At 37.0% G+C, this 58,694-nt stretch overlaps 7 protein-coding genes across 8 annotated transcripts; 3 read left to right on the top strand and 4 right to left on the bottom strand.

Annotated features, from left to right (window-relative positions):
• Positions 1-1,617: 1,617 nt before the first annotated feature.
• On the bottom strand, positions 1,618-3,949 carry LOC117983191 (uncharacterized). Its single transcript, XM_034969671.2, has 2 exons — positions 3,662-3,949; positions 1,618-3,158 (listed from the first exon to the last, which is right to left on the bottom strand). Exon 2 carries the CDS (start codon positions 3,150-3,152, stop codon positions 1,953-1,955), a length of 1,200 nt encoding a protein of 399 aa, XP_034825562.2. The 5' UTR covers positions 3,153-3,158; positions 3,662-3,949; the 3' UTR covers positions 1,618-1,952.
• A 10,199-nt stretch (positions 3,950-14,148) lies between these two features.
• LOC117983365 (synaptobrevin-1-like) lies at positions 14,149-16,595 on the bottom strand. The gene has a single exon (XM_034969896.2). It carries the CDS (start codon positions 16,334-16,336, stop codon positions 15,953-15,955), a length of 384 nt encoding a protein of 127 aa, XP_034825787.1. The 5' UTR covers positions 16,337-16,595; the 3' UTR covers positions 14,149-15,952.
• Positions 16,596-17,388: 793 nt separating this feature from the next.
• On the top strand, positions 17,389-21,625 carry APC4 (anaphase-promoting complex subunit 4). The gene is made up of 6 exons (XM_034969875.2): positions 17,389-17,585; positions 18,036-18,139; positions 18,363-18,554; positions 19,330-19,867; positions 19,975-20,174; positions 20,429-21,625. Exons 1-6 carry the CDS (start codon positions 17,477-17,479, stop codon positions 21,590-21,592), a joined length of 2,307 nt encoding a protein of 768 aa, XP_034825766.1. The 5' UTR covers positions 17,389-17,476; the 3' UTR covers positions 21,593-21,625.
• LOC117983360 (contactin-5-like) lies at positions 21,380-26,366 on the bottom strand. The gene is made up of 3 exons (XM_034969891.2): positions 26,032-26,366; positions 24,390-24,624; positions 21,380-22,848 (listed from the first exon to the last, which is right to left on the bottom strand). The coding sequence occupies exons 1-3, from the start codon at positions 26,218-26,220 to the stop codon at positions 22,652-22,654; spliced, it is 621 nt and encodes a 206-aa protein (XP_034825782.1). The 5' UTR covers positions 26,221-26,366; the 3' UTR covers positions 21,380-22,651.
• On the bottom strand, positions 26,219-27,330 carry LOC117983364 (transmembrane protein 60). The gene has a single exon (XM_069499040.1). It carries the CDS (start codon positions 27,145-27,147, stop codon positions 26,740-26,742), a length of 408 nt encoding a protein of 135 aa, XP_069355141.1. The 5' UTR covers positions 27,148-27,330; the 3' UTR covers positions 26,219-26,739.
• A 2,295-nt stretch (positions 27,331-29,625) lies between these two features.
• Positions 29,626-35,311, top strand: xit (ALG6/ALG8 family glucosyltransferase xit). Its single transcript, XM_034969877.2, has 8 exons — positions 29,626-29,868; positions 29,945-30,217; positions 30,956-31,103; positions 31,670-31,912; positions 33,207-33,312; positions 33,669-33,867; positions 34,064-34,150; positions 34,739-35,311. The coding sequence occupies exons 1-8, from the start codon at positions 29,810-29,812 to the stop codon at positions 35,214-35,216; spliced, it is 1,593 nt and encodes a 530-aa protein (XP_034825768.1). The 5' UTR covers positions 29,626-29,809; the 3' UTR covers positions 35,217-35,311.
• A 3,764-nt stretch (positions 35,312-39,075) lies between these two features.
• Positions 39,076-48,183, top strand: LOC117983358 (protein phosphatase 1 regulatory subunit 36-like). Of its 2 annotated transcripts, XM_034969886.2 has the most exons (10): positions 39,076-39,208; positions 40,555-40,651; positions 41,017-41,082; positions 42,112-42,243; positions 42,968-43,112; positions 43,661-43,813; positions 44,552-44,780; positions 45,668-45,838; positions 47,580-47,693; positions 48,072-48,183. In XM_034969886.2, the coding sequence occupies exons 1-10, from the start codon at positions 39,114-39,116 to the stop codon at positions 48,181-48,183; spliced, it is 1,314 nt and encodes a 437-aa protein (XP_034825777.1). In that variant the 5' UTR covers positions 39,076-39,113. The 2 variants fall into 2 exon arrangements, with proteins under 2 accessions (XP_034825777.1, XP_034825778.1); XM_034969887.2 differs by lacking the exon at positions 41,017-41,082.
• The last annotated feature ends 10,511 nt before the right edge of the window (positions 48,184-58,694 follow it).

Here is a 58,694-nt window from a genome sequence, read left to right as displayed (position 1 = left end):
ATTTGTGGCTGGTAACTATCGTACCAGTACGACGAGCCTTTTTTGTTCCTTCTGCTTTGTAGGTAGAAACTAGAAACCTAGATAGGATAGTTCTAAAATAATTACATATTATTTTGTCTAATTTGCTCAAAATAGTCTATTCCGGTGTACTTTGCTAAATTGAAATAAGGTAAGAGAGGCATATAAGGCCCACTTTTATTTAAAATTAAATATTTTTATATAAATAATCATGATAAAATGACAAACTCATTCGAGATAGGCTTAACATTTATTCCACTTTGTTGATGTATCAAAATAATTACATAAATATTAAGGTATTATTGAGAAATCAAGTTTTTTTAAAACTACTGTTTTGGGCCTTATTAAACACTATCAAGATATTAAGGCCCGCAATAAAAATAAACATTTTGATGGTTATTACTGCTTTTAAATCTTTTTAACTTTCAACTTAAACCTAAAACAATATTTCGTATATTTAAAACAGGAGGATATTCTTAATTAGTGGTAATATTTGGTTTTGGGCCTTATTATACTAAAGAAATAAGAAATCTTCTATTTAACTCTAAAACAGTAGGTTAAAAATAAAATTAAACCTTTATTAGACACATCCCTTTAAATATCAACTTTTAAAATATTATTTTAAAAAATCGCTCATTTTTTACATTTTAACAAAATTTTAGAGGGCCTTATTAAACCTAAGGACTTTTTAAAGAATCAAAACTTATAACGAGTAACATATTCTTCACACAAATTTATTTAGGTATTTGGAACTTATACTCATGTTTTAATTAGGAACTTGTTATTAAATCAGCCTTGTTAAGAGATCACAAATACTCCAAATTATCTTAAAATTACTTAAATAAAATATTGACCGTGTCGTTAAATGCAATCGGGGCAAATAAAAGCTTCATCGTCGTCTTTGGTTAAACCTACACATTCTTCGTGATACCATTTAGCACAATTTTTACATCTTCTCATATCCTCTTCTCTTTCTAGTTTGCACCCATGACAAAACCATCTATCATTCATATCTGTTTTAGTTTTCTTGTTTTTACCTATTTTATTTTGGGTCTTGGTTTTCTTACTTTCCTTCCTAGTCGACTTTTTATTTTCCTTATTTAGTATAATTTTTTTATTATTTTTTCTTACTGTCGCATCTTTAGTTTTTCCCCTCTCATAACTATTATCATGCTTCTTCTCAAATAAATCTTTGACGATTCTCTGTCCTTTATAATTCATGGCTTTGCGTCTTGGACGGGACTTTACAACGGCAAAGTTAGGTGTTGGTATCAGTTCCTTAAAAGTTGTCGTGGAAGGTATTTTATTTTTGAACTCAATCAGTGGAACATCATCATGGGAATCATCAGCCGAAATTGGTGAACGCATTTCTATAATTTCACTCGCCAATTTCTTGTAACTTTTTTCTGGAATTTTTTCTCCTTTTCGTATTAAATCATCATTCTCTTCATCGGAGTCACTAAAAGGGTCATAAATGTTGATACCTCGTGTAGTTTGTTGATAAACAAAGTTTTCAAAATCCAAAGATGACTCTGAATCCGAAGATAAGACTTGTGTAATGGTTCTATTTATACCAGAAGGCCCTGGAACTCGACGACGAACTCTTTATAAGACTTTTGTTCTATAGTTTTTCATTTTCTGAATCAGAATCAAGCGATGGAGTATAATCTACCAAACGTCTTTGAAGAATCTGCTCAGAAACAGCTATTGCCGGGCACGTTATATTGGGGGTAGCTTCTCCTGTAAAGTTTTCTTGTCGAAAACTATTCAGTAAAGATGGAGAAGCAACGTCGATTCTAGAATCCATCATAGCTACAGAGTCTTCAGCATCAGTAAGATCCGTATCTGAATTGTTTTCCAAAGGACGGTACACTAAGGTATCAGGAGGTGTCAATATATGCGTTGCTGAACTGGGCAATTGGGGGTCTTGGTTTTCAGTTAATAGATGGCAGGTAGGCATCTTCTGGTATTGCGTTAGGGTCTAAGGGAAACAATCCGGTTGCTCGAAAGCCATTAATAATATTTTCTGGGGTCACGCTTTTTGCCCAAACTTTGGTAAATATTGGATTAAAACGCGCTTTATTGATCTTTTTGGTAGGGTTGTGGTACATGAACTTCACAACTTCTTGATCCCAGAAATTTTCAAATGATTTATTGACTGATTTGTCCAGCGGCTGCAACTCATGTGTTGTGTTCGATGGCAAGCAATACAATATTATATCATATTTTTCTGCTGCGTCTACTATATCATAATCTAGATGGCACGAGGCACCGTCAAATATCAGCAAACATTTTCCCGGGGACTTGTATTTTCCCAGATGTTCTATAAAATTAATGAACAAAGAGCTCGTCATACTACCCTTAGGTGCCATTTTCACTAGTGTTCCAGGGGGTAAGTTGTCTGTGAATTCCTGTTTAAGTCGTATACCCTTAAAAAGTATCATCGGAGGAATGCTATTTCCTGCAGCACTAACACAAACAGCAATCGTAACATTTTCCGCATGTTCATGTGCTACCATATGAACCCTGCGATTGCCTTTTTCAGCTAAAACTTTTTGCTGGTGATGGATAGTTAACCTGCAGCCTTTTTCGTCGATGTTATATAACCTTTCTGGGTGATTGGGAATGTCTAGTTCATCGTACAATTTCTTTATTTCTTGAAAGTGATGCTGCACTATGGACTTATTCAGTTTCTGTGCTCTAGCCGGGTTCATAAGTTGAGCCTTGCGGATTGAAATATTTGGGTTCCGTTTCATAAACATGTTGAACCAGTCCCTACCCGCTCTGCCAGTTTTTTTATTGAAATTGTTTTCAATTCCCTGCTTCTCACAGAAGTTGTAGGCCTGTGTTCGAATGACTTGGGGTGTAAGCGGCATGCCTATTTTGGAAAATTTTATAATTCTCTCCACTAAATCTTTTTCGTGCGCCTTTGACAATATGGGGGCCCGCCCAATTTCTTTTTTAGATTTTCCGGATGTCAGGTGGTTTCGTAGAGTTCTGCGAGGTATATTATAACGAGCCGCTGCTTCTCGTTGTGAAAGTTCACCGTTTTTCACAGCAGCCATTGCCGAGGCCAAACTATTTTCTGACCACAGGGCCCGCTTCCTTTTAACTGGCAGGGGTGGTGACGACATTCTAATCTGCAAAGAAAATATCTTATAAAGTTTAAATTTATTCAGTTACATTGGCAGAATGAATAGTTCATTATTACACTTTAATAATTAATAAATAAAAATGTTTTATATTCAACCGTTAGTCCGACGAACCATTATTATCATAATAATAACAAGAAAATTGATATATTTTAACTTTTAACCCTTATTTCACTTCTTTCTATTTCTATTTTTGCAAAATATTTGCCTAAGCTCTGTCCCATTTACAACTTTACCAAAATTCATTAAAATCGGTTCACCAGTTAAGCCGTGAAAAGGTGACAGACAGACAGACTTACTTTCGCATTGTTTATTCTAAAATTGCACTTTAAAGTAACCATTTATTAAAGTCAACCTTTTCATCTCATACGTTAAATAAGATGTACGGGCCTTGTAAGCAACGGAAAGCGTGGGCCTTCTTAGCCATAGTACAAATTCTAGAATAACGGAAAATATTAAATATAAATATAGGAATAAAATTACTAACTTACCCTTTCTCATGCAGCTAGTTAACTTGTGTTCACATCCAAATAAGAATAAACATCGACTAACTCAAGAAACTTAATTAAAACAAAGTTTATTTTCGTAAAAAAATATATGAAGAGCAGACGCTACCTCCCGCACCGACTGTATGAACGCTACTAACAAAATGGCGGCGGGTGCGTAGCAAAGCGTTGTTGCCAGCTCGTTGTATCTACTACTTCTATGTGTGCGGGATGTGTTGAACGAATAATACTATTGCAACTCTAATTTTTCGATACTGGGCCTTGCAACCGGCCGGGCCTTCTATGCCTGAACTACCTTATTGCAGTTTTGGTCGCGGCCGCGCCGGTACGATTTATTTCATTACGTCATGTTAAAACGTCTAGCCTAGTCGTACCTACCTAACATAAGAACACTAAATAAACATCGTCATAAATTTAATGTTTATTGATTTTATAGTTTTTATAACGTTTCGTGGTTTTGGCAGTAACCTGTTACATACTTGACAGTAAAGCCGGAATAGTCATGTTCAAAGTCAATATTTATTCGCCTATCGTCTAACACTGTAGGCCCTACTAAATTAATTAAAAAATGAGGAATATTCTAACATAATTTCAAAACGATTCAATGTAGAAAAGCCTCTCTGAAATACTAACAGAAGTTGATTTTTTTAACAGGACGTAAAGTTTGTAGACTTGAGATATTAGTTTAGGTATAGGTAGGATTATGCAATTTTTATAGAACTCCGTAAAAGTCTGCCTAAACTCTCTACAGCAATAAACGGACAGATATACAAACATCGGCCATAAAGTTTACAGATTCCTGTCATTAATATCACGCCCGCGGTTCGTTCCACACAAATAGACTGCGCATGTAATGTAAACATTGTAGGTAGACTTACCCGGCAAAGCTTTTACCCTAGTCTACATGCCATTTGTTAATGCCATCAGCTCTTTCAACATGCAGGAAACATTAGGGCAACTGTTTTTAGAATTCACAAAGCTCTGCAGTTTCAGGAACTCCCGCTTATGTTTGAAACGTGTTGACGTTTTTCATTCACGTCCCAAATTCCTTCACATTTTGAACTTTGAAGGAATACCACATTTATGAATTCAGACTTCTCTGGAATCTGGAGTATGCGCGATAGCTACTGTTATAAACGACGACGATGACATTAACGTTTAAGTAATTTAAGACGGATCTTGTAATGTCGTTGTGTTACTTATTTTATGGTTATGAACGTAATGAATTAATAATTAACCTCATTTGTAAACCGTTGCAGCTTATTGGTCATGATGATGCAGCCTTAGATTATATCCCAAACTAACTTTAGCATGTATAGTAGGTAGGTACCTAATAATAAAATCATTATCTGCTTATTTTAAAATGTTTAAGTAGGTATATTCTACCTGCCTACTCAGCGTAGACTTTTATTTGATGTCCTTTAAAGATATCAAGGTATCCATGTCCAAATTTAGTCTGCCATTTTGAATTTTTGATGACGTCAGCGGTCAGCTTACTTCCTTTCTCAGATTCCACATTAACACTACCCACCCAATCTAAAACGTCGAATTGAGAAACTTTATTTTTCGAAGTTGATTATTAAAATTAGATCAGTAGATGTAGCTGATAGAATAAGTATTCAATAAACAAATTCTACTTTCGTATTTACAGTAGGTATTTGCAATTCTAATGCTACGTTGCTTACCTAGTTCTTGAATTGTGATAAGTATTAGGTATTAGTGTGAAGTGTATAATATGTTTCTAGTGCATTAATTCGACTGTATACCTAATCATTAATTACTCGATGATGCCCGCGACTTCGATTTCGGGTTTTAAAATCCTGTGGGAACTCTTTGATTTTCCGGGATAAAAAGTAGGTAGCCTGTGTCCGTCCCAAGGATGTAAGCTAACAATACGCGGCCGAAAGTAATGTACATCGACCTTTAGAAGGAAATAGCAGATTTGTAGAGCATTGTCTCTGTCGTTGAGACCGATAAAACGTCATATATAGGTATGAGTGACAGAGACAACGCTCTACAAAGCCGAGATGTCATTCTAAAGGCCGATGTACATTACTTTCTGCCGCGTACTGTAACAATCTGTTAAACTGTCGGGCCGTGCAAAACTAGCAGACAGACAGACAGACTTTCGCATTTATAATATTGAGTATGGATATGGACTTACTATCAATAAGCTTACAATAATATCGCAATAAGTTATTAATTTTATTACCAGGTAGGTACTATATTTATACGTGCTCAGGTAAATATGCATATCCACCATAGTTATTATTATTAACACTGAAATAACGTAGACGTATCTACCCACATACATATTACATCATTGTTTTTCCATCGCTAGTCCACCAACCATAGTCATACCAGGAAGGTACTAGGTATGTCGTATATCATATGATCATACCTTATAACCTTTGTATGTTCAGAGTATTTCTTCTTACAGCCATGAGCCATAACAAGGCCTTAACCTAATTTTTGAAACTCTACGAGTGTTTTATCAAGGATCTTTTCATTAGGTATATGTATCTAGTATGATGCATACTAGACCCAAGTAAAGATGCTTCCTAATTCGTTTGTACATAAAATAACTTGACCGAACCAGTGGTAGATTCACTTGAAAATTCAAAAATAAAAGTCTCTTTGAATAAAAATTTAAAAAAAACCGACTTCCAAAACCATTACGTTTGTTTCACTTTTCAATTTTTTAGGAGCCCGATTTTGAGCCCGAGCCCGGATTTGACTAAAAAGGATTTTTCAAGATTTGAACTTTGGAGGCCCTCTTAGAAGCAGAGGCCCAAAGCTAACGCCTCAGGCGCCTAAGGGTTAATCCGCCACTGAATACAGAAGTAATGACTTAACAGACGGAACTGGCGACCTCATTAAACACTAAACAGTTGTTGTCAACCAGGTAAACAATCAGCCGTTTTAATGAATGATTCACTATGTGTCGTCCTTATCCAACTTGTAATCAAATAATCCATGCACTAGGTAGTTCGCTATTCTCATGGTTAGGGGTTCTTCTCGTTTACATTCCGTGCGAAGGCGCTTTTTATGGTTCCGTAGTAAAAGAAAGAACCCTTATAGTTTTTTCAGATCCGTCTGTAACGTTTCGACGAAAAAAGAAAAGGTCCTCAAAGTCGAAGCATAAGCCTATATTATTTTCATGTAGGTAAGTAGGTACCTACCTACCTAGGTATGACTACCTACCAACGCCTAACTTTTTACAGATAAATTGATGTATTTTTAGATAGGATTTACCTCGAAGTTGACCCTGTTTAAATTTTTTTAAAAACCATACCTAAGGGTAGGAAATTGATGAACAAACAATACCTACCCACTAAATTGTTGGCCATCATCTGTCAATTAATTTCACCACTTAGTACTGGGTTATCCGATTTCGAATTTCAATGATTATTTTTCTCATTAAAATAATATGGTGTACCTACCCTCGAAGTTCATTCGATTTGAATTTTGAAAAATCCTAAGGGTAGAAAATTCCCACAGGAATAGGGAATAGAGGATTTATATTTTCGCTCGTTAGCAGTAAGTATAAAATATGAAAAAGTCAAGTGTCTGTTCGTAAAAACCGACTTTTCCCCACAACTATCCTTTGCCTCCACTCACTGTTATAGCGGTAGATAGCGCCTTGGTCTCCCATAGATAACAATAATAAGAGAGTGGTTAGTAAGTAATGCGTGAGTGATAGTGGATGGTTAAAATTTCTTCTTGAAAAATACACTGGTTTCTTATGAAAAGCCCAAAAATGTGTCGGGATGTTTTAGAATAGAAGCGAAGCTACTCACCAGTAGGTACCTACTACCTACTGGTGAGTAGCAGAGATGTAGACAAACAATGTTCTAGAAAGGAATTTACTTTCGAGAAACTTCTCGTAAGTATTTGCTAGAATTTTCTAGAATACAATACTTACATTCTATAATTCAAAATTCCCTCGAAACCTCATTGCACCGACACTCGTGTCATGACCATAATATATACAGAGCCACAAGAACATAATGAATTTCCCGACGCGATTATAGTATAAGGTCGGATTATCTGCGCAGTTAACGGTCTAAAATTAAAAAACCGGCCAAGTGCTAGTCAGACTCGCGTAATGAGTATTCCGTAGTACCGTCTTTTTTTTTTCGACATTTTGCACGATGCATCAAAAACTATTATGCATAAAAGTCTGTTTTAGAATGTACAGGTAAAGCCCTTTCATATGATACCCCACTTGGTATAGTAATCTTACTTTAAAAGTTGAAAATACTAATTATATTTTCATGAACACATTTTAATTTTTTCTGTAATATAACTACAAATTCACGGTTTTCAGATTTTTCCCCTAATATCTGCTATAACACCTACCAAATTTCATGATTCTAGGTCAACGGGAAGTACCCTCTAGGTTTCTTGACAGACAGACAGACAAACAAGTGATCCTATAAGAGTTCCGTTTTTCCTTTTGAGGTAGGGAACCCTAAAAATAGGTACGTACCCGTATCATCCTACTGTCCTACATACTGTAGGTACTTAATCCACTACTTTTATGCTACAAGTGCATTTTACGAAACATGTCAATAAAAATGTATAGAGGTGGTATAGAGTAAGAACAACATTGTTGTTGTGGCGCTCCTGAAAAATAGTAAAATTGCACAACCGACCTTATGGTAAGTACCAGAGTAAGTACTAAGTACTGTAGGTGCAGCTACCTTCGCACATTAAAGTTCCACAATAACAATAATGATGTTGCAAGTTGCAAGGCATGTCAGCAACTTAGCACATCAACGGAAGCCAGAGCCCATAATGAAACCGATAAGCCATTATGCATGGTCGCGTCCGTCGTGTCGTTGACACCTTCACTATCTAACGGGAAGCTCTTCGAAATTCCACAGCCGGCCTTCTTGTTAATTACATAATGCTGAAGTTTCCGGATTTATCTACCCTACTTCTGCAGAATTAACTGATTCTGCTTATCTGATGATTTGTTGTCTGTTGATATCTGAAATAGGTACGTCGATTTCGTGGCTCACTGATGATCACCAAAATGATCATCAGTCCTAGACTTTTTATTAGGATGTAGGGTCATAATTTATCGTTATATACTTTGGACTTGTGACAGGCAGCATGGGCAGCATAAATCGAAGCTCAGCTAGGGGCTTGGCTCTACTAGAGATCTCATAACTTTTTAACAGTGAGATTTCTTATTTCATCATACCTAGGTACAAGGTAGGTAGGTCCTAAACCTAAAAGCTTGTTCTACAGCATTTTATTTCTATGTTCTAGAGTCAACCTACGACAATAGAGCCGCCAATGAGTGAAGTTTGATGTAGGGTTGGGCTGACGACGTTTAGTAAAACACCCTTGAAGTTGTGTGACGCTACAGAAGTCGGAACCTCGGAAAGGTAGACTTTGAGCAACGCGACCACGAAGCACGATATCCACACGCGACACTTGGAAAGCGAATTTTGAACACTGTTTTGTATAGAAATAGGTACCTATAACTAGTTTATACCCGCGACGACTTCGTCCGCGTGGACTAGTCAAACCCCTATTTTACCACCTTTAGGAAATGAATTTTCAAAAATCGCGGATGTCTACGTACCTACCTACTAATACCTAGCTATCTGCATGCCAAATCAGCCCGATCCGTTCAGTAGTTTGAGATGTGCGTTGATAGTTCAGTCAGTCAGTCAGCTTTTCCTTCTAGTTAAGTACATATTTATTTAGATTTAGATAATGTGGAGAAACGAAGTGTTACCGTCATACTTACGTATCGCTGTCGCGTAGCTCATGATGCGAAGTGTAGACTATATGATCAAAAAGTCAACACTCAGACCTAAATTATACTATACTCGTAGTAGTAGGTACTAAGTAGGTAGGTACCTACGTGATTTTCATAATAAGAACATCTCACCTCACGGGTGAATGACTCTGCGAATTAGGAACGGTTAGTGCCTCTGCCTTTCAATTCATCGACCTAAACGGATCAAGATGGTTTCTGATCAGGGCTGTTTCATCAGTCCAACCATATTTATGAACAAAATTGTTTACCTCTATATCTATTTACTTAGGGTACCTGCTTGTTTCAAGCCCATGTACTTAGGTACAGTAGCCGGCAGGAAATATTGTACATCGACCTTTAGAAAGAGATAGCAGTTTCGTAGAGCGTTGTCTCTGTCTTTAAAACCGACAAAATGTCACATTGGTATGAGTGACAGAGACAACGCTCTACGAAGCCGAAACCTCTTGCTAAAGGTCGATGTACCAACAATATTTCCTGTCGGCTACTTACCTATCAATATCTAGCGAGCTCTTGGAATCTAACTTCAGTCTTGTCGTGAGCACTGAGCAGTCTATAAACTACCTACCTATAGGCAATATGGAAAGAGATACTGTTAACCTTACCGGAATAAATTTTTCCAAGAAGATAGGTAGGTTATGTACCTACCTCATAAAGAATGTTGTTTATGAAATTTCTAAAACTAGCCATAAACTAGACTGAAAATTAATTACCTTGGAATTTCTCGAACGCTCGCTATTAAAATCTTAATAATGACGATAATGAAGCGTTGCTAATCTAAGATCGAGGCGACTGAGGTCAGCGATGATTTGTCACCTAACAAGCAGAGCGTAACGATGTATCTACGGTACCTGACTATACCTACCCGCGAGCTTCCGCGTTATTCTTCACAAGCCTCATGTTTCATCGAAATTGGATACTATCATGATACTATCTCACAGTTCACACTCCTCAACCTAGGAACAAAGTAAAAGTTTTATTATTCAGCTGACTAGGAGGTAAATTCTTCGGCATTAAACAACGACTTTCGGTGTTAGTACAGAGTCGCATATTAAAATTCTTCGGACACGTCTCCCGGCGTGAGAGTGACTCCATAAAGCGTCTTGTCTCGCTTGGAACTCCCCGCACATGCGCACAGCCCCCGCGCTATCCCAGTGCGGGCCAGCTCGGGGGACGTTTGGGGCGTCCCCCCGCCTCATATACCGATTGCCATCTCGACCTGTCGCGAACTATACATTGTCCAGTTGTAGAAGGACCATCATCATGAACAACCAAGTGATCAACCCATCGCCGGCCCACTACTAGTACTACTAGTAGTACCTAAGTACCTAATGAGAAGAATTTAGGGCGTAGGCAAGAAAGCTGGCAGACAGACATACACACTTCCGCATTTATAATAGTAGTATAGACTATGGATTAGGAAGCTTTATCGAACATAGTAGCCCACACATCTAAGCAGCTCCTTAAATGGAAAACTAAGCTTCCTCGCTTGTTTTTCAACTTCGGATTACCGCGTCAGCATTTTGTGATTCAATCAGGGTTATATTAGACGTGGGTGTAGTAGTCCTTATCCACCAGAACGAAAACACGCTGTACATGACCAACTATAAGCCTCCTACGTACACGTTTACACGCAGTTAACAAAATAATTTAGATGACAAACATACTAGTTATACCTACCTACCTACTAACCTGCCTACTGTTTGACTTGAACACATTCAACCTTGAACCTAGTATTCCAACCTTCGACTTGATTATTATCCACACATTACACTATAAGTAGGTACCTACTGAATCCATACTAATATTAGAAAATAGGCGAAAATGTCTGACTGTCTGCTAGCTTTTCATGGCACAACAATTTAACCGATTTTGATTTGATGAAATTTGGTACCTACAGAGTTAGCTTACGTCCTGATAAAGGATATAGGCTACTTTTTGTCACGATTTAACGGGAAAAACCTGAATCCACGTGGACGAAGTCGCGGGCATCATCTAGTACCTATCAGTACCCTTATTGTTTTTGTTGGTTTGCCCTTCAATCACGTCGCAACCGGTGCAACGAATTGATGTGATTTTTGCATTTAATTTAATTTAATTTATTTTATTTTGTAGAGACAAACAGTTACAATGAGAAATAAATGATTTAATCCCGGAAAATCAAAGAGTTCCCACGGGATTTTTAAAAAACCTAATTCCACGCGGACGTAAGTTAAGTAGTCTCTGTACCAAATTTCATTAAAATCGGTTAAACGGATGGGCAGTGAAAAGCTAGCAGACAGACAGACAGACGTACATACACACTTTCGCATTTATAATATTAGTATGGACGTATGGATAGACACGTGGCAGACTCCTTTATCTGTGTGTGCGTGGCAGACAACAGTGAAGAGGTCGTGCGGACACTCCTCCAAAGACTTTGCAGTATTATTACAGCTAGGCGCAATTTATACAAAGTGACAGTCATTGCGCAGATGTGGCGGTGTCCGTGCCCGGTGCCACCTGCATAATGCAATATTGCAATAATCTATGATGCATGCCACGTCCCGTTTAGAAATAACGCCAATATACTTGGTCTATTTATTATTTATTATTTTCATTTCATTTTTCATTTTCTATAGAGGAAACGCGGCCTGGCGCAGTGGTTAGCGCTGGTGCTTATTAGAGGGAGGATCCGGGTTCGATTTCCGGCAGGGGTTTGGAATTTTCTGATTTGTCTGGCCTGGTCTGATGGGGGGCTTCGACCGTGGCTAGTTACTACTCTACCGGCAAAGCCGTGCCGCCAAGCGGTTTAGCGTTCCGGTACGATGCCCTGTAGAAACCAAAGGGGTGTGGGTTTAATAAAAATTGCCATAACCCTTCCAGGTTAGCCCGCTTCCACGGCATCATCACTTACCACCAGGTGATATTGCAGTCAAGGTCTAAACCGTGCCTATTATAAAATGTTTCTTGAAGTGGTATAGATACATAGGTACGAATAATAAAATTTACGTGTCTGCAGTTTGTGGTTTTGAAATAACTGCAAACACTTTGTTTATTCGTATTTACCTTATCTTAACATTTATGATTTAAAAAGAGAAACTGCCGAGTTTCTTGCCGACTCATCTCAACTGTGACATGACAGTTGACCCATAGAGTTAAAATGGCGCGTGAGAAGTAATTTTGTAGGGACCATAGTCCGTACAAAATTACTTCTCACGCGCCATTTAATGCCTAAACCTAACCGTTTGTCGTCTTTTTCCCATAAATATAATAGGTACCTACGTAGTTAGGTATTACCTGCTACCGATAACATTGTCCAGCCTTATCTTTGAAGCGGTTAGACCGATTTTGATTGCACTTTCGCAAGCTGATAGAAATTGTTGCATGGTGTAATTTACAAATTACAATAAATAAGCTACTTTTTATTCCGAAAAGTTTCTTTCAGAGCTTTACAAATAACACATGAGCGAAGTCGCGGGCACAAGATAGTTATAAAAATGTAGGTAGTTTACAGTTCATAAGACAATGCAGAAAAAACTAAACAGGTAAATATTTTCGCTTCAGAGCAGTAATTGTTGATATTAGTTACCTAACTAACATTACTGAATGCTAACAAGTAACAAATGGTGCAATTGGAATGCTAGGCGTGTAACATACTAGCTATTTGCAAGAATTTGTAATTCATTAGACACAATAGCCAATAGCAGTCTAATCAGACTATAAATAAACTATTTTTATAAAACGGTTTCTTTTCGCCTTGCAAGCTACATAAACCCTACAATCGAACAATGATCGAACAGAATATATTTCGGAGTGTGCCGAAGAACTTTTCGACCTAGTTCCTCCTTCACCTTTCTACTATCGTACCGCAAGGCATCGCCAAGGTCTGCACCCGTACGTAGTCGAAACTCCACGGATACGTACGAAGCGATTTGCCTCCTCATTTCTAATTCGAACCGCCAAGATTTGGAACACCCTTCTAGCATCAGTTTTCCCCTCCAATTATACTTCAAGTCCAGAGTGAATAGGCATCTTCAAGCGCGCTCCATAGGCTGCATCATCATTTGCCACAGGTCTGATTGCAGCCAAGCGCTAGTCTATAAAATTTAAAAAAAAATCGTCATCAAATGAGTTAGTAACTTAGTAGGTACGGCTATTATTATTATTATTTATTATTTAATTAGAACGGCCATAAAGCCAATTACACTAATTAAAATACGAGTACAAACTAACATAAACATACTTACAAAAATTAACAACTTAAAATTAGAAATTTTAAAAAGCAAAATTATAAATTTTCACAAAATCGCTATATATATATATATATATATATATATAGCGATTATATATATCGGCTATATCGCTTGATTTGTATTTCAATAGGTACTTATTATGAATTGTTTAAGCCACAATAGATGTATTTATCACTTATTAAAAATTAACATTCTGAGGTCAAGTCTTCAGCAAAACAAAGCTAATTTTTTTTATTGATAAGCAAAAATTTAACAAAGGCATTACAATTTTGCACAAATAATATCATGACTAATCATCAGTAATCACATTATCTTTTCCTTAAATACTGATAAAATGCCAAGATCTAGAAAAGGTTGATAAGAATTATACTTATCACAACTTAAATCAGGGCTTGAGGAATAAAATGTATTTCATACATCGTATAATACAAAACAACTGGTTAAAGATAATATAGATTTAATATACAACATCGACTTACACATTAACTATGAAGACAATATTGGAAACTGAAGGACCCTTACACCTTGTACAGTAAACAGAATTGTTGGTCCCAAAGGGTGTTACAAAAACTAATAAGAAATGCAAAAATTAAACAATAACAAAGTTTTTATTTTATTTTAGACCATCATTTCTCAACTATAATATAATAGTTCAATTCCACTTGTGCTTCTGGTGTGCCAATTGGAGACAGATAGAACTTAGTATTGTAAATTGGAATAGATCTGCAAAAATCTAAACAATTACCTTTATCAAATAAAGCTGTTACCTTCAAACCTTGCTCTAGCGGCTAGACTAGTCTAGCCTTTTTAGTGAGCTTGGACAGCTGCAGTGAACCAACAGAGACCACTAGATAGCATCAGCAGCTTCTTTTCTAAGGAGCAAGACCCGCCCAGAGCAAATATATAATATGAGGAGGTGGCAATCTCAATGGTGTAATTACACCTCTTGATGAATTTTTTTTTTGGCCCACTAAATATAAATCTGAACTCATTTCTACGCAAATCAACCTAAAACTACTGAAATCGAGTTCAAAATTCATGATTTTGATCACTGAACATATACTTGAACTCATTTCCAAGAAAAATAGCCCTAAAACTGTACTAAAGTTGAGTCCAAATTTTGTGACTACTAACAAAATGTTATAATTGCAGTAGTTTCAGTAACTTTCGTTCAGTTTTTGTTCCTGTAAAATATTTTGTGAAATAACACCATTTTGTTCGCCAGCCTTATGCCAAGTGGTTTAAGACCTATGTAAAGGTTGAGGAACAATGATCTAGACACGACACAGTGTAAGAATCAATAATAATATTACAAACTAAAAGAATAAAGTAACCTACTTTGTGCTTCAGTTATTTATACAATTTGTGCTTAATAAATGGAATTCACATAGGCAACATACAAGTCAGCAACATTGATCATTTGATGATACATTTTAACAAATCAACAAATATGTAACTTTTTATAGAAACACCTTTTCCATATCTAATTGTGTATAATATAATTATAATAAATGGTAAATTCAGTCCTTATGCTCAATCTGGTTAATAAATATCTTTAGAAACATATTTTTGTAAATTTTTATAATGCACATAATTTTAAAGTAGGAAAGTTCATACTATGTGCTATGGCTTTTTGCGTATTACTCAAGACATTTATTGTCGGATTTAGACCCCATATCCTAGACAAGAATACCCTTTATCGAAGAATCCTTTATCACATAAATTAGATCTCTCCAAAAATGTAAGCAATTATGCCCTTTTCCTAATATATCTGATAAAGTTGAAACCTTCTAAATGGAGGGCAAGCCAGATGAATAGCTCTATTTTCTTAATTTTTGTGGGTAATAGACTAAGACACTGAATAAATAATCTTTTTGTGTATCAGTTGACTTCAATATAGTCCCTACATTAATGTTAAGTAATTTCTATACATATTCTTAAATTGGCTTACAAAAATAGTAATGTATAAAATAGCCCTAAGATGTATAGCACTGGTTACTTTGTATAATTTATTATGTTTTACATGTATATGTTTAGATTTAAAGTTTTTGTAGATAAGTATAAAGTTACAAGAAAATATTATAGATATGAATTTATTAACACCTTATTCTTTGAAGGTTTTTATGCTTTTTACAAAATATTTTACTTTTATTTTCATTAAAATCAGTCAAGTGTCAGTATTTCGTATGAATCATGTGGTAGCTGTGGAAAAATGTAGCCAATTGTTTCGTCATTTTAGAAGAATTATCGACCTGCCGGTGTGTCGGTAACAGGTGGGGCCTGAGTAGGAGCCGGGGCCGGTGCTGGTGCGGAGCTGCTTGAACCAGATGTCGCCCATACAATGATAATGATGAGTAGGACTGCTCCTACAGCACCAATAATTAACATCATCTTTAAGTTTTGCCACCAATACTTTCTTTTGAGTTTACCAGCCTGTTGTTCAAACTGCGCTGCACCATGCTGTAGAGCATCCGCTCTGTTATCCAATTCAGACAACTTCTGGTCCCTCTCCAAAACTTTCTCGACATTGACACGCATAATTCCGACAACTTCATCCACCTTTGCCTGAGTTTGGGCTAAACGTTTATCGCTTACCCTTGGTCCTTGAGTTCCACTTGGATTCTCCATTTTTTCTGTCTGAATTGTAAATACCTTATAAAAATTAACTTTGTAATTAGTAGGTAGATAGGAACCACAGACAGATCTGTTTTACAGAATTTTTCAACGAAATAAATTGAGAAGAATCACAAACAAAAATGGCGATTGACCGATGATGATTGACGAATGATTTTTTTTACGAATTTATGGAACATAGAGTATTAAATTCAATTCATTTCCTTGTCTTTGACAGCTCACAGGTAGGGATGAGGTAAAAAAAACACAACAGACGGAAACGTTTAAGTGTGGAAACCAGCCCAGAATGAAGAAGAAGAAGAAGAAGAGGTAAAAATTATCGCTATTGCACCTATTCGATTATCGATTATTATCCCCGTTGAACTTTGAATCGATAAATGCATGGTTATGCTTGTAGACTGAGTAAAAAACTAGACTAAAGTTCTGACTTCTGTGTAACCGCGTCTGAGATAGCAATAGCACGACGTAACGATGAATAACACGACAATTACCATTGCTTAGTAGTCAATATTAGTATTAACCGATCAACAATATTTGTATTAAACGTTTTTTTATGTGAAAACAAGTAACTAGAGAAATACAATGACGCTACGAATTTTCAAAGTTTGTTTTGCAACTAAAGTCGTAGTCCTTGAAAAGAACCGGTTACACGATAAGGGACAAAAAATAGGTAAGCTGCGTCTCTGTTTATCACATTAGTAACTTTATCTGTGCTCTCTTTTTAGTGTGAATGAGAAAGCAAGCGTTCCTGTATCTACCTTTATTACTCTATCTACACTTCACTAAAATATATACAAAGCATTGGACGTGAGCTATCAAAATCGCGTGCCCAGCCCTCAAAATAAATATAGTGTATATACCTACTAATACCAACCATTTACAAAATATACCACAGCCACAGACCATAAATACTTTCAGTTCTGTGTTCTGTGACTTTCAGCCTCTCAAATTACAAAGTACTCTGTGCTACCCCTATATTCAATGTACTCTGTGCTCTCAAGTCTCAATTATTACCTATTTATTCATCCAACTATATCATACTATATGTTATTGGTCTGTGCATCCAAGGTTCGTGCTTGTTTTTTCTTTACAGAATTTTAAATAAATTGGATAAGATTTAAAAAATTTACCAAAATGTATCATTGCGGAATGAGGCAAATGGAAGAAAAACACGTTGCAAACAAAGTAGACCTTATGGTTTGGAATAATCGTCTCGATTTGTTAGCTCTTACCAACTTTAAAGGTAAGCATTTATATAAAACTCCTAATAAATTTCTTCAATTTTCTAAACTAACTGGTATACTGAGTTTCTATGTGAACTAAAATTCCAGTACAATCCCATTTAAGTATATAAAAACAAATGAATACAAAAGAAATACAGGTATATGTATATTAAATTTAACGTGAAATTGTGGCTAATTCCGTTGTACACAATCTCTAAACTAAACTAAAATGGCACGTCTAAATCTATTGCCATCGCTTTCATAATGTTGCTTGCGGAAAAGGAGAGCACTAGATTTAGACCTATTAATTTAGTTTAGTTTAGAGATTGTGTGCTAGAGAATCGGCCCCAATATTATATTAAAAGGTGCAAACGGAAATTCAATTTTTCTATAATCAGAAGAATTTTATCAGTATATACTTACTGTATTAATTACTTACCTTAATTTTTATATTATCATCATTATCATAGGTGAAGTTCAGGTTCACAGACTACACTGGCAAAAAGTTTGGAATTTACCACCACCAAAAGAAAACATAACAGTTGATGCTATGGCATGGAGACCTGATGGAAAGGTATTCGAAGCATTAGAAATTTCATGAAACTAAGTCAACGGGAAGTACCCTATAGGTTTTGATTCCCTTTAAAATGTGATGAATATTAATTAACAGAGATGCCGGATGGAACTCCTCTCTCTGAGGAGTTCCATATTATAACAGCAAACCACTCATATAATATAATATGACTTTAGGATAGGTACTGAATATTATTTAACTTATTATAATTAATTTTTTGTAGGCCTTAGCAATAGGATACAGTCATGGCACAGTGTGTATTGTGGATATTGAAGATAAAGAAATCATTGATAAATATGATTTTGCCTATGAGACATCAGAAGAATTTTATACAGCTAAAAATTATGGAATACCATGTATAACATGGGCTGTTAAGGCTGGTACATTAGAAAGTGCAGTTGAATATAATCTATATGTAAGTACTAATACATAATATTATGCCATGTCTTTTAATTGCTATACTGCGATTCGCGGGCCCGATGTGGGAGTCAACTTTCTTATCATTTACATTATCTTCATCTGTGTCCAGTTGGCACGCGGCAGATCGAGATGGCAATCGGGCATCGGGGTATGAGGTAGAGGGACACGCTGCACATCCACACGTCACCTTCGCCATCCCGCACCAGGTTAGCGCGGGTACAGTGCAGGTGTGCGGAGTTTCCTCACCCTGATTGCTATCTCGACCTGCCGCATATAATAAAAGCCAATATTTGGGACTTGAATTTACATTATTTTTAATTATAAAAATGTTTTTTAATCAGAATACTTTTAATAGACTTTTTAAACTTGTGGCAAGGCACAGGTTACTTGTGGTCTTAGTATGGACAGTATGAATTCAGAACACTTTTATGCATTTAAAAATAAACTGTTTACAGTGAACCAGTGACTGACTTAAGAAATAGTATTATATTTTACATTGTCAAAATTGATGTTTAGAAAGAGCAACCTCTGAGTTCCTTGCTGATTCTTCTCAGTAGGAAGGGCAGTCTGATGGACCAGTATTAGATTCACTTAGCGATTCAAAAGCACTTGTAAAAGTTTATTTGAAAATCTTTGTGTTTCTAGTCAGATTCTTGATTTAAATAATACTTGCTTTTTCTGAGTGAATTCATTCTATACCAACAATAACTACCTAATTGTGATTTATATACCTATGAACAGAATAATTTTAAAATTAATTTCTTTCACAGGATGATCCTGCAATATTTCTCCCTAAGCCCCCTTCTCCTAGCAATGCATATAAAAATCAAGTCACAGAAGACATTTCAAAAAGCTTTAAAGAAAACCAAGATCAATCACAGCTAAGCATGTTAATGATTGCATATGGCTCAGGAAATATTTATATGAGTGTCTTTGGAAGATATCCCTATGGCACAGTGCATCTATCTCAGATAACAAAAGATGATTGTGGGGAATATAAAATACTTGATATCAATTTGTCTGATGATTTTAGCGTGATGCAAGTACTATATTCAGATACTAGTAACAATATTCATCTGTCGCTTGTAAATACAAGCATTTTATCAGCTTATGCTGAAGAATTGTTTGTGGTCGCAACAAGACACAGTCAAATAGTAAATATGGTGACAAACTTAGATAAAACCATGATTTCAATAACTGAAGCTTGGGAACACATTTTGTTAGAAATGGACACCAAAATGGCATATTATGCATCATCAGTTCCAGATGGTGGAGTTTCAGCAGACTTGTTAGAACTGCTTATGTTAGGTATATCTAACAATTATTATTTAAGGACAAGTTAGCACTTAATGTAATCTGACCAGATGGTTTTGTTATAATTTTTGAGGATGGATACTAAATAATAAAATTTTTAGGAGTCCCATCTGATGAATTAGAAGTGTTCTTACTAAATGAGCTTACTGCTAAAGGTTTGAAGAAGTTTGGCAATTCAGTAGAGCTAAGTTATTCCACTATACAGAAGTTGGTTTTGAAGCAGTTAAATATTGTAGGACAAAGTCTTACATATTACTTGGCAGAATTGAGAGGCTTAACAAGAATACCTGACCGATATAAGGTAATTTTGTACATAATATAACTATAGCATATTAATTGTTACTAAAGAAATTGTTAATACGATATAAAGAGGCTGGCGGGAAGTGGCTGGATGAGGAAGGTTTTAGGACCGGGTGTGGTGGCGCTCTTTAGTGAAGGCCTATGTCCAACAGTGGACGTCCAAAGGCTGATGATGATGATGATGATAAAAGAAATTGTTACGTAAGACTTAAATTTATAAAAACTATTGTACGTTACATATAGAAGTTTTTTTAGGTTTTAGGATTAGAAGAAAAACTGGTAACTGAAGCAATAAAAGCTAGCTGTGCTTTTTTAAACAAATGTCTTGAACTGCAACAAGTGATTGATGTGTCTATGAGAAATTATAAAGCATTCTTCAGATGGCTATTTCTAGTGATTGTTCGTTTGTTAGATGAACAAACATCAAGTGATTTTGTCAAAATTACACAACAAGAACTTACACATATTGCAGACTTTTTATATAATTTTGACAATGTTCAGATTGATAATAATGATACAGGAGAAAAACCAGTGAAATTCAATTTGGAACGGCTAGGTCAGTATCTGCAAGATCAGGAACTGACAATATTACCTGACGATGAAGACAATCCTTGGCACAAGTACCTCAGGGAGAACTCCTGTTTGCTAAAAGATAATGACACAATATTTTCAATGATGGACTTTAGAAGGTTTTCACTTGTACAGCAGCAGAATTATTTAAAACTTGCAGTGGGAAAAATATTCGACGTGAGAACTAAAGATGTAGGCAAATATTTTACTGTATTGTACAACCTAAAATGTCATCAAAATGCAAATAAAATTGCTAGAAACAAGTTGAGAATCTCACAGATATTTGATGCCAGTGAAGACAGATTCATGATGGCTTTCACAGACACAGAAAATATAAAAGAAGAAATATATTTTGTGTCTGTCAATGTGAAAGAAAGACTGTGCAATGCTACTTGCTGTAAATATTCTTTCTCTTCGTGTTTGTTACGCGATGATGATGAGACACCGGAAAGAAATTTATGTATTTTAGACTTACAATTTTATTCTTCACAATATTTATCTGTGCTCGTCAAACATCCCAGTGTCGATGACAGCACAATGTTCATTCAAGTACCACTTAAAATTGTTTTGGAAAATTCAATAGAATTTAATATGAAATCAAAATCATTACTAGTATTTAATGAAAAAGTCCCCAAGAAAAATATATCTCCTTTATTAGATTCAAGTGTTTACAAAGTTCTGGAAAAAATGGATGGGTTCAGAATTGCAGTATCAGGTAGCAGAAAAGTAGCAGTTGTTTTGTCAAATAGCAACAGAAAAGTTAGAGTTTTCGAAATGGAAATTAATGGAGAAGATGAAGAAGATGAAACTCTGGACACAACACCACTTTCACAAACAAGTCAAACATGAAACCAGTTTACTACTCATCGAAATACAGAAGTGTTTCTTAGATTAAAAGTTAATATTTAATGAATCACATGTCATGTTATTACGTAAACGAAATACACTGGACAGCGAATAAACCGGGCCACCCGCTACCTTGGCTACTTGGATTCGATTTTCTCAAAAAGTATAAAATTTACAACTATCAAAGTTATACCCCTACATAGAAAGTGTGTTGCATGATGATTAAAGTGATTGGAAATTTATTGGGATTAATCAATTTATTAAGGAGTTTACAAAGAAGAGTTTTCCAGTCGTGCAAATAATTATAAACTGAAAATAATTAAAGCTGAAAACAGAAAAACATTTAAAAAAAAATTTGATCAGTATTCACTTACATATTCAGTATTCTCACCCCTTACTCGGATAACTGCCAGCATCCTCGTATTCATCGACCACACGAGCCTGACAATGAAATCTTTTTTTTTTCAGTTTATGATTATTAGCACAACTGGAAAAAGACTTATTTGTAAAATCCTTAATAAATTGACAAATCCCAATGAATTTCCATTCATTGTAATCATCATGAAATGCACTTTCTGTAGGGGTAGGTATAACTTTGATAGAAGTTTTACACTTTTTGGGAAAATCTAATTAGAGTGCCAAGGTAGCGGGTGGCCCGTTTTATTTGCTGTCCAGTGTATTTGTGATGAACAATTTTTTTTGATAAAAATTTCATTAGTCAGAAAGAAAACTTACGGTACAAAAGACTGAAAATTAAGTTATAGTCCGCAGCAGATACAGTGGTACCACCACTATCACTGGGGGACGCCCCCCCTAGTGATAGTTATTTTCTTAACTAAAGTTATGTATTATGCCCCAGTTTTAACTTTCTTATTTCTATTTCAGTAAATAGTAAAAAAATCCTACTTAATTATAATTAGGTAATAATATAAGTACATAATAAGTGTTGCTGATACATAATTTAAACACTATAAAATTATAAAATGAAGTCCTACTTAAAAATAAATATGATTCATACTTAAATGTTATTTTATATTATGTTAACCCCTAACTCATAACTATTTATATTAAACTTGGAGATTTGATTTGTATATTTTCAAATACAGAATTAAAATCAGTGTCTAAGCCTTCATTATCTATTCCATATATCAAATGTTCTGAAGATGGATTTCTGCTTGGACCTGGCACTGGCTGGCTGAGTGTAGTGGTAGTGCGATTGTAAATTTCTTCACCATCTGGCTTTTCTTCGTCATCTTCATCTGTAAAATAATAATTGGCAAAGCTAATTCATTATAAATATAATGAGTGAAAATGTAAGTGTTGGGAAGGCTTATTGTAGACAATAATATAGTCTCAGTCAGTGTGAGCTACTGTTTTTTGATATATCTATACAGGCACCTGATTTTTTGAATTTGCACCAATATAAGCAGTAACAGTGTCCAGTAAAAGAACTCTCGATGATAGTTGAGGCAATGTCTGTGGTTATGGATTCTTTCAAACAGTGCTAGAAGCGAAAGATTGATAAAGGGACAAATGCGTGGCGACATTCCCGCCTTCGTGCTTTACCTTATACCATCAAATAGCAGATTCAAGGTAGAGTTGTTTATTTGACAGTATATTGTGTAAGTTAACTCACTTTTGAATTCCATAATTCATAACGCACGAAATGTTTTGCGACACACGCATCACTAAGGTTTAGAATACTCTTCAGTGTGTTACAATCTGGGTCGGTAGGTATCTCTAAAACAAGAGTGAATAATCATCTGGTTCCATCTTGGCCACATCATCACTTTCCCTCAGGTGTGATGTGATTGTGGAAGTGTGTATATAAATGTATAATGAATAAAAATATAAAAACCGGCCAAGTGCGAGTCAGGCTCGCGCAATGAGGGTTCCGTACTACAGTCGTATTTTTTCGACATTTTGCACGATAATTCAAAAACTATGATATATAAAAATCTGTTTTAGAATGCACAAGTGAAGACCTTTCATATGCTACTCCACTTGATATAGTTATCTTACTTAGAAAATTGAAAATACAAATTATTAGTTCATGACCACAATTTAATTTTTGTGTGATCTAACCCTAAATTCACGGTTTTCAGATTTTTCCCCAAATGTCAGCTATAAGATCTACCTACCTGCCAAATTTCATGATTCTAGGCCAACGGGAAGTACCCTGTAGGTTTCTTGACAGGCAGACAGACAGTGATCCTATAAGGGTTCCGTTTTTCCTTTTGAGGTACGGAACCCTAAAAACTGGTCAAGTGCGAGTCGGACTCGCATACGAAGGGTTCCGTACTATCAAGCACGTACGCACAAGATAATACCGGACACTTTTATGTAGAACACTGCAAGTTAATGACGGACTGCGTCAGCAATATGTGATTTAGTAAATCATTTTTTTCGTGAACACATTCCAATTTATTTTTGTGATATAACCACAAATTCACGGTTTTCGGCTTTTTTCCTTTACTTGTGCAATAAGACCTATAGACCTATAGTACAGGTCGAGATATGAGGCATACAGTCGGGGTATGAGGCAGGGAGACGCCCTGCACACCCGTACGTCACCCGCACTGGGTTGGCGCACCGGCTGTGTGGGTGTGTCCTATCGTGTACTATACCTTCCTACCAAATTTCATGATTCTAGGTCAACGGGAAGAACCTTATAGGTTTTTGACAGACACGACAGACAGATGGACAGACAGACAACAACGTGATCCTATAAGGGTTCCTTTTTTCTTTTGAGGTACAGAACCCTAGAAACATAACGGAGAAGTATGGTATGTGACCGTACCTGCAGCTTCAGCTGGATGCTCATATTGGTTCCATTCTTTCTTTAACCGATAATACACTACAGCACAGACAATTAATACAATCAAGGAGATTATAATAGCAGCCACTTTTATAGCATCCCCAGCAGAGAATGATGGGCTTTCAACTATCATTTCTACTTCTCCAACTGATAGGCTGGATCCATCCACATGCTTTGATATACATTGGTAATAGCCAGCTTCCGTCGGTGCAACATTCTGTAATTATTAAAAAAAACACATGAAAATGGGTCACAAGCAAGAAAATCGTAGACATACAAACATAAATGTAAGTACTAGCAGGCACATTTTAACTTTTTTTCTGAAGTTGGATAAATAGCATATTGCATAGTATATTAGCAAACCCTGCCTATTATTGTATGTTATAGACAGCTTCTTCTCAGACTGAAGTTACTCACAATTGAGATTGCAGTCAAGGGTTTTGTTGAATAAAAATAATATCAGTTTAGAAACCTTAGCTGTATCAACAGAAGTTACTGCTAGTGCTAAGCATTTATTTGTTATATTAAAATCAAAGCTATGTTTTTATAGTCCTAGGATGATTGCAGAAAACTGGATATCTGAGATCTAAGACAGATTTTCATAATATTGAAGGTATTTTTAGTATGTATCTAGTAATTTGGTCATATTATTATGATCAAATGCATATTTGGACAAAGGGTATATGAGCTTGCACTAGAAGACTCACTTTGCAGTCCTTTCATTTTGATTTTTTTCCATTACCAGCCCTTGACTGCAATTTCACATGGTGGTAATAGATGATGCATTCTAAGATGAAAGTGGCCTATGGCTGGTTTAAGTAAACCTATACTTCTTATCAGTGTCTACACGGCATCATACCGGAATGCGAAATTGCTTGGCGGCACAGCAATTTGTTAGTAGGGTGGTAACTAGCCACGGTCGTAGGCCTCACACCAGACTAGACTATCGAGACAATAAAGAAATTAATTATAAATCCCAAAATTGCCCCTGCCAGGAATCGAACCTGGGACCTCCCACTAATAAGACCACAGCGTTCACCATTGCGCCAGGGCAGTCGTCAATATACTTGACTCTCACTTCAGTACAGATATATGGTGCTTATTACTTGTGACCTTCCTCCTTTGCTCCACATGCTCACTTCATTCAAGGCTTTGGCCAAGTTTTTGGCTTTGTGCTTTGGAAAAACACATGGGGTAGGACCGACAAGATTGCTTAGTCAGGATAATCTAATTCCAAATATCTAGTCGAGAAACACTAACATGTTAACTAAATTGAAATTTTATGAATATTGTTATTCTCAGCTGTATTTTAAACAAACCTTTGAGCATTTCAGCAATGAAAGTGTATGAATTTGTTAGTGATTCTCTCATTGTTATAGTTTTAGGTTATGTAGTTTGTTTTTAATTTAGTTTGTAACGATGGGGCTGGAATATTGATCATTTGTAAAAGCCCCTTACAAAATATGTCAGATTAAAAAAATATCTAGTCCTGTTCAGGAAAGAGCCTATGACAAATAATTTGAATAAAGTGGAAGGATACTTTTCATTTTATGCTTACACAATCAAAAACATTTCCTGTGTTAAATTCTTTTGTATCATATTGAACAAGCTGTTTTTTACTTACATGTATATGTAGCTTTCCAGATAATACTTCATATTTGTACTTTTTCTCATTGAAATGATTTCCAGGGCCAATAATAGTGTTGTTGTTCAAAATCCAAAACAAAAAGTTGTGATTGTAATCATTACTTGCACACTTTAATACCACTGTTGACCCCGCTGGAACTTCGGTTACTTCAGATATTGGTTGCATTTTTAATAACAGGTATATTTAGGTCCTTTAATAACTCTTATATGACCTCTGGAGCGGTTAAATCAGATTTGTCATAAATGTGCAAACTGTAAAGCAGTGATGTCAATGGACAGGTGCCAAGTTTAAATTTACTTCACAGTCACATGTCCCTCACTAAATACTAATAATAACATTGTACACGTCACATATTGTGTATCATAGGTTTGCCAAGTTTGTTTATACAAACAAGTCTAAAGACTAATAATATCTTTTCTTAATTCAAATGGGATTTGTTTCCATTATTATTATTTTTAAATTTATAGCCTAGCGCTTGGCTGCAATCAGACCTGCTGGCAAGTGATTAACTGGGGTATTGGTTTTCTAATCTATTGCATAGCTTGAATGCATATTAGATGCAAGTAAACTCACTTGAGCCCTTGATGTAACTATAGAAGAGGCACCAACACTGCATATTCTACACAGAAGAATAAAAATTATGTTCTTTATTGGAAATGAAAACCTTATTTAAACTTTTAACTTTTAATATCTACTGCTTCTGCTTGAATGTTTTATTAAATGCATAAACACTTCCACACATAGCACGGGTAGTAACATCCAGATTGGGGTCATCACCACATATATCGGCAGATTAAACTTTGTATACTCCAGTTTGATACAAATTATGATTTGTGCTGCCATTTTCAATCCAATTGCTGCTATGTACCAAACATTTTTGTTAATAGTACCTCTAAATCTTTCTATGCCATTTCGGCAATGTGACACCATATGAAACAGAACATATATCAATAAAATGCTATCGTAAACCCACATCGGGATAAATACGATAAACCAGTTCCAATGTGTTCTTGACTCTAGTCTCAAGCATAAGAGTATTAAAAACACTAAAAAAATAAACCACGTAAAGAGGGCTCGGTGTAGAATAGCCATCGTTTCTGGTAAAATCAAAAATTATTCGTTATAGATCAGCTTTGGTCTTTGCATTCGATTCGATTAGGTCAAAAATTATTCACATTAACATGAACCTATCACATTATTAATTTTTTCCTGAAACCACATGAAAACGTAAATAAAAACAAAACTGAAATGTCACCAGAGACCACAGAATTAGTAATCGTAAATCTTAGATGAATGATTATGATGTCGTAAATCGTAATCGCGTCTGTCGGGTCCATAGATAATAATATACTAATAACCATAGCTAATAACGATTAACGCCGCCGCCGGTCGGGTCCGGACGTAGATTGAGTAAAAAAGGTAGATTAAAATACTGTGTAACTGCGTATGAAATTAGCGATAGCACGACGTAACGATGAATAACACGACAATTATTATTACCATTGTTTAGTAGCCTATTTGTATTAACCGATCAACATGTTTGTATTACTTAAATTATATTATGATCTTTTATGAATAGGTAAAGGTAGGAACAAACATAAATGGGTAGGTACTTAATTAATTTTAAAATATTAAATATGCTAAAATTTTATTATCAATGGTTAACAAATAAACTACTAATAAACTTAAATAAAAAAAAACAACATTAAATTAAAACTAAAATAAATTAAATTAAATCTAAAACCTCATCGAGATCACCGCAGCGAGGCATTGTACCCAAGATGCTGGCAGCATTACCCCTTTGGATGGCCAAACTAATTCTTTGACCAAGGTAGCTGCCAGCTCTCGGGTCCCCGGTTGACTTGATAACTCTTTCCACAATTTCTTTAAAAAGAGCTCGAGCCCCCGGGCCCCACGGCCCCAAGGTCTCCACACCAAAAGGCACGAATACGAAGCGCCCATCGAGGTTTTCATGTTTGTATTAAACGTTTTTATGTGAAAATAAGTAAATTACTCATGAGTAATACAATTACGCCACGAATTCTCAAACTTTGTTTCATAACTAAAGTTACATGCCTTGTATGTAAATTGTATGTATTCTTGAAAAAAATAAGTTACACGATAAGGGACAAAAAATAGGTTAGCTGCGTCTCTGTTTATCACATTAGTAACTTTAATGTGCTCTCTTTTTAGTGTGAATGAGAAAGCAAACATTCCTTTATCTAGCTTTATTACTCTATCTACGGGTCCGGATTACTGGTCTGTGGTCGGGTCTGTACTCTGTGGTCTGAGTGTCCGCCATGTTATTGGCACAGGTTATTGGTCTGTGGCAGGGTCTTCACAGATAGAACTAATGTTGTTTAGTATAAAAATCTCCATAATTTTAGTTTGTGCAATTAGAACTAGATGGCGTTTTATCAAAAAATAAATTACGGTGCGACAAGGCTATCTTGGCGCGTGGCGAAATCGGAACTAACGGTGCCGTCAAGTGTCCCCTTTGTTCTTGTTTGAATATTCTAAGCCTTTTTCTCCAATAGCGCCCCCCTGTCAATGTCAATCAAGACGTGGCAAGAGAGCCTTGTCGCTAAGCTTGTCGCACTGTAGTCTGGTATCTCTACGACTTCCCATAAAGCAAATTAAGAAGAAGAAGAAGATCTCTACGACTCAAAAAGTTTTATTTACTACTAGGTGCTACTAGCCACAGGACACTATTACTCCTTTGCTACTAGCTGAAGCCCGCGACTTCATCCGCGTGGAATTAGGTTTTTATAAACACTGAGGGAATTCTTTGATTTTCCGGGATAAAAAGTAGCCTATTTCACTCTCTAGGTCTATATCTATACCCATAGACTATATGTATACCCATGCAAAAAATCACGTCAATCCGTTGCACGTTGCGACTTGATTGGAGGACAAACCAACAAACAAACACACTTTCGCATTTATAATAAGGGCACTATAGCAACCTTGTATAGTAACCTTGACATCCATGTTTGTGCCACATTTTTGTTTACGCAGTGTTACTGCATCCGTGATCCATCCATTCAAGTGTACTGCTGGGATATTCACTTATAAATTCATGCTAAATTCAACATAACCGAATACCTATAGAGAATGCGGTACAAAAATCATGTGTAAAGAAAAAAAGAAAATTTAGTTTTAAATAATAAATTACGGGTTTTGTTTTACTACCTCAACTTTTAGTACCTACTGAAAGTACTTCTTTCAATGTATAAAATAATAAATAATGCGGCCGAACTAAGAATAAGACTGAATTTCTGCCATATTGCGACGTGTACCTAAGCGGGATTATAATTTTTGATTCGTATTTTCTTTGAAGTCACTACCTATAAAAATAATAGGTATATGAATCAAACCTGCACACGTGTTATACCTGTTATACGTATAGCTATATAGTTGACCTTAAAAAACTAGTATCCAAGGCCGAAAAAAATTAAAAATAAATTACATACAATAGTTACTGCAATTAGAAACAGATGGCGCCACTACGAAAGATTAGCTGACGTCTCTATACCAGTATATATAATGTAGGTACTCTGTGGTCTGTGGTGTCCGCTGACTGCTGAGTTTACCATGTATTGTTTACATTCGGCTTTTTAATTATTTAAATATAATTAGATGATTATAAGTATAGATGTGTAACATTTTTTGTAAATATAAAACTATTTGCAATATCGCAAGGTTTCTAACATGAATCTTGAGTTGTAACTCTGCACAAAATAACCTTATCACAATGTTACTCGAAATAATTTTAATTGTAACCGCTGTAAAGGTCTTTTTTATGCCGCTCTAGTAAGTAAACTATTAATAGGTACTTATAGCGATGTTGTTTATATACCTAGTCTCTGTTATGGTCGTTTGTTTCTAGCCGTTCAACCGACTTCGAAGTTCACAGAAATTGGCTTGCAGTAACGCACAATCTAACCCTGGACCAATGGTATCATGATACCACATCTAAGTGGACACTGGATTATCCTCCGTTTTTTGCGTGGTTGGAGTTTGCCCTCTCTCATGTAGGAAAAATATTTGACCCAGAGATGGTGAAAATAGAAAATCTGAATTATGCTTCAGATATGACTGTCCTTTTCCAAAGATTGTCTGTGATTGTTCTGGATTTTGTATACATATATGGCGCATTCAGGTTAGTGCTAAAATAGTGCTAGATTTGATAAAATTAGATATGGGTCTGTTAAGTAGAAGTTAGAACACAAAAGTAATTATTTATTTATTTTGTACCAAAACTTAAAAGCTAAAACATAAATATTGAAAATGCATGCACAAAGAATAGGTACTAATTTATTAACTAAATGTATAAAAGAAAAGTCCTGACTGACTGACTCATCAACACCCAGCCCAAATCTGGAAAGCTGAATCCTTCACAGAGGCTTCCTTTATACCATGGACAAGGAATAAAGCTAGATTTTTCTAAATTCCCTTGGTGAAACTGGGCTGTCATATTGTTTTTACGATTTTGCACCCAAAGGCTAAAATGGGACCCTATTACTAAGACTGTCTGTCTGTCTGTCACCAGGCTGTATCTCATGAACCATGATAGACAGTTAAAATGACAATGACAAATGAACAAATACTAAAAAACAATAAATTTGAATTAGAGGCCTCCCATACAAACGTGATTATTTGCTTGTTTTTAAAGATTACCCTTCATGCGACTCCGCACGAAGTCCGGCTCGCACTTGGCCGGTTTTTTAAATAGCCCAAATTCATTTTAAGCAGTCGTACTATAGTTAAGTAGTTGTGTGTATTCCAGTAAGTTTGCTTGACCAAGCCAAGGCCTGTAGTACTTGATGATTATGATAAATGATGACGATGATATTTTAGTAAATTCATAATGCCTAGATACTGACTGATATTGTTTCAGATGTACAAAAAATATAGCAAATGGGAATCTTCTTGTGTTCCTTCTTCTTATCACAAACCCTGGACTTATTATGGTTGACCACATCCATTTTCAATATAATGGATTCTTATTTGGCATTTTGTTGTTATCTATATCAAATATGCTATCAGTAAGTATGATCAAGTAATAAGATTTGAATTTTTTAGCCCAAAATTATACACACACTGGCATAATTTGCGGATTTTTTTTCATTCATTTGTTTTAATTTTTCATCCATACATCTCTATCGATCGACTGCTTTGACGTTCATTTTCTCTTTTTGTAAAGTTCGTAAATTTCATTGAAGCTTTTGTGTTTTCTCGCATATTAATCACTTACGAGCATCTAAGTATGCCTGATTTAACGCTATAAGAATTCATTAGGGCAGATGAAATGAGAAGAAATGGTCAATCGTACAGATCGATTGCTACAAGACTTTGTCAATCGTTATCAACGATTCATCGTAGCATCCAAGGGTACAGATGGACGAATTCTCTAGTGAAGAGGAGAGGACAAGGCAGACAGACAGACACGTTGATTTTGGGTTTTTAAAAATTGTATGAAAGGGATAGCAATACATTTAGATCTGTCATTCTTAGTTGAGTTCACAGATTATGTACAACAGAACTATTAATACAATACCTTACCTTTAACTATTAAAACAACTTAATTAACTATATGTTTGTTTTCTTTCAGAATAACTTCCTATATTCCGCATTTTGGTTTGCAGTGCTGTTGAATTTCAAGCATATATACTTGTACATGGCACCTGTGTATGTAGTGCACCTATTGAGAGCCTACTGTTTCACTGTATCCTCCACTGATGGGGTCCATACACCATGGTATTCATTCTCAGTGACTAACTTGTTCAAATTGGCTGCCACAGTAATCTTTGTATTTTGTTTGTCATTTGGACCCTTTATAGACCAATTGCCACAGGTGATTAACTTCCTTCAACAATCAATATTAATTTATCAGGTTTGAAATAACGACAGTAAGTTCGTCAAAATCAGTTAAACAGATGTGCTGCGAAAAGCAAGCAGACATACATACATTCACATTATTTTATAATATTAGTATGTATTAATAAACTAGAATTGGATCCAAACTTGCAAGTCTCAAATCAAATATAATATTACAGTGGGAATCAAAGAAGTCGTCATACATTCAAATTCTTACAAGGCCATACTGGAAGACTACTAAATGGATTGAACTTAATTTTTTTTATTTTAAGAATATTAGCCCTGTTAAATGACTAATATTCCCCTTTCCTCTCCAACTAAGCTTAAAGCTTGTGCTAGGAGTAGGTACGACAATAGTGCAACGGGCGGGGTTTGAACCATCGACCTTTCGCTTTTCAGTCTACTCCTTTACCAGTTGAGCTATTGAGGCTATTATATTACTTAATATTATAAATGTGAAAGTTTGGATGTTTGTTACTCCTTCACACCACAATGACTGAATGAAGATAGCCTATAATCTGAATTAACACATAGGCTACATTTTATCCCAGGGAATAATGAGTGCCCACTGTGTTAAAAAAAACCTAAATCCACGCAGATACTACCTTACAGCTATATTCGAAAAAGTTACATATTATTATTCTTTCACTCTGAATAATCTGGACCCTTACAACCTTATTAGTTAGATAAGAAAATTTTGTCTTCTTACAGACATAAGTGGTATTACATGAGCAGTATATTGGTAGATGATATTTAACAATTAACCGCCGTGATTAATAAATATAATCAATCTATCCGTAATCTGCTTGGACGAATTAATTCGTCCAAGGCAATCTGTCGATAAGCTACATAGGCATATTATTAATTGTCAATAAAGACAAATGACAACATTGCTAAGTAACTTATCTCCAGATTACAGATAGATTAAATGTTGAAAACGGACACTACTTTGTTATTTGTCAAAAATATAACTCCTCACGCGCCATTTTAACTTTGTGTTAAATTTCATGTCAAAAGAACGATTTTAGTCCTTATTGCAGAGGTGAACCGTACTTTTGACATTACAGTTGACCCATAGAGTTAAAATGGCGCGTGAGGCGTCATTTTGTACGGAGTATATGGTATTTTTGACAAATAACAAAGTAGTAACTTATTTACAGATTACAGATAAATTGAATATTGAAAACGGACAAGTAACCTATCTACAGATTACAGATAGGATTGATGGTTAATTTTATTTCGGCTGTAAGGTATCAATGTATTACTTTTAGGTTTTTTCAAGACTTTTTCCATTCAAACGAGGTTTATGCCACGCATACTGGGCCCCGAATTTTTGGGCATTGTATAATTTTGCAGACAAAATCCTGCAACATGTTTGTAAGTTTATCTGAATAATATCTTTTCCTACTTAAGATATATTACTTAAGATATTTATTATTAAGTATATTAAGTTAGTCACGTAATGGCCCCCCTGAATATTAGGCTACCGCCGATGCTATGAAGCCCAAGGAACAACAAGATTAATTCTCTAATGATCGGCTGAAACAAACAAATCTTGATGGTACAACGTGCATATGCGATATGAACCGCTCGCCTTCCCATTGCTAAAAATAAACCCATGTCCTTGCAATTGTGTATTGTAGTCCACATCTGAAGATATTTCGGTGATGGAGTGAAACATACTTTGAGTAAACATGCTATGAGCCTAGTAATATATAAGTGAATGTTTGCAGCTGTTAAATTGGGTATCCCAGTGGTAGCCCAGGAGGCAGCTATGACGGGAGGCCTGGTGCAGGAGTACCGGCATGCAGTGCTGCCCACCATCACGCCGACCGTCACCTTCGTGCTCACTGCTGCAGCCATGGCACCCGCGCTCGTTAAACTGTGGTATCTGGGGGCCGATAGAAGATACAGAGGTGGCAGTTTCTTGAGGTAATGTGCTATGATATTTCTAAGAACTAAATGCTATTTTTCTTAAAATGATCATAATTACTTTTTTTATTATTAATTACTAGCTGATGCCTGCGACTTTGGCCTTTTTGACCTTTTTTAGAATTGTCAATTAATAGCTCAAAGATTGTGTACAACTGAATTAGCGTCAAAACCTATTTTCTTTTCTTTGTTTTAGATGCTTAACATTGTGCGCAACCTGCGCGTTTATGTTTGGATGGCATGTCCACGAGAAGGCAATACTGATGATTTTGATCCCTCTCAGGTAATACAATCGCAATCATTATCACCATTACCATCGCAATCGCAATAAAAATTGACAAACAGACAAAACCAACGGAATTTACTAAAATCTATATGACTAGCTGATATCCGTGAATTTATTCGCGGGTACATATTATAATTTTTTTAATCCTGTGGAAGCTTATTTTCCGAGATAATAGTAGCCTGTGTCATCAAGTCCTAAACAGCTATGCCTACTATATCCATGAGAAAATTCACGTCGAACTAGTTGCCTCGTTGCGGCGTGATTAAAGAACAAAGAAACATACTTTTGCATTAATAATATAGGGCAGTGATGGGTAGTTTGAAATTATGAGGAACCAATGAACCAACAACACACAAATGTGCGCTTAGTACGAGATTTACCATTTGAATTTCGAATGTTTTTGAAAACGTGTTTATGATTGGTTGGTGGCTCAAAATGGTTAACGCCCACTGAGATTTTTGCCTCTATTATTTGTATGGGATTATGTAACAGAGAAAGCACTATACTAACTTCTTTCTGAGGATAGGGTATATACCATACCTTCCCCTAATCGAGTAAATAGTAATGTATTCCTTTATATTTCAGCTTTCTCTCAGTTCTCGGCATCACGGATGCCAGGCTGTACATGTTCATGAGTATAGTCGGCCACTACTCGCTGTTTCCGCTGCTCTACCCAAAGAACTTGTTACCGATCAAGATATTTATATTACTAACGCACCTATCCCTCGTGTTCAGTTACCTCCCTGGTTTGTATGAACCCAAAACGAAAACGAGTAGAAAACGTGGATTCTTAGTTCTACCTAAACTAAAGGCGTCTCAGACTTTGTATCTGTACGGCTTAATAGGTCTGTGTATCTATGAAAACATGCTACATTCATTCTTGGGCTTAGACAAGACACTGCCATTCCTACCACTTATGATGACCTCTGTCTATTGCGCCCTAGGCGTGTTTTACTTTTGGGTACGCCAGTATATATATTTTCTTACATTTAATTTAAGCAGTGTTCCTACATTAACTACAAGTACTAACACTAAGTCAGTTTATGAAAAAAAAGATACGTAAGTGACATATTGTTATTAATATGTGGATCTTAGGTAATTTAAATGTAAAATAGTTTTTTTTAATTGTCAAAGAAAATATATGATTATTTGAATGTTTTTAGTGTTTACTCTTCACAGTAACCCAGGACCTGAATTTGAAATACCTAGGCTACACTAGGCTATCACTACTGTGTACTTACTTAGTACATATATTTACTTATTAGGCTAGGCCGTAGTAGGTATCTACTATTATAATATCCTGTGGCTAGAATAAAAAAAACCGGCCAAGTACAAGTCAAACTCGCGCACCGGGTGTTCCGTACTACAGTCGTATTTTTTCAACATTAAAAAAAAAATCAAAAACTTATACATCAAAATGAATTAAAAGTCTGTTTTAGAATTTAGAGATAAAGCCCCTTCATATGATACCCCACTTAGTATAGTAGTCTTACACAATTTTTTCCCTTAACGTCTGCTGCTTCCCTACCTACGACTATCTCCCAAATTTCATGATTCTAGGTCAACGGGAGTACCCTGTAGGTGTCTTGACAGACAGACAAACAACAAAGTGATCCTATAAGGGTTCCTTTTTCTTTTTGAGGTACGGAACCCGGAAAATAGAGAAGTGTGATGACTAGAGTGATATGGTAGGTAAAGTTAGAGTAAAGGCGTATTTACGAAAGACACGAGAGGCTTGACGGGACACGTACACGTGTTTACAGAAAATAAAGAGAAGCGAGAATCGATCACGATATGAATATTCATTGAAGCATTAAGACGACGCCACACCGTGTAAAATTACATTGGTTTAGAACCTAGTTAAGTATTAGTAGGTAGGACCTATTTATACGTAGGAATTTTGTCTTTTCTTTTTGCTCCACCTCTAAATTATTTTATAGCAAACAGGAATAATAATTAAATTAGAATAAGTATACTTAATTATAAAGCTAGATATACTGATCACGGGTGTTACGGATACTCGCATTCGTATCCGCATTGAACATCTGCATTGATTCAGACATCCGCAATTAATGCGGAGCTTTTACGGATGCGGATTCATAGTTGCAACAAGAAACGACCTGCAAAGAAAGTGGGCGGGGCCAGAGTGCGGGGTGCGTGCTTCGCGCGTGTTTGATCTTCGTTCGTTAACTGACCAATCAAAAAGTGTACAAGTGTACCCAACAAGGGTGTTACGGATATTCGCATCCGCATCCGAAAATGCGGAACATTCGCATTAATTCAGACATCCGCGGATGTGAACTTATAATAATCCACATCCGCGGATGGTAAAATATTGGCATCCGCAACAACCCTGGTACTGATCTATTCAATAATTTAAATAAATGTTGAATCAGAAAAATGTTAAAAATCTTATAAAAAATATATAAGTCTGTAGATGTAGGTAGGTACCTAGTGTAGGTAGGTGCTTTTTCGGATACGTTTTTGTATTTATTCTTGTAAATAACATATGATTTAAAATATATTCGTATTAGGTTCAATCGTTCGACCCATCGGACTGGAAGTTTGAAAATAAAAATGAAACGGCGCGGAAAGAGTTGCTCATTCAATTTCGTGATTCAGCGTTTTATTAACTGTTTGATGAAAATACAAACGCCGGTAGTACCGATCTAGCTTGTTTGTTGTAATGGAGCATGCTAGTTTGATTGTAATTTGAATTTAACTAGATACAAAAGGAAATTTAACTTTTACCTACTTAACGTAATTTTCAGGATTCCGAATTTAAAAAGAAAACGCAAGCTTCCTAGAATTCACATTGGTCTCCACTGTCTGTTTGTGTCTGTAAAATACTTTGTTTTATTCAGAAACTATTACTTACGAGCAGTCGGGCTGTAAAACTGAAATCTGAAATTACAATTAATAATATGACCCGACTGATGACCCGTCATAAATCAAATCATAACCCGTCCTTTTCGCTTTGCCGTAGTCGGGTAAAAAAAGCCAGTATCAGGTGTAGGTATCTCCCGAAAAGGAAAGTGAGTATCAAGGTATTTTGACCTAATAGATAAGGGGCTTCATGTTGTAATATAGTTATATTATATATGTTATGATGTAAGACATGAATGCAAATAAATAAAGAATAAGTTGGTACCATCTTGAAAAGGACTTATTTAATATTTTTCCAATTCATAATATACCTACTTATTTCCTATGGTTACGAAGACATTTTACGCGAGTTGAATGTAGGTACCTACTTTTAACCCCTGAATAACACTAATAAAAAGGTTTTATAACTAAATATCTCGGTAGATAAATACCCACAGATAATAACCTATAAATGGGTTGCTAATAACTCCGTCCTTACCTCCATAAATATAAAATGAGGCATCGCTATGTGAAGAGCCATGATCATACGGCAGAGCGCACACGATCAAAGCCTCCGCGTCCCAGCCCTGTGTGCAATCGCTTGTGCTCTTCAATCCAATGAATTACCACACCTGACACACTCGTCCTTTTTAATGTTATCCTTTAATAAAACATGCTCGACGAACACCGTTTCCCATCAAGTAGGTAGGTATCTATTCTATACTAATACTAGCTTCTGCCCGCGGCTTCGCCCGCGTGGCCTACAGGAAACAAATGGCATTTTTTTTCAGAAACAAACATTATAACATCAGGACACGCACTCTAAACAGCACTGAATAACACATATAACCTTCCAACCCCCATTTCACTCCTTTAGGGGGGGGGGGGGATTTTCTAATAGTCCTTTCTTAGCTCACACCTAACCTCAAGAAAAAACCTACTTTCCAAATTTCAAGTCAATTATAATATCAATAATTAAAACTTTCCCATACAAACTTACATCTCCTATTTTACCACCCTTATGGGCAAATTTTCCAAAAATCCTAAAACACGTTTTTCGTAGTTTGTAACCGAAAACTCAAATACTATATTAAAATGCGAAAGTGTGTCTGCCTGTCTGTCTGTCTGCTAGCTTTTCACGGCTCTTCCATTTTACCGATTCAACGAGATACAGAGATATCTCACATCCTGAGGAAGGACATAGGCTATTTTTGGTCTCAGGACATCACACACCACAGGATTTAAGAAAATCACGGGCATAATTTAGAACCTAATATCTAAATGAAATTATTTTCTTTCAGTATCCACCTTGGACGAGTTATTACTTCAGACATTCGTAAGTTTAAAGGTTAAGAGTTGCGGTGCAGTGGCATTTACATAACTTTGAATTCAGTGGCGTCTCGGGTAACTTACTGGTGACATCGTAAATTCTACCAAACTTACAAAAATGCGCTCGATAAAAATTTCAATTCACAACTTATAGCCGTCTATGAATTAAATTATGATATTTTATTGGAGGAAGTAAGTATACCATCATTGAATAAATTCAATTCCTTCCCCTCCCCGTTTGCTATCTCGACCTGTCGCATACTATACCTAAACCTACTCGGTTTATGCCATTTATGCCCACCCGTGCGAACCTGGGGCGAATCTGGGCAAGTCAGCTACGTTTTTATTATCAAGTTATAATAAAACCTATTTTCTATAGCTATACCATAATTTCTTATTTCATCATACGCGTAAAATCTAACTTCCTCACGTGCCATTTTAACTTTGTGCCAAATTTCATGTCATAAGTACGATTTTAGTCTTATTTTAGTCGTGAACCGTACTTTTGACATGACAGTTGACCCATAGAGATAAAATGGCACGTGAAGAGTCATTTTGTACGGACTATAGTCTATAAGTATTGTCAATTTGATATCAATAAAATTCGTGCAATAAAATAATAAAATATCGCCTAAATCAGTAGTGATTATACACTCTTTGGTCTTAATTAAATATTGTTATTATAAAAACACAATTTGAATTATCCTTTTTGTAAATCTTTATTACGTTTTTGTTTTTATAATAGGCGTATTGTTAAAAATCCGCTATGGCAGACGAAGAAGACGAAGGTGGATTTGGTGGTTTATATGAAGACGGCCATTGGGCCTGGGATGACAGTACGAAAGAATTAGTCTTTATAAGGTCCAATATTACTTACTAGCATGTTAGGTACTAGCCATAGATTAATTATTGGTCTCGCATGGTACTAATGTTTTTAAATCCCTTTGGAACTCCTTGACTGATTTTCTGAGATAAAAAGCAGCCTATGTCACTCTCCAGGTCTTGAACTATACCTAATCATGTAAAAAATCACGCCAATCCATAGCTCCGTTGCGGCGTGATCGAAGGACAAACCAACAAACACACTTTCGTATAATTATTATTAGGGTAGTCATCATCATCATCATCATCATCATCATCAACTCATAGCCGGCTCACTACAGAGTACGGGTCTCCTCTCAGAGTGAGAAGGGTTTTGGCCATAGTCTACCACGCTGGCCATGTGCGGATTGGTAGATTTCACACAATTATGGAAAACTCTTAGGAATGCAGGTTTCCTCACGATGTTTTCCTTCACCGTTAAAGCAAGTGATATTTAATTAAGTACTTAAAACGCACATAACTCCGAAAAGTTAGAGGTGCGTGCCCGGGATCGAATCTCCGACCTCCGATTAAAAGACGTCCTGACCACTAGGCTATCACAGCTTTATGAGGGTAGTGATTATCTTCAATTCTTAAGTTGAGTCACAAGTCACAACTCAACACATGACGAAAAAGTGCTCAAAGCGGCTCCGGTAAAATGTGGAAGCATGACGTCAGTAAGACGGATTTTACTGTATGGGATTGTATGAAGTGTGTAATACGAACTGAAGGTATTCACATTGAGGGCGGGCGTAGAGGCAGATGCACTGAGCACCGTTCGTTTCACAGTATGGCGTGCTTTACACAGTTCCTTTTATAACAAATCGTAAAGGCATCGTTCAGTGTGACGCAAAAGGAGATTGCGGTTTTGCACTTCAGAGTTGATGCAATTGCAAGTCTGGCCAGGGCTTTATTCACATGCTCTATTAAGCATATAATACACACATACTTGGGTGGAGTCGATCCTCGCTACCAGCAGCTGGGTTAAGTGGAGCATATCATAAAGTATATAGGAGCGCCGCGACCAACTGTGTGACATGTGACACAAAATCTAGCCTCACCTAACTACGAGCCGTAATACATGACCACCACGACGCGGCACCGTAGCGCAACACCACGCTACGCCGTAGAAACGGTTGTTGGCAGCGGCACGCAGCGCCGTAGGTGCGTCGTCGCTATTCGACGACAAGCAACGTGCCGTAACGACGTGCCGTTCTACGGCGTAGCGTCATTGATGATGGTATCCCAGCCCTACTTTGGCCTCGTGCTTAGCTCAACAATACGCCAGAACAGTGGCATAGGTAGGTAGGACCTATTTTTTGTTTATCATTTTGATAAATTTTCAGTGATCTACCTCCGGAACTCATTGAAGCTATCCAAATACCAACAAAAGCTCCGACTGGAGCTATTGAGTTTAGAGATGACATTGATTTGATTGAACAAGTATGTACCCTTAATGATGATTTCATATTAATTTTTAATGGTAAGTTAGATATTTTATAAGTATAGGACATAGGTATGTACATATTTGTTTGGTTATTTTATAGGTAGGTATAGTAAAATAAAAGTAGTACGTGACAGGTTGAGATGCCAATCAGGATATGCGGCGGGGGGACCCCCAGCACACCCGCACGACACCCGCGCTCGCTCGCACCGGGTTTGCGCGGGAGGTGTGTGGGCGTGCGGGGCGTTCCCTCTCCGATTGCCATCTCGACCTGTCGTGTACTATACCTACAAACCTTATTATTATGAAGAAGAGAATCAGACTAGAATTTCTAACTTTCAACTTTATTCATTTTGCTGTTAAGATTCGGTTCCGGCGTCGCTATCAAAGGAAATTGAAGCCGGGCCAGCCAGATATTATTACTATACAGGTTTCTAGATATGCTTACAATAATCCCTTATTTAATTAAAGAATATATGAGTAAGTTAGGTACGTCTATCTAGTCGTGCTTACACCAAATTAATTTAAAACTAAAATCTGTAGGTAGGTACGTAACTGTAACAAACTAGAAGTAATAAATGTATGTACTTAACTACTTAGTATCAACTATAGTACTATTTTAGCCTTTTATTTGAAAACTAGATGATGCCCGCGACTTCGTCCACGTGGATTTAGGTTTTTTAAACATCCCGTGGGAACCCTTTAATTTCCAGGGATAAAAAGTCCTTCCCGGGATGTAAGCTAACTCTGTACCAAATTTCATCAAAATCGGTTAAACTGTTGGGCCGTGAAAAGCTAGAAGACAGACAGACACATTTCGCATTTATAATATTAGTATAAATAATTACTTGTAGAATTATAGAAATTGCAAAAAGAAGCGGTACCTAATAGCCTAGTGGTTAAGACGGCCGCCTCCTGTTCGGAGGGTCGGGGGTTCGACCACACGCACATCTAACTTTTCCAAGTTATTTGCGTTTTAAGCAACTCAATATCCCTTGCTTTAATGGTGAAGGAAAACATCATGAGAAAACCTGCATGCCGGAGAATTCTTCGTAATGTTCTCAAAGGTGCGTGAAGTCTGCCAATCCGCACTTGGCTAGCGTGGTGGACTATGGTCAAACTGAGAGGAGACCTGTACGCAGTAGTGAGCCGGTAATTGTTGATGATGATGATGATGATGATGATTGCAAAAATAATGTAGTGTGTAATAAATAATAATGATTACATCTATCTAAATATATAAAAGGAAAAGGTGACAAACTGACTGAGCTCAAACTACTGGACGGATCGGGCTGGGCATGTAGATAGCTATTACGACGTAAGCATCCGCTAAGAAAGGCTTTTTGGGTAATTCAACCCCTAATTGGGTAATTTAGAGGTTTGAAATTTATGTAGTCCACGCGGACGAAGTCGCGAGCATAAGTAAGTAATTAATATAATTAATTATTGGTTTTCTTAGGACGTCAAAGATATTGCCCTATACACAGCTCCTGTGAACATTTTGAGTCCAATGTTAATAAATGTGTTACACATCCCCACAACGGAGAGGTTCCTTCGGGCGCTCATCCTCTGTTGTCAGTATTATTTACAGGTATTAATTATTTATATTAAGAAATAATTAAGTTATGTTTTGTGGTCTCTATTATTAATTTCTACTTAGGTACCTCCAGTACGCGGCCGAAAGTGATGAACATCGGCCTTTAGAATGACATTTCATCTTTGTAGAGCGTTGTCTCTGTCACTCATACCCATATGACGCTTTGTCGGTCTAAACGACCGAGACAGTGCTCTACAAATCTGCTGTCTCCTTCTAACTTAAACTAAAAACTTCTATATCTTTCAATAAAAATAGGTTGAATGGAATTAGGAATACGACATAGATAAATTACTTTATTAATTAATGTTTAATTAGATACAAGCACATGCCCGCGACTTCGTCCGCGTGGATTTAGCTTTTTAAAATCCCATGGGAACTCTTTGATTTTCCAGGATAAAAGTAGCCCTTGTCCTTCCCCGGGATGCAAGCTTTCGCTGTACCAAATTTCGTCAAAATCGGTTGAACGGATGGGCCGTGAAAGGCTAGCAGACAGACAGACAGACAGACAGACACTTTCGCATATATAACATTAGTATGGATTAATCCTACTTACTTAACTGTAGTACACCGGGTCGAGATGGCAATCAGGGTATGAGGCGGGGGACGCTCCGCACATCCGCACGTCCCGCACCGGTTTACGCGACTTGACGCGAATAATAGGCGAACAGTGTTTACGTTCCAACTATTCTTGTTCTGAAATCGAAATTTCATTTTAAAGATAGCGGACGAAATGGCAAATCGCATTATAGAGCTGGAGACAAAAGTACGGACACCGCAGGGTGACGTGGTTGAAAGTGAATTCCGGAACAACTTATCGGATTTACGGCTTTTAGTGGCGAAGGAGTACAGCACAATGCTCATCGGTGAGAACTTTCCCAATAGTTTACAATACACATAAACATCATACTCCGCCCCCGCCAAGCGATTTAGCGTTCCGGTACGATGCCATGTAGAAACCAAAAGGGTATGGGTTTAATAAAAACTGCCATACCCCTTCCAGGTTAGCCCGCTTCCATCTTAGACTGCATCGTCACTTACCACCAGGTGAGAGTGTAGTCAAGTGCTAACTGGTATCTGAATAAAAATCTTAGAATTCTAAGTCTAGGTATAGCTGTTAATTATTATTTACTAGCTGATGCCCGCGACTTTGTACGTGTGGATTTAGATTTTTAAAAATCACTTGGGAACTCTTTGATTTCCCGGCATAAAAGGTAGCCTATGTCACTCTCCAGGTCTTTGACTAGGTATATCCATGCAAAAAATCACGCCAATCCGTTGCGACGAGATTGAAAGACAAACTCACTTTCGATATATGGTAGTGATTATTTAGCCTGTGGGGCTAAAGCTTAGCACAATAAATAATAACGTTTTTCAAATACGTCTTGTAAATAATTTGGAGTTTTCTTTATAGGTGGCAGTGACACCAAAAAATTCCATCATATGGGCCCTAACAAGAAACGTCAGTCGTTATCTGATAAAGATGCTAGACTTTTTGAAACATTACTACGTATGTGCGTACAAATAGTTTGGTTAGCACTTGGACGCAAGGCTTTCAATCAAATAGGTACCCACTTAATTCTATTAAGCTGGAGATAGACTTGTACCGTTTGTTTGTTATGTTCGAGGCAATTTTGTTACAATACAGGCGACACAGACTGACTTGTAACGTGTGTTTGTAATGTATCATTCGAGCTCATGGCTTAAGTGTGCTCCATTTTTAGGGCTTCGGTCGGCGGTTCGATCCCGGGCACGCACCTCTAACTTTTAGGATCTATGTGCGTTTTTAAGTAATGAAAATATCACTTGCTTTAACCGTGAAGGAAAACATCGTAAGTAAACCTGCATGCTTGAGAGTTCTCTATAATGCTCTCAAAGGTGTGTGAAGCCTACCAATCCGCACATGACCAGCGGCGTGGTAGACTATGGCCAAAACCCTTCTTACTCTGAAAGGAGACCCGTGCTCTGTACTGAGCCGGTGATGGGTTGATCATGATGATGATGAACACTTTAAGGGCCATGGCCTCAAATAAAGATATTTTATTTTATTTATTTATTTATTTATTATCATCTGCCTATCTAGTCCACTGTCCAGCACCTTGGAACATTGATGGCCATTGGCTTGTGAGTGGGTAAGGTAATAAATTTATGACATCATTTACTCCGAAATATTTCAAAAAAGCATCATGTACAGATAGGTATTAGCTACCAGCGGTACCTACAAACCTCAATAGTTTTAACTTAATGGAAAAATGTAAACTATGTAGGTATTGCTGTGGTTAACAAGGTTTTTCTTTCAAATCAGAGCTGGAAGTTAGCAGGGTATTTAAGTCTGAGATATTTAACTCCACGGAGCACAGGCTGCAGACTAACTATATAGCGAAGATGGCTAGGGAAGAGAAGTCGGTGCTGCTGGGCCACTGTGTGCGACACGACAAGAAATTGAACACTTGTTCACCTCTCATGAATGAAGTGTTCTGTCATCGGTACATCGACTATCGCATGATGGGGCTTGGAGTCATTAAGTGTACTCAGTAAGCTTGATTATTTTATAGACTACTTAGTTGGTGTAGCGGATTACCGGTACCCCACAGAACAAAGGCTGAGTTTGTTGTGGGCTCTTCTCAGACTTGTGCGCGTTTGGAACTCCCGTTATAGCTTTAGTTTTAAGTACGTTTTTAATTATCACCACTATGTCATCTTACAAATTACCAATTTTGACCATCAGTAAGCGTAACATGTTACCTATTCTGAATAAATAATTTGGCTTTGGCTTTATCTATTCCCTTTTTTTTTACGAAAATCTATACCAAGATCAAGGGGAATGAATCATCACTGACCTGGCTACTCCAAGTCCGTGGGAATATTATAGTTGTGGAACTAAGTATTTATGGTGATTAGGTAAGTGCTGAAGATAAAAAATCCTGAGAACCTCCCTTAACATCAGTACCCTTATTATAAATGCGAAAGTGTGTTTGTTTGTTGGTTTGTTGGTTTATTGGTTTGTCCTTCAATCACGTCGCAACGGTGCAGCGGATTGACGTGATTTTTTGCATGGGTATAGATAAAGACCTGCAGAGTGACATAGGCTACTTTTTATCCCGGAAAATCAACGAGTTCCCACGGGATTTTTAAAAAACCTAATTCCACGCGGACGAAATCGCGGGCATCAGCTAGTACTGAATATTTTCATACTCAGTACGTAATTTATTTTATTTTAACTAGTTTATGCTCGCGACTTACGCGTTGACTACACAAATTTCAAACCCGTTTTACCCCCTTAGGGTACGTCATAATAGCTATCTGCATGCCAAATTTCAACCCGATCCCTCCAGTAGTTTGAGCTGTGCGTTGATAGATTAGTCAGTCAGTCAGTTCATTTTATATATAGATTATAGTTTTAGCATATTTTGCTCTATAGGCCGTCACCCAGACTTCTCTATATGCTGCATGCGATAGCGGGCTCAGAAGAGAACTTTTCGAACTTAGGAATTGTTCTTGGGATCATCGGATTGCAGCGATCAACTTTCGATACAATGTTACGACCCCTGCCGACTGCCACCGGCGGCGAAGGAAAATCGAAAGCTTCGATGTACGTATTGGGATTCAATTAGAACGGGACATTAGACACGTTTAGATGTTTACGATAGGTACTAGAGCGTGAAAGTAATTGTGTATATTACATACACACGGGTACCTATTACATTTTATGTTTACGGAATGATGTGAAATAAAATTGTTTGATGTTTTGGGTAAGTAGATATAGTCCACGACAGGTTGAGATGGTATTCGGGTTATTAGGCGGGGGGACGCGGATGCCCCGCACACTCGTACGTCAGCCGCGCTCGCCCGCACCGGCGTGCTAGCGCGGGGGCTGTGCGGAGCGTTCCCTCCCTGATTGCCACCTCGACCTATCGCGTACTATAGGTACCTCATCATCATCATCATCATCATCATAATCAACTCATAGCTGGCTCAGTACAGAACACGGGCCTTCGCTCAGAATGAGAAGAGTTTAGGCCATAGCGCTGGCCACCACGTGTGGATTGCCAGATTTCACATACCTTTGAGAACGTTATGGAATATGGAGAACTCTCAGGCGTGCAGGTTTCCTCACGATGTTTTCCTTCATCGTTAATGCGAGTGATATTTAATTTCTTAAAACGCACTTTCTGAAAAGTTAGAGGTGCGTGCCCGCGATCGAACCCCCGACCACCCGATTAGGAAGCGGATGATGTTCCCACACCCACAGTATTTTTAAAACACCTATTCAACGATACCCCACACTATGGGGTAGACGAGAAAAAAAAATCATCCCCACTTTACATGTAGGGAAGCTACCCTAAAAAAATATATTTATCACAGTTTCTTAAATACTTAGCTTTTAAAGACTTTAAAAAATTTAATAGTTATGAGGAAGCGTGTACTCACTACGGTATCGGCTCACTGGAACATAGAAGGGAACAATGTGATATGTTGTTACTGCAAGCAATTTTAACCGGCTCAATCGATTGTCTTAGTTTACTCTCAGTCTTTTCATTTAATGCTCAACCTTCAAGAACGCGTCACACGCGCCTTCTAAATGTTCCCAAATCTAACTCAAATTATGCGCGAAATTCTATAATTCCACGCTTGGTACGTACTTATAACAATCAGTTCGCTGAGTTTGACTTATTTTACCTATCAAACAATAAATTTAAAAAGGAATTAAGAAACTATCATCGTAAAACAAAAAAAAGTAGCTAACATCTAAATATGCATGCAATCATACACTCCCATTTACACACACACACACATGCACACACGCTCACACATACTCATAAGCACACACTCTCACACGCATACACACACACATACAATCATACACACACTGTTGTAATTTTATTTTATTATTGTATATACCTACATTTATTCTAACTCTATTCTGTTAAAATAGTTTAATTATAATTTTAAGTAATCTCTTTTGGCCTTCTGTTATACCTAGATTTAAATTTAAATAATAATTATGTATTTACGCTGTTGATTACTTTCAAATAAACAAAATAAAATAAAATCACAATTTTATTTCATCACTTTGTCGGCGTGACTAATATTTATACCCGATGCCAAATTAAAGATTTCTAGCACTAATAGTCTCTGAGATTAATCGAGGACGGATGGACGGACGGACAGACGGACGGACATGGCGAAACTATAAGGGTTCCTTGTTTACTACGGAACACTAAAAAGGAATGTATTTTCACGACTCGGATCGGATGAGTGCGTAACCGCCGTTATGCTGCATTCCGACTTCTGACATGCACTTGACCAGTAATTAATTTAATTATGAACAGATCGTCTCGAAGCTATTCATCTAAGAGCACCACAAGTAGCTCTATAAGGAAAAGTCAGTTGGTTAGCAAGAAGCAATATCCTGATATTGTCTTACCTCGAAAGGATTCACGGATGTAAGTACTAAAACTTCTTATTTTACAATGCCACTGAGAAATTCTTATTAATAATTAATTAAAACGCAAGAAATATGAACATATTCATGCATTATATTACAATGGTTGACATAGTGAGTAGAATTCATTGATGTACAAATTTTTTATATCAATATGTTACCCAGAGCGTGTTTAGATCACGTTTTGAATTATTTTTAGCTTGCATCTCCAGAGTAAATAAGGAACCGTTATAGGATCACTTTCTTGTCTGTCTGTTTGCCGTGTCTGTCAAGACTCAAGACCCATTAAGGGAATCAAAACCTATAGGACAGGTACTTTCTCACTGCTCAATCTGTACTTACCCTAATGTAGGTATATATATTTAAAATGTATTTACAGTGCGGAGTTTCCTTCACAATTTCCTGATGAACCTGAAGAAATTCCGCCGTGTAGTGAGACGCAGCGGCGACGCTGGCAGAACAGACTACAGAGACTTCTTCATCCGCATTAGACAAATAAATTGTTTATACTCTCGACGCTTTTTTTCGCGGGGGGGAAAGGTAACCTTTGAACATTCCGCAAATTATGCCGCGGATACGGAAATCGCATTCCTGTACAGAAAAGCTAATAGGTATAGTCCGTGACAGGTTGAGATGGCATTCGGGGTATGAGGCGGGGGACGCCCCGCACACCCGCACGTCACCCGTGTGCGCCCGCACCGGGTTAGCACGAGGGCTATGTGGGTGTGTCCCTCCCCGATTGTCCTGTACCTGTCGCGTACTATAGGTACCTAAGGAATATATACGAGAATATAGGGAACGCAGCTCGTTACCTATATTTTGTAGACTTGAACTAAGACTTGGAATTTAGAGTCCTACAAAACAGGTAGGTAAGTATGACAAAAATGCCACGTGCATCGAAATTTAATGAGAGCTCATTTTTTCACTGATCTTGTCGCTTTAAATAGCTCTTTTGATTGAAATTCGATTATAGCTTTAATATTTAATTTGCATTTTAGACTGCTTTTCAAATACCTATGTCATAATTTTTTTTGAAGTATTCTTATTCAGATTCAATATCGACAGCCTACCTACATCATCCTTAATGATATTTTATAGACTACTTACCTAGATGGATTCTACTGTCTAACTCTGTGGGTTCAGCCGCGAATAGAAAGTGGTCACAATTTTTTCACCCGTAAACATTGCAATCACCAATTTAAGAAATCATGCCGCATGATAATACTCTAGAATAATGATATTACGTAATAAATAAAACGTACTAAATAATTACGTAATAAATAATAAACTTAGGTAATATTCATGTCTTCACGTATTTTTGGAAACGTTTATGTCCAAAGTACTTATTCCTATTAATATAAATAATTGGATACAATTCTGACAGGATAATCACGACATTTCATGCAAGGGCTAATATGAAAAGAAAATTATCCGTGATAGGTACCTATGGCACGATTTTGTTTTTAATATGGTGTTTAGGCCTTGAACTTATTGTCGTTTAATTTTATTGGTAGGCTCATCGTACTTTATCGGAAGCGCGGATCCACCCTAACTGACTGTGGCGTAACAATACTTTTTAATACAGTTGCTCAAAAAGTGGCGTATTGCAGGGACGTATAGCGTTCGGGATGTGGGCTATTACATACTCGTGCTTTTTTTTACCTTTCTTTCCCGAACTCGTGCGCATCGACATAGGAATAGTACTTGCAAATTCTTTGCTCGTGCGTTCTCTTTCCCAACTGTCAAAATAATGTCTATTAAAAAGAAAAACCAACCATGAAGTTTTTACTAAAAAATCATAGAAGTTTTTATGATTCATGCAAATACGTATATTTCTAAAAAGAAGCTACTAATTTGTTTCAATCAGATTTAATGATTTGATTGAACCCTTTGCCTACCAGAATGGGTGAAGAAAAAAAAAACTCTGCTTATATTCTACGGTTGGCGCCATTTTCCAGAAATTTTCTTTGCGAGTTTAGTTGTTTGTTGCACAAAATGAGTAATTTCGACCCTAGTTTTTTTGAAAACCACCGGAACTCAGTATAATTAGTAGTAAATAGTTTATTGTGTTTTTATTATTTTATTAAATTGCTTAATTTTTTCGCAACTGTATTAAAAATAGTCGTTCAGTACACGTGCGGAACCGTCATTGCAACTTGTTCCTACTGTCAACCCTCGCCTTCGGCTGCGCCTCGGCTTGGGTAGACATTTGTCGGAACTCTTTGCAATGACAGCCTTTCCACACTTGTAATGAAATATACTATAGTGCTCGTTTTATCAAATTGCGAATACCTAAATTTCATTTCGGACAAATGTCGAATATGTTTGTATGCTAGCGTTCACACGAGCATCCCGCATGCGGGATGCTCGCTAGCATATAAACACATTCGCCATCAAACGGGATCCTGCAGAAAACGGGATCCTGCAAAAAACTGGACGACGTGTAAAAGGGCTGTAAGGGTGTGAAATAGGGGTTTGAAATTTATGTAGTCCACGCGGACGAAGTCACGAGCATAAGCTAGTATAATATATTTAGGTAGTTCGCGCGAATTTATGTATGAACAATATAACCTGCAGATTGTACTGGCAGCACAATATTAAGGCTCGTAAAAACCGCTTCGTGGTGGGCAGGTGTAACAAGTTTATCACGGCTGGAGACAATATTGAGCTCGGCGCGGTAAATAACGCCACATCCTTCACGTCCGGTGGGAGACGATGCTGTGAGTCGAATGAAATTTTCATATAATGCACGTAGGTACTGTCGGCAGCAAATACACAAACAATACTGCGGTAGACGTATCATGTCCTTTTAAAATGATTAGAAGATGTTGTTATGTTGAACTAGACGATACCCGCGACGTCGTCGTCCGCATAAATTTCAGTTTTGAAATTCCCGGGAGAAATCTTTGTTTTTCCGGGGTAAAAAGTAACCTGTATCCATATCAGTGATGTAGGCTATCTCTGTACCGAACCGACGATGCCGGCGACTTCATCGGTTTTTAAAAATCCGGTAGGAACTCTTTCTTTTCCGGAACAAAAAATAGCCTATGTCCTCCCCTAAGATCTTGCTATGTCTCTACCAATTTTCGTCAAAATCGGGAAAACGGTAGGTACTCCAATTGTCGAGTGAGATTAGTGATTACTTTAAATCAAATCAGGTATAGTATCTAGGCAAACTAAAAAGACAAAAATAAAAAAAATCTAATTGTTGTTGTTGTTGTTTTACTCAATCGTATTTTGTGAACCTTACCTGCCTTAGAAATCGCAAAAATGGTCAAGCTCTCATAAGGTGGTCGTATCTGCCTTGCATATTCATTTATATTATGTTAACAACACTAGCTTATTACCATATCACAAGCACATCGCGGATAATGCAAAAATGAAAATTTTAAAAATATAGGTAGGTACGCGACTAGTCATCATCATCATCATCAGCCTGTGGACGTCCACTATTGGACATAGACCTTCCCTAAAGAGCGCCACCGCACCCGGTCCTCAGCCTTCCTCATCCAGCCACTTCCCGCCAGCCTCTTTATATCGTCGGTCCATCGTGCTGGAGGGCGTCCCACACTACGCTTGCTTAAACGCGGTCTCCACTCCACGACCAGTACCTACTGTTAAAACATTAAAATATTTAAAGAAAACCGACCAAGTGCGAGTGTTCCGTACTACAGTCGAGTTTTTAGACATTTTGCACGATACATCCAAAACTATTAAGTAGCTATGTATAAAAATAAATAAAAACCTGTTTTAGAATGTACAGGTAAAGCCTTTTCATATGATACCCCTACTTGGTATAGTTACGAGTATCTTAGGTAGGTACTTTGAAAATTTAAAACACTAATTTTTTGTTCATGAACACATTTTTTTTTGCTGTAACCACAAATTCACGGTTTTCAGATTTATTCTTTTGCTTGTGCTATAAGACCTACCTACCTACCAAATTTCATGATTCTAGGGCAACGGGAAGTACCCTATAGGATTTCTTGACAGACACGACGGACAGACGGACAGACAGACATACAACAAAGTGATCCTATAAGGGTTCCTTTTTTCCTTTTGAAATACGGAACCCTAAAAATAAAAACACGACTGCCCTGCCAAAAAACGAACTGAAAAGTAAAAAACGATAGGTATTTGAGAATACAGCTATACCTACAGCCAATATTTACGTATTGAATTTAAAAATTATAGAGCTCTAATATCACTCGGGACGATGTAAGGATTATGTCGATACCCCATACTTACATCCAAATCTGTTCAAGCATTTAGAAATTAAGTATATTATTATAGTCTTAGCATAAAAACATACACAAACATACATGAACCCTGAAAAAATTACAATCCTTTTTTGAGCAGTGGAGTAGGTAATTGGGTAAATATGAGTCATCATCATGATCAACCCATCGCCGGCTCACTACAGAGCACGGTCTCCTCTCAGACAGAAGGGTTTTGGCCATGGTCTACCACGCTGGCCATGTGCGGATTGGTAGACTTCACACACCCTTGAGAACATTATGGAGAACTCTCATAAAAGCTGTGATAGCCTAGTGTTTAGGACGTCCGCCTTCTAATCGGAGGTCGGGAGTTCGATCCCGGGCACGCACCTCTAACTTTTCGGTGTTATGTGCGTTTTAAGTAATTAAACATGACTTGCTTTAACGGTGAAGGAAAACATCGTGAGGAAATCTGAGTAAATGATAATAAATAAGTATTGTACAAAAACCTGTTTCTTACTTCCATTCCAACTGGAACCGCCGAATAACCGAACCGAAATACTTAGTACAAGGTATCTATGCGTTCACGTAATTATTAGTTTAAAACACATCTAAGTAAGTACTTACCATGAGTACTGATTTACTGAAGCACATCAAAGTTATTCATCAAAGCAAATCATTAATAATACGATCAAAGGACATTAATTGTACCTAAATGACGTGTAGAAATGTATTGGATGTTGGAACCGTATGGATATGGCCATTTGCGCCCTTGCCCGAGTTTCCAGAACATCGACAGCGAATGAACTCATTATGAACACATCGACGGCTGAGTGAGTTGCTCTTACGGTCCACCAGCCACTTTCAAACTTTGCCCCTATCACGGGGAATGTTGCACATAAATAAACATACATATTAGGTACCTAAGAGCTTAGTAGCGATAAACATATTATTTATATTTTTTTTACTTCGGTAATTATATGATGTTCGGAACACTAAAAACGATATAATAACTATACATATAAAAGGAAAATCGGACTGACTGGCTGTCTGACTGACTAATTGACTGATCTATCAAAGCAAAGTTCAAACTACTGGATCGGGCTAAAATTAGGCACACAGGTAGCTATTATGATGTAGAGTCAAGAGTGTACACATCCGCTAAGAAAGGATTTTTGAAAGTTCTACCCTAGGGAGTAAAATAGGGGTTTAAAATTTGTGTAGTCCACGAGGACGAAGTCGTGAGCATTACCTAGTACAGGATAAAAGAACGGAAAAAGATTTTTGTGCTTGAAATCGTGGTCAAAATACCCTTTGAGTGCAGTCCACGTCGCCTATCGAGTGTGCTGTTCAGTGAATCGGACCTCCTGCCGGCCGCCCATACTCCACTCATCTGTGCGAAAACTCTAACCAAAAGCTGAGCTCTAGTAAATATGTAAATAGGTCACACCATTTTTTCACATTTACGTTGGAAATTCAACTTCAAGGAAATAGCACAAATTAAGTTTTCTCAAAATTTTCGCATAAAATAAGAAGTCATGATTTTAATACTCCTAACAATTGTATCCACTATTAAGAAACTGCTGGAAAATGGCTTTTTCTCGATGTTTTTCCTGAAACAAAATGTTTAGTATTTAAATAATATTTTCGTACATGATTACCCTACCTATACCTACTAAGCAATTTTTTTGGGTTTCTATTGGGTTTTTAAAGACCTAATTGAAATTTCTCAAAAATCTTTCTTAGTGGGGGCACAGAATATAATAGTACCATATGAGTAGATATCCCTAATAGTAGGTACCTTGCGTCAACGTGGTGGGCTCAAGTTCCAGAGCTAGGCTCAAATTTCTAGAACCAGGCGGCTCAGATGTCTCATGTCAGTCAGTCAGTTCTCCTTTCATATTTATACTAGATGATGACCGCGACTTCATCCGCATAGATATAAATAACATTTTAAAAATCCTGTGGTAACTCTTTGATTTCCCAGGATATAAAGGAGCCTATGTTTGTCGCAGGATGCAAGCTATCTCTGTAGGTACTAAATAGATAATGTAGCACAACTTTGTCTACGTGCATTTTTATTAAATCCCGTGGGAATTCTTCGATTTTTCCATTAAATAGAGTGTAAACAGTATTTTTCTATGTACATCACAACCTATCACTGTATCCAACACTCCGACTATCACTGTATCACTGTGTACAACATCCCGAGGGGATGTAAACTAAATTGGTACCTTTCGACAAAATCGGTTTAACGGATGGGCTGTGAAAACTTGGCAGACAGACATACAGACAGACACACTTTCGCATTTGTATTACTAGTTTGGATGTATATACCAATATATAATATCTAAAAGACTAAATAGATGTTGACTTGGGCTTTTATAATCTGCTTCTTAGTGATAATATATTTCAGCGAACTCATATGCTGGTACATTATACAATATGCTTCTATACTAGATAAGGCTTTAAGCTGGCAGTAAACGTTTATGATATATTCAGTCTCCTGCTGTTCGAGGCGAAGTGTAATCAAAGTTGCAAGGCTGTGGATTTAGAGCAACGATATTATGTATGACACTCAGTTTACGTGTAGGTATCAAAGACACAGAGGTTCTCGTGGAAATAATTTTTTATTACCATTACAATATTATTATTATATATCATTTGCTCTCACGCCCGTGTACAAAATAGATACATATAAAAGCCAAAAAAGTTTATAATATACTTACATACATAAAAATAAATAAACCTACATAAACATTACATACATACATATTTGTACCGGGCGGAGGGTTACACCCCGGCAGGGGAGACCAAACGGCCGGGGGTCAGGGCGACAGGTGAAGAAATCGGCGGACTATCCTAGCCGAGTCCAGCAAGACCGCTTTTTGCATCCTGGCTGCGAGCGAACTGCCACGGAACCCCAGTCGCCTCAGATGTTGAGCGAGGCTGACTGGGATCAACCCATTCGCAGATATGACGATTGGGATGATTTCAGTGGACTCCACATGCCACATGTCGGAAACCTCGTGAGCCAGATCGAGATACTTGCGCTTTTTCTCCGTCTCAGCTCTCACGAGGTTCTCGTCATACGGAATGGTGATGTCCACCAGAAATTTGTGGTGGACATCACCATTATTATTATTATTATTAATTTTGTTCTGTTATAAACTAAAAAGTACCCGTTTAATTTGTTTTTTAATAAGTAGGTACTTTTCAATAAATTACGAGTAACAAACATTGGGGACTATAAAAAAAATTAGATATAGTCTGTAAAAAATGACTTCTCTCGCGCCATTTTAACTCCATGGGTCAACTGTCTTGTCAAAAGTACGGGTCACCTTTAAAATAAGTACTACTAAAATCGTACTTTTGACATGAAATTTGACACAAAAAGTTAAAATGGCGCGTGATTAGTTAAATTTTATACCTACTACCAGACAAGATGCGGCGGTGGGGCAAGTGCCTCTTAAAAATTGTGTAGAACGAAGTTATGCGTAAAAAAAAAACAAGATTCCGACGAATTGAGAACCTCCTCCTTTTTTTGAAGTCGGTTAAAAAATGACTCCTCACGCGCCATTTTAACTAAGTGTCAAATTTTATGTCATTTTATTTTATTTTTGTCCTTATTTTAAAGGCAAACAGTACTTTTGACATGACTGAACCATAGTTTAAATTGGCGCGCGAGAAGTAATTTTTTACGGTGTATATTTTAGGTTAGCAAACAGAATCAGAACAAAATGTTGACTAGGTGTAAAATGATAATAATGAGGAATTTATGTAGTTTTATTTATATTCAGGACAAAATATAATCATTTATTTACTTAGACCTGACATTATGATTACATGCACCAGCAGATAAAAATCCGTCAGGAGAATGTTACTAATGGTTCGGTTTAAAGTCTTACGTTTAACTACACGGAACAGGATTATTAATGAAGGTATTTACTGCAATGAGAAATAATAATTGCTATAATTATGACGCTGGTGTTGTAATATTTGCAGTTGCATCCCAGGGACGGGCTACTTTGGATATAGGCTACTTTTTGCCCTGGAAAACCAAAAGTACCCACGGGATTTTTAAAACCTAAATCCACGCGGGCGAAGCTGCGGGCATCAGCTAGTATCTATATCTAAATACTAATATACTAATCTATACTAATAAATAAAATTGAAGCGTCTTTCGTAATTTCGAAGTAACTACCTCAAATTAAGCTCATAATATGGTTACATATTTGAACTGTACCATAACTGAATCAACGTTTTATAAATTTTTGTCTATCTCTCTGTCTGTTTGAACGGGCTAATCTTCGAAACGGCTGAATCTATTTTGACAGGACTTTCACAGACGAGTGGAGGGTTAACCAGGGAGTAACATAGGCTACTTTTTAACCGATTTTGAAAAAAGGAGAAGTTTTGTTTTTCTACCTAAGTAGGTACACCAAAATCTCATAGATTTCTGAACCAATTGCGTATTTTTTTTAATCGATAGAGAAACTTTGTGACATTGTCTATGTTGTTCTATAGGAATCTTGTCAACATTATTTAGGAAGCATCTGTGCAAAATTTCAGCTTTCTCGGTCCAAGGGTGTGAGATTGGGCGTTGATGCGAGGTAGTCTTCTTCTTATAATATAGTGCCGTCTCCTATCGGAGGTTGGCAATTGGCGCGGAATAGAGAACGGGTACTCTTCTCGTACCATTGCACTGGCGTAAATTCTTGAGCCACGATGTTCTTCTTCGGCCAAGTGGTCTTCTGCCGGCTATTTTCCTCGGAATTATGAGCTGAAGGAGGTCGTACCTGATATTTCTCATAATATGGCCAAATGAGAGGTAGGCAGGTAGTAGGTAGGTACTAGGTACTCATCTACGCGGGGTGCCAGCCAGGTAACCTCCCAGTGTGCCTGGGTGCTGCTGGTCCCTTTTGGATGCATCGGGCATCCGAGGGGTCTTAAGAGCATTCGGGCCGGTGCACCCCGGTAACATGGCTAATAATTTTTCTTCGGGGATATTGTTGGCTATGGCTATTGACCTGGCAGGGGGAGATTTTTCCGCGTGTCGCTCTGACTAGCAGAGGGCACAGTGGACGAGGCGAAGGATGGTGCGCCGCTGGGTTTTTAGTGGGTCTTTCGGTCGCCTCTTGGCCGGCGAGTCCCATATACCTTCCCTCCAGCTGGTTGGCTGGCTGGCTTTCAGGAGGAAAACGTATTTCCAAGCGTTAAAAAAAAGGTACTCATCTACGCCCAACTAGTAAGTCAATAATTGTCTTTATATATTATGTACGTATTGATGATCTGGCGTAAGTTACTTACCGAGAATATTATCAAAAGAGCGTACTAGGTATAAAATGTATTTAAATAGCACAGTTTCATGAAAACGAACCGGAGATGACGATGCTGGCGGATAGGATGTGGATAGCAGAATTAGCCGCGGGCGGAGCTTTCGCGTTTCCGAATGCTTGTTTAATCTACTGGATATTAGTTATGCGAACAAACAGTTCATTGGAATGTAATGGATCCTGCAGCAGCAAATAAAATAATACGGCTTGTGGTATTTATATAACTAGCTAGCTGACACATGTAGGTACCTATGCGATTTCATCCGCGTGTATTTGGTTTTCATAATTTCGAATCTTCAGGGAGTACTGTCCGTTTCTAAACAGTTGAAATGTGAAAACGTAATAGACAGAGAGGCACATTTTTGATAGCGTTAGTTATAAGACTTGGGTTGGGCCTCTTATACGACGGGTCCGAGGGTCGATCTTCTAACTTTTCAGAGTTATGAGCGTTTAAGCAGTTAAACATCAGTTGCTTTAGCAATAAAGGATACCATTCGTAACGAAACCTGCATGCTTGAGAGTTTTCCATAATATTCTCTAAGGTGTGTGTGAAGTCTACGTATCCGTGGTGGAATATGCCCTAAACATTTCTCATTCTGTGTTCAATAGCCGTAATTATTGTATTTGGTCGGTGATGGGTGGAGGTGATAACGATGACTATTATTAGCATAAAAACATTAAGGCACATTTATAATAGAGAGTGAGCCAGAGCGTGCCAGACCTTCCTTATTTTATACAAGCTGAAAGTTTCTCTGCGTATTATCCCCAACACTTGGAGGAACGTTTGCTGAGATAACAGGTACCTAATACGTCAAATTATAAAGTCTATTTTTTAGGGTTCCGTACCTCAAAAGGAAAAACGGAACCCTTATAGGATCACTTTGTTGTCTGTCTGTCTGTCTGTCATGAAACCTACAGGGTACTTCCCGTTGACCTAGAATCATGAAATTTGGCAGGCAGGTAGATCTTATAGCTGACATTTGGGGGAAAATCTAAAAACCGTGAATTTAGGGTTAGATCACACAAAAAAAATTAAATTGTGGTCATGAACCAATAATTAGTATTTTCAACTTTCGAAGTGAGTGACTATATCAAGTGGGGTATCATATGAAAGGTCTTTTACCTGTACATTCTAAAACAGGTTTTTATTTATTTTTATGCATCATACTTTTTGAATTATCGTGCAAAATGTCTAAAAAATACGACTGTAGTACGGAAACCTCATTGCGCGAGCCTGACTCGCACTTGGCCGGTTTTTTATATTTCTTCGGAGTAGTATTAGAAATCACGTCATGCATTGCCAGACACTTAGGTGTCCTGGGAACCTCCGCAAGACACTCTTAAATGTTAATAATTTACAAAACTTTAAAGGTGTCTGGCAGGGGGTTGACACCAAAGGTACTAAGTGTTGTTGTTGTATACTTTGAAGTAAGATTTTCTACACCTTTA

This window comes from Maniola hyperantus, chromosome 6 (assembly GCF_902806685.2).
Source record: "Maniola hyperantus chromosome 6, iAphHyp1.2, whole genome shotgun sequence".
NCBI classification, from domain to species: domain Eukaryota; kingdom Metazoa; phylum Arthropoda; class Insecta; order Lepidoptera; family Nymphalidae; genus Maniola; species Maniola hyperantus.
Note: the sequence above shows the minus strand (reverse complement) of the source record. Positions and strands in the feature narration are given on the sequence as shown.

What these genes read in the sequence shown, in the direction of transcription:
- LOC117983358 (XM_034969886.2), top strand. Translation starts at nt 39,114, where the DNA reads ATGGCAGACGAAGAAGACGAAGGTGGATTTGGTGGTTTATATGAAGAC. An exon ending in GGAGTCATTAAGTGTACTCA is followed by an intron (nt 44,781 to 45,667) that starts GTAAGCTTGATT and finishes TTTGCTCTATAG; the next exon opens with GCCGTCACCCAGACTTCTCT. An exon ending in CCTCGAAAGGATTCACGGAT is followed by an intron (nt 47,694 to 48,071) that starts GTAAGTACTAAA and finishes ATGTATTTACAG; the next exon opens with TGCGGAGTTTCCTTCACAAT.
- LOC117983191 (XM_034969671.2), bottom strand. Translation starts at nt 3,152, where the DNA reads ATGTCGTCACCACCCCTGCCAGTTAAAAGGAAGCGGGCCCTGTGGTCA.
- LOC117983364 (XM_069499040.1), bottom strand. Translation starts at nt 27,147, where the DNA reads ATGGCTATTCTACACCGAGCCCTCTTTACGTGGTTTATTTTTTTAGTG.
- LOC117983365 (XM_034969896.2), bottom strand. Translation starts at nt 16,336, where the DNA reads ATGGAGAATCCAAGTGGAACTCAAGGACCAAGGGTAAGCGATAAACGT.
- APC4 (XM_034969875.2), top strand. Translation starts at nt 17,477, where the DNA reads ATGTATCATTGCGGAATGAGGCAAATGGAAGAAAAACACGTTGCAAAC. An exon ending in AGCTCTTACCAACTTTAAAG is followed by an intron (nt 17,586 to 18,035) that starts GTAAGCATTTAT and finishes TCATTATCATAG; the next exon opens with GTGAAGTTCAGGTTCACAGA. An exon ending in CAGTTGAATATAATCTATAT is followed by an intron (nt 18,555 to 19,329) that starts GTAAGTACTAAT and finishes TTTCTTTCACAG; the next exon opens with GATGATCCTGCAATATTTCT.
- LOC117983360 (XM_034969891.2), bottom strand. Translation starts at nt 26,220, where the DNA reads ATGCAACCAATATCTGAAGTAACCGAAGTTCCAGCGGGGTCAACAGTG. An exon ending in CTGGAAAGCTACATATACAT is followed by an intron (nt 24,625 to 26,031) that starts GTAAGTAAAAAA and finishes TAATAATTACAG; the next exon opens with AATGTTGCACCGACGGAAGC. An exon ending in GCATCCAGCTGAAGCTGCAG is followed by an intron (nt 22,849 to 24,389) that starts GTACGGTCACAT and finishes ATTATTTTACAG; the next exon opens with ATGAAGATGACGAAGAAAAG.
- xit (XM_034969877.2), top strand. Translation starts at nt 29,810, where the DNA reads ATGTTACTCGAAATAATTTTAATTGTAACCGCTGTAAAGGTCTTTTTT. An exon ending in TTATAGACCAATTGCCACAG is followed by an intron (nt 31,913 to 33,206) that starts GTGATTAACTTC and finishes TATTACTTTTAG; the next exon opens with GTTTTTTCAAGACTTTTTCC. An exon ending in CAAAATCCTGCAACATGTTT is followed by an intron (nt 33,313 to 33,668) that starts GTAAGTTTATCT and finishes GAATGTTTGCAG; the next exon opens with CTGTTAAATTGGGTATCCCA.